This window comes from Oxyura jamaicensis, chromosome 2 (genome assembly GCF_011077185.1).
Source record: "Oxyura jamaicensis isolate SHBP4307 breed ruddy duck chromosome 2, BPBGC_Ojam_1.0, whole genome shotgun sequence".
In the NCBI taxonomy this organism is placed as follows: Eukaryota; Metazoa; Chordata; class Aves; order Anseriformes; family Anatidae; genus Oxyura; species Oxyura jamaicensis.
In genome coordinates, this window is record NC_048894.1 from 34002064 (window position 1) to 34073375 (window position 71312).

Sequence of the window (71312 nt, forward strand, 5' to 3'; positions counted from 1 at the left end):
AATGTTGAAAATAACTATTTTAATAGAGGGTACCGTTAATGAGCTTTTTTCCACTTCAGGCTGTTCTACTGCCACGATGCAAGTTTCTCATGAAAGGCGTTCAGAAGAAGATGACATGGCTTATTTTGAAAAACGTTACCAGGAACAGGCAAGTTACCACATTTGTTGCTTAATTTAAATATATTTTCACAAAAAGATAGGCAACAAAGATGAACATACGATTTACGTGGCATATAAATGCATTATATCATCTGTTCTCTTCCTGAGAAAAACAAGCTCATTAAATTGAGATTTGAAATACAGTTAGGTGCTATTGTAGGATTTTAGACGTCAGTTACTTTCTGGGATGGTATTTACCTTAACTGGGCATATTTTTATTCCCTTAACTCTCTGTTACATAAAAATGAAGTATTTTACTGTGTGAGAAAAAGAAACAACAAAACAGACTCACAGAAAGTCCCATGTAACATTTAGGAATGTGTGTTTACTGTGTTGCTTACAAAACTTTCTCATGCTTTTTTCCTTACTGTAGGAATGTCTGTGTAGTTGTGCTAAATCAGGTGCATGTTTCTTAGATGACCTGAATCACCCTCTCAGAGGTGCCTCTTCCACTGCACTGACTGCATCTTAACTTCAAACGCCCTGCACTTTTACCTAGACGCTTAAATACCTATTTGTTCCCCACATTAGCCTCTTAGCTCCACCATTGTAGCTGGAAGCACGTCTTTACTGTTTATGAATTCTTTTGTAAAGTGATGTTGCATAACTAATTAACTAACTCCTGAAAGCTTAATTACTGTTATGCTTGCTCCTTGCAAAAAGGTTGTTAATGAGAAAGCTGTGCCAGCTTTGTGAAATTTTAAATAATTTTATTTATTTTGGAAATAATCTCAAAATGTGGAAAATTGTTGCAAATATAGAAAAAAGGTATCAGTTTATCGGAGGAAAACGTTACTGTTAAATCTAAGTTACTAGAATTTTTCTCCCTCTAGGATTTTGGACATTGAGACATTGAAATAAAGGTTTAACATCTAGCTCAGCTACAAACTTCCTTTGTGATTTTGTGCATGCTGGCTGGTCTTACTGTGACTATTACACATCTGGAATAAAACATCTTTAAATTTCATTGAGATAAAGATTAAACTGTGAACATTTGTTAGGCACTTTGGCCTTGAGGGATACATAAATACCTCCACTGCCATTACCAGAGATAAAGGCAGCCTTGGTTTGAAGAGGGGAGTAGCTGCAGGGCTATAAAAGTGCTCCTTTGTCACATGATGCAAAAGTGAGCAGTTCTGGGTTGGACTAATAATAATCTCTAGCTCTCTCTATCTCATAAATTACTCTGGTAAATTTTTGACTGACGGTAGAGGTTTAATATTGCATTGTTAATCTACTTGCAAATTAACTTGAACCACTGTTGTGTCTTTCTGTTACAGCTGAAAAAGGAGAAGGCTGCTAAACAAACGGAGAAAAGTCCAGTGCGATCAAAGAAGCCATGAGATTAATGAAGAAATACTTATTGTTTGGAACAGTGTTAATGGTTGTACTGAAGAGTATTTTTCACTGCACCTGCTTTTACTTCATTTCTTTATTTGGTTTTGCTCTATTGCTGAAATTGATTTTTAATTAACTTGTAAGAAAATTGGCACTCTGATTAAAGAGTTTCTAATCTCTGGAATTGTTATGTAGATACTCCTTTGAAAATGGAAAATCATATTTCAAGGTTTACTGAAATGTTATTTAAGTACTGAGAGAATAAGAACATTTTAAAGTATTACATTGTAATAGGATAAAGAAAATATGTCCATTAGACTTTTATGATGCAGTTTATTTATAGAATCCTTATAACTCATCTTTTTCAGTGATTTTTAATGGTTGTGTTTGTTAGTATTGACATTTTAATCTTAAATCTTACTTTTTTTTCATTTATGTTGGTTTAATTTCCTTTGCATAAAATTCAAACATACCTTTTGTCTGTCACACTTTTCTAGGCTCTGTTCTTGCCACTGTATAAGTAGTTGTTACACGTGAAGTTCTGTATGTCCATAAAACTATTGCCACACATACTTACTAGGTACTTGAAGGGATTTTGCTGCCTGCTTTATCCCAGATTTCTGGTGTGATTCTGTACCATTCTCATGATTCTGTTTGTCTGATACTATCCTAACAGTGACTCCATTACAATGAGCTTTTGAAAACATTGCATGGAAATTTACATGCCATTTACTGAGCATAAACAAAGAGTTATACAATATTTGATAGAAACTTCCTTAGCCAACAGATTCTCTTTCATCATGTCTGATCCAGTACAGAGTTCCTCAAGATGGGAGATGTCCTTTTATTTTCTTTGTACACATTCACAGCTCTGGCAGCAAATATTGTATTAAAGGTTGTGGACGTTTGTGTGACAATGTAAAATCTGGTAACTTTGACGTTTTAAATTTGTGAAGCAGCATAGTACAGAGTGAGTGCCTGGCTGAGGCTGCAATATGGTTGGAATTAGGAGGTGAAAACAGTGCCTGAGTCCACTTTGCTAGGCTCCCTTGAAAACAGGAATGTCTAAGTCAGTTTGTCCTTGAAAGTACTTGAAGATATCTCTTGGACTGAAGACTCTTCAGGTGGTATGTGTGTACTGAGACTTTATAGCATGAGTCAGGAGAAACTTCAAAAGCTTTGATTCCCATCAGAGAACTGATAGCACTGTGATGCCTTAGTGGCAGAGGAAATGAGGTGAAGTTGAATGCATTTAGGTAACTTGCTTTTTTTTGTTCAAATAGCGGCTGTGGGAAGGAAGGCAGGCTCTTGGGAGTGCACACACGTCATACAGCGGCTGATGGGAGTGCGAAAGGAATGAGGACTTGATTGCCCAAATTCAATCAGGAGTAGCAGCCACTTACCTTCATTAACTCTGAGCTACGCTGCCCTTCGCTACGCGTGATGCCAATCAGAGAGGTTAATCTGCTACCTTAATTTAGATGCACAATATATCAAAGTGTATACTGATTGTTTAAAAAGTACCTTTACCATTACATTCTACACACTGCTTTACCTTAATAAATGAAAATACTAATTTGAGCTCCCTCTTCTGGTCTTAATAAGCAATTGTTTCTGTAGATCTATTGAGTCTCATAAGCAAATGGGAATTTCACAGTAGAATTACAAGAAACCAAAAAATGGATATAGCATTTGTAAAAAATGGTAAATATAGAAAAAATATTTTGATTTCAGTCCTCCAAGAGGTTATTGCAAGGTAAACAGAGGAAGTTTATTTCAATAGTTCCACATTTATCCCTTATTTATTCGCACTTTTAGGAAATAACGTACTTTTTTAACTTTTAAAATTGGTATTTTTAATTTTAAATGCTTGCTTTGCCCAAATTCAGTCTTACTAAACTATACTTCAATCACTATGAACTTTTTTAAATCAAAGTTAATCTTTTAAAATCTTATTCAGTGCTTAAACATATTTAATGTTTCTACCTAAATGACACTACAAAGTTACTACATTTATTTCGTAAAAATTCTTTATAGCTGGAAAACAGATGGCATTGTAAAAATATCATCTGTGTCATATATTCCTTAGGCATTCTGACCACTTTTCACCCATGTTGATGACTTCTAAACAAAAAAATATGGTTTGTTACTAGAAGGCTTACATTTGACTTCTTGGTACTACTTGTGTAAAACTTTTTGCAGATTTTGTATTAAATATATGTGAAAAAAAAAAGGTAGAATGTATTTCCTAACATTGCTGGCTGTGAAAGCTGGAGACTGATGTCACGATGTCCTGAGTGAAATTTGCAGACTTAACCAGATTTTTTTTTTTTTTTTAAAGTAACCCATCAGAAGTTATCCTGAAAAATATCATTTCGAAGGATTGAATTTGCGACCTCCAATTCCCCTGAAAAATCTCTCTATACTTCTATTAAAAAATAATTAAATATATATATATATTTTTTTTTTTTTGTGAAAGTAAAAACAGAGACCAGATGCCAAAGTGTTTGCCATTGCCATTGCTCGTTAATTACAGAGCAATTGGTGATCTTGGTGATCACCAAGATCACCACTTGCTCTTGGTGATCTGTTTTCTTCAGAGAAGTCATGAGCTCCGAACGTAACGTCCTGGGACGGGTCGGTTACCAGTTCACCTGTATGGTTTGTTTGCGGGCACATATCCGTCATTCAGCCAGACACATCAACCAGTCCTGACTGTAATCCAAGGAATCTGGCACGGGAGAAATGCTTTTTTGGGGTTTTGTCACAGAGTGCTCTAAAATGTTAAAGGCTAATTGCATGGGTCTCAGGCAACACTTCAGCAGCTTCAGTTTTTTAAATAGTTGGCTTTCACAGGAATTATTTGCCATTGTTATAACATTCAGAGCATAAACCATTTTTTTCACTAGTTTTCACCCTCTGAGAAGATTTAGGTGTAGGGTGGCTATTCGTGGAGGTAAGGACTGATCAGTCACCCCAGGGAAGGAGTTCCTCCTCATGCCGCGCTCCCGATACTAGTTGTAAAATGAACATTTTTCTCAGGTTTGGGAGGAAGGGCAGCGCGTGAATTCACAGCCAGTAACAGCATCAGCACGGAACCCCTTTGTCAGGCTGCCGCACCTCCGATCAGCCCGGCAACCACAGCCCTACAGGGCCCCCGCGCCCCCCGGGGCTGGATGAGGCACCCAGGCACCCCGCCGGGTCCCCCTCAGCGGGCCGGGGCCGCCATTTCACGGCCCGGGGCTGGCGGCGGGCGCATGCGCGGTGGCGGCCGGAGCACGTGCGGCCTCGGCAGTGCCCGGCCGCCTCGGGTAGTGCCGGGCCAGGGAGGACGGGGGGGGTTCTGCCCTGCGGCGCTTCCCCGTGGATTAAAAACCGCGTTTTTAGCAAAGAAAAGGGGCTCTGACGCGTTGGTGGGGCTGGTGAAGAGTTGGGGGCAAGCGGTGGGAGAGCAGGAAGGGGGGGGGGGTGGAGTGGTGGGGAGCGCTGCAGCAGGGTTTAGGGCTGCTGGGCATCGCGGGGTCTCGCTTTTGACTTGTGAAGGGCTCCGGGGCAGGGTCTGTGAGGAGCATCCCAAAGGTGTGGTGGTGCCTCAGGACCTGCTGTCATGGACGGAGATGCGGAGTACAGCAAAGGTAATGCAAGGCTGTTTTTTATTAAAAAAAAAAAAAAAAAAAACGCACCGTCAACAGCATGATCTTACAGTGAAATGTGATTTCAATCTTCTTTACCCCTTGTTTTTTTTTTTTTCCTCCCTCAAGTTGAAGATGTTGTGGGCTGCCATGTTGAAGATGCCGTAACATTTTGGGCACAGGTGAATTTCAAGAGCTGCTTGGTTTTAACTCAAATGCTGCATCTTACTTGCCCCCGATGGCGAGATTCTGTGGAAGCAAGAACAACTGGTAGCATTAAAGTCTTAAAAAATGTTAATTTAGATCTCAGAATTCTAAGTATTGCCCTACTTTAAACTGAATTTGGCTACTTCATCTTTCCTAAAGTATGAAAGGTAATTGTTTATCCGGCCATTTGAATTGTAGCTGTTCTACAGATAAATAATTCACAAAATACATAAAATATTCACAAATATTTTGTAGTCCCTATGCACAAAATAAAAACACGTGTGTAAGTATTTGTTATTAAATGCAGGGGGCAGCTGGAGCCCTGCTGGAGGTGATTCCCCTTCCCAAAGTGACAGCTGAGCCTTTGGGGCAGTTTCAGCCAAAATTAATAGGGAATTGGTTTGAAGATACCAGCTCTCTTCTAGTTTTGTGTAAATGGGTGGGAGGGCATTGGAGGAGGGGGTAGTGAGGGGGGGAAAAAAAGAGTAGTTTTCATTAATTGGTGTGGCAGAGAGGGGGAAGATCTAGAAGGAGCCCCTAGGGTTACCTTTTCTATTTGGTCTGCTGGCTGTATAACTATAAGTAGTGTATGTTAGGTGGCACCGCCTAGCTTGGAGCCAGTCAGAGGAGGTGCAGCCATTTGCCTTGTTAATAGGGATTAGGGGAGAGAGACCAAGCTTTGCTTCCTCTGTATATGTAACACCTCCTTTTTTTTTTTTTTAATATGTTTTTTTTTAAAAATAAAATATAATAATGATGGTTCATTCTCCTTTGGGTTCATACCCTGGGATTCTGAGACTCAGTTAAGGAGCCTTATTTAGCATTGTAAGGTATAAATGTTAGGAGTGGGCTTTTGAGGAGTATTTACTTGCGTTAATGCTTTGTTTCCTGCTCTGAACTCTGGATTTGTTGCTTTGAATTACAAGTAGGATGACATCTAATAAATGCCATGTTACTGGAACTGACAGTCTTAAGAGTGAGTGATTCAGTTACCCAGTTGTAATTGGAAAGACTGCTGCTTTCAGCTGAACCAAAGCCCAAGTCTTGCAAGTAAAGAAAATGAGGGGTGTGCCAAAGCTGATGTCTTCTAGTATTATGAAGAAAAAGAACACCAAATGCATACTGAAATTTGTGAGGCAGGATTGATAAATGAGATCTGCATGCTTCCTGCGAATCAGGTCATTAAACTTTTAAAAATGCTCTTGTGAACTATTTCTCTGGGGTATGTTACCTGCCTCTCATTCATTTATTTTTGAAAGAAAATGAGAGCAGGCTTGCAAATTCAACGAAAACATGAAGATCGAAAGCTTAAGGTGGGGCGTTACTTGTCTCAACAGCCGTGCAACTGTTTTGATTTAGTTTTTGGCTGTTGTAAGCCATCAAGCAACTATTAAAAGTGACAGTTAATAACTCAAGCCCTCTCTCCACACTTCTTAGGGTATCAGTAGATGTAATGACCTCTTGAAATTAAGTTGTGCGCTGGCAGAAGCTTGTCCTCGGGCTAATGCAATTTTTGGCAAGCCTGATTTTAGCAAGGTACGTAGGCTGAGTGTGTGTAGAGTTTCTCTGCCTGGATGTAAAAGCTTTAATTTTGTGCAGCTATTTTCTCAGGTATTTTCTTGTTCTTTAATTATGTTGTGGGCCATATTCTCTCAAAGATTTAAGAACTGCTGGCTTTCCTAAAGAAAGTGCTTGGTTTGTGTGAACAAGTCTTACTTCTTTCTACACTTCAGACTTCAATTAAATTATGCAGCCATATAATATATATAAATATATATATAAAACCACTCGGGAAATACTACAAGAAATATATATATATATAATGTTGAATTCTCTTGTTATCTAGCATACGTTATGGGTTATCTTTAACTAGAGGGTGGTGCTTTTTCAGGGACATGATTCGTTGCTCCATCTCAAAATTGTGGAAGATCCTATGAAAACCTGTAGTATTTAGCAGGCTAGGCAAAGTGCTCTTACGAGGATAACATATTTAGTAGCAGTTATATGATAAGTTAAGCTTGCCAAGAGTGGTAGTAACTTCTGTATTTTGTGAACTTCTGATGGCCTACTCCAAAATAAGGTTTAAATAAAATGCTTTCTTTGAACTGTTTGTGTGTGCAGGTAAATGACCTTCTGCATTCCTCTTGAAAAGGAAGAAAACACATCAATAGTAAACTCAGCACATTCGTGGGGTTCCTGGCATGTTCCGTAGTCTGGTTTACTAAGCTGTCAATGGCAGTAAAACGTTGTAGCTATACATTTGTAGAAAAAGGCATATTTGAACATGCTGTATCAAATACTGATATTTTTCTAGTTGTAAGGTACTGTTCACATTATTGTTTGTGGAGTAGAGGAGTGTATTTTTGAAGCAGCTAGCATATGCTGTTTGTGAGAGATAGGTTAGCATGCATTACTTTGTTTTCATGCTGCTGTTGGGAGAATTTTAGAAGTGTGAAGAGAAGATTTGTAATGTATTATGAATATCATCTGGAGGTATGCTTATGTTTTCAGAATGCAATTCCTGATCTTTTTTTCCTAATTTTCAGATTTATGGTGGGTGTTTTTCTGAAGACAGATGTTGGTACAGATGTATGGTACAGCAAGTGATCAACAATGAAAAGGCAGGAAATATATTTTTACTGTCTTTACTTTTTTATCAGCTTTCCATGCAGGAGTACAGAAATAGATGCAAGTCATCCTTCTTTGTTTTAACTTTGCTGTCTTAATACATTAAAAAAACAGTGAATATGCACATATGACACAAATTGAAGTGACCTGTTTATGTTGTTAAGCAATGCAATTCAATTTCAAACTTCTGAGAAGTGAAAATGGCAGTCTTTGTGTGACAGGTTAGCACTGATGCAAATGCACTGAAAGGGTTGCTCCTCAGTTTCAGGTAACTGACACAGATGGCTAATAGTTCCTATTTAAAACAATAATTCCTGAACAAGCTGGTTGGTTTGCAAACATCAGATTGCCTGAAATATTTTGATTTTAGGCAGGTGCCAAGCTGTTTTTTCTGACTTTGTTCCCTTCCTCTGAAAGGCATATACTAGGCTTAGTACAGAGGGTTCCGGTCTCTGCCTCAAATGTAGTACTTGCGTTGTGCACGTTTGTTAAAACGCTTACAGTTTCAGTTTTCAGCACACGTTTCTGTAGGAGGTTCATGTTGTAGCCTCTGCTTATTTACATTCTGTGTTGTTGCAGTGTCAGGTATTATACATTGACTATGGAAATTCAGAGGTTCTAAATAGATCCGAAATAGTTGAAATTCCAGCAAACTTACAATGTCCGAGCGTTGCCAAGAAGTACAGGCTCTGGGGACTGCGGATACCAGCTGATCAGAACTTAAACATGTTTGACCAGGTGAGTGACAGGTTTTGAATCATTGAGAGGATGTGCTTTGTAATAGATGATGCCACATACCAGCATGCTGTCACCAGGAGGAGTTCTTGAAGAGATGGGGGTTTAACCATGATATCAGGGCATGCTGTGAAGCACTGCCCGATGTCTTGCCCTGACCATGTTCCAAAAAAGAAAAGTGTTTTGTTAAAAATGAGTTCGGAATGTGCTGGGAGGTGACTTTAAAATATGCTTTTATAGTTTTGCAGGCTCAGGAACTGATGCCAACAGGACTGATAAAAGCTCAGCACCCTTGGTCTAGTTTTATTAGTTGTGGTCTCCTTTTCCTGGGCACCACTCATTTTCCTGTCTTAAAATCAGGCTTCTTCAGGCTTGTTGCTGGTACTGCCCATGTTTAACCAGCTGGTGACTTGAGAGCAGCAGTTGCCAGAAGAGCTGGACTGGCTGTCCTGCTTGCCTTGTCATATCCCTGTGCCATTCAGAGGACATCCTGAGACCCCATGTGTATGGTCTCCTCCCCTGTGGTCCCATTGGCTTTGCTAAATATGCTTATGACAGGTGAAAATCTGGTATTGATTCCCTGTTTTTATTTATTTATTTTTTCTTTTTTTTTTTCTCCCAGTTCTTGTTACTTGAGGTAAAGCTTTCTTTGCTGGCTCTGTGTTGTTTGAAACTATGACGCTTTCCTGCCTCCAACCTCTTCCACTCTTAATTTTAAGCAAAACCAGCATGTGTTTGGAAGTAGTTGAGCAGAAGGGAAAAACCCTCTTAGCAAGCTAACTTTTTGCCAGATGCCTTTTGAAGGTCTCGAGTGTATTTCCCAATCTTTCAAAGCTGTTGTGCTTTGTTATTACTGATGAAAATGACAGCTTCAATTCTGGCACTTTCTGATCTCTGAATGAGTGGTTTCAGTAAGGCAGATTTCAAGAAGGTAGGTGCACATAATAATTTACTCGTTGCTTTCTTCTCTTCCAGCCTCTGGACCATCTATTCAAAGGCTGTTAAACAATGTAATTCAGATATCTTTCCATGTTATTTTTTATAATGCTGTTAGATAGTTGGTCTGGTATCCTTTCAAAGACTTGGATAACCCTATGTTGCCAGCTTTGTTTGAGACTTGGTATGTCTTTGGACTCGTCACCTATAAATGATACTCAATTCTTTGGAGTTGAATATTGAGGGAGTCTTGCTGTTAATGTCCAGTCTGACTTTGACAGAGATTAGATCAGAGACGGTTGTCGTACGGATGCACCATTGTTTCAGAATAAATGTCTTAAAAATAGGAAGCTTTATTTTGTTCTGCTCTTTGGGCTTTGGTCTTAAACACATCTTTCATCTTTTTTTTTTTTTCTTCCATAGAAGAAATATGTCTGATTTCAACAATGAGCATTTAGAATGACCAGTGCACAACTTGAACATACTCTATTTTACAGGGGAAGAAGTTCTTGGCCAGCCTAGTTTTTGAAAAAGAAATAAAAGTACGAGAGAAGGTCAAGCAGAAGGATGGTATCATTATTGTACAGGCAGAATGTGAGAAAATAGACATTGGAGAAGAAGTGGCCAAGGCAGGGTTTGCTGAAAAATGCCGATCTCCAGGAAATGCTGAAGATGAGGAACGGAGAGAAGTAGATGTTACGCAAAACCACCATCAGAAGATAAAAGTCCCGGTTCCCCTGTGGGTGAACAGGCCTGGTCGTGCCCTGTGCAGCCGTCCAAGTGGGCTCTTCGACCCAGTGTCTGCCAGCACAAGGAGTGAGAACATTGCTGGGAACCGTATGTTTGGCACAAAGTAAGGCCGTGGGGTGTCAGGGAGAGGTTTGTGTGAGTGACCTGGTCAGCTTGGTTGCTGGGGTGTGTGTAGATGTGAAGATGGAGGGGAAAATGAGTATCTAACATACAAGGTGCATTTTCGGTCCTTCCAATGTCTACTAACACCGGTACTGAGTGGAAGGGAAGTATATGTGAGTCTGTGTGGTGGTTGTAATAGGGACATCAGTCTCTAGAAAAGCTGTTAGTGTTGTTGCGTGGTGGATAGCTTGTTCTCCCTCATTTGATTTCCGGGGAGACTTTTGTATATCTTAACGGGATTTTGAAAAAGAAGGAAGGGGTAGCAGCTATTACACAGAGAAGGAGATGCAGTGGGCCTTAGTTGGAAGCGAAAGTTGCAAGATATCAGGCCTCAGTTACAGGCAGTGATGTTTATGCATCTGTGTAATTTCCACACGCTTGTCCTTGAGACTCCTCCTAGCTATTCCCTGTTTATTTACTCGTATTAAAAACTCATTGGACACAAATGTGGAATGTAAAAGTACATTCACCTAGCAGGACAAACGTATTTTGGTTATTTATTTGTGTAGGAGTGTAGCAGTGTGTGCTTATAAGAAATAAAGCCAGCAATTGCAGTCTGAAGTAAGCTTTAGGGGATAGTGATGTCTCTGCAACTTGTAATTACATTGACAAGAGGTAGTGGTAAGTTGGCAGTTACAGTTGTCGGAAATCTTTTAAAATAAACTTGTCCTACAGTTGCTAGGATTGTCATAGCAACTGGCTGCTGAGGAAGACGTTTGTGGGTGGAAAAGATGGTGCTTGGCATTCAGAGAGGTGCAATGATGTAAGAAGTAATGTTCTTCCAAAAAATCCACCCCACAACATTCCCCCTCCAGCTGCCCCCCCTAAAAAAAATGGGTTATGTTCCATAATTTGAGCTTCTCAGACATTTTAATGAAGCTCCTGAGGGCGCGTCTTTCCACACACTAGCATAGTATTCCAATTCGTGTTACAATTAGATGATTTAGGCTATTCTGTGCCATTAAATACCAAATGAAGTGCTCTTCCAAAAAGTCCATGTTCATAGTGAAGTGCCTCATTGCGAATACTTGGAAACTCTTATCTCGGCTGTTTTCTGCATTAGATATGCTCCAAATCTGTTTCTTAAAGAGGCAAAAGTAGGGAGAACACTTGAATTATGATGGACATCGGCTTTTCTGGGTCTGCAGTGTGGTGCTGTAAGATGTTTTTTGGATAGGAAAGACATGTGATTTAGTGATGTGAAAACATAAGAAGGATTGTCTTCAAACGATGTGCGTATGCTGTTTTGTTTGTTTGTGTAATGGTCTCTGAAGAGTGGAGATGGGTAAAAAATGGTAAAGAATAAAGAGTAATTACGTAGATGCTTTTATAGTCTTCCTGTGTTGTTCTTTAGTTAGCAAAACTACTGTAGCATGAAAGAATGCACATCACAGTGGGCTATTTTTAATTTCTCTTAATTTTTTTTTAAAGGGAAAAAACGCTAGGTTCAGCCCCAGTGCTTCACAGAAGTTTGGCACAAGTAAGACCAGATCAGAAGCTGGCTGAAGAGATTGAAAAGCTTCAAGCAGAGAAAGAAGCTCTCAGAAAGGAGAATGTAAATCTCTTGAGGAGGCAGAAGGAACTAGAGCTGCAAGTTCAGCAGCTGAAAGGTGAACTTCAGGTATGTGGAATTGCAAAGAAGGTGCTTCTTTCCTGGTTGCAGATGTGGTTTCAGCATACTGCTGTCAGGGCTGCGCACTACTGTTTGGAATCCAACAGGATTGACTGGTTGACCAAAGACTCAGCTCCCACTCATGCAGGGAGATGCTGGCGATGTGTTACCACCTGTGCAGCAGTCCAGGCTGCCCTGACTTGGTGTGTGTACCAGGTTGCTGCTGCAGTTGCTGGTTTGGATCTAGGTGTTCCCTTTGAGCTTGGAGTTTTGCACTTTGTGTTGAAAAACATGCTTTGTTTATAAGGATGTTGTCCGCACCTTTTTTCATGACTTAAAGGCTAAAACAACTTTCTGGATGTTGGGCTGAAAATTCCAAAGCATCACAAAATCATAGCAGCTGTTGAATTTTAGGACTGGTAAAAATGTTTGTTTCCTTAATTGCTGCTTAATAGAAAAGATGCAGATACCACATGATTATGTTTCTTCCAGGGAAAGTTCCTACCAAATACTATGTGAGAAGCTCAGTACGTAGTTACCAGTAGGCTTAAAATTCTGCGTGTGATAAAAGGCAGTACAGAGAAGAGATTGTGTGAAAGGTTGTTGCTCTTGCGTGAGTTGAGAAAAATCTGCAAACTCTTACCTGTACAGATAAAAGAGGAAAATCTGCCATTTTACCAATCTATTTGACAATCCCAAACCTAAGATTGCTCAGAGCTCTTTCCAATTTTTTCTTGGGGTAATAAAACTACTCACAACCAACCAGCTTTGCTACGTGGTTACCTCTGCCTAGAATACCTCTGTTTCTACATACACTGCCTAACCTATTACAGTACAGATTCATCAGCTAAAGTTACTGTGTTTGTGTACTCCTCTGCAAACTAAATTTACAAACAACAGAATATGGGTCTGCAGCTAAGAAAAGTTACTTGAATTGAAGGAATTCTCAAAAGCATTTATTTTCTATATCCTGATGATTTTTTTAAGCTTCTTCCTACAAGGTTTAGTTACTTTCTTTTTGTGTTGACTGCAAGCAAGTGAGCTGCTTTAAAATGAAAGGTTGTGTATGTTTCTAAGCATGAGAATCTTTGCTCCCAGCTAAAAAAACTGAAGTAGGCAGTGATGTGTTTTAGAAGAGATGGTTGCCACTTTGAGGGGTACTTCAAAAACGCCCTACTGTCATGAGACTTTAAATGTTCATCAGTAAATACAAAACTATTTAAATCCTTCTGTGTAGTGTTTTTTTTTTTTTTTTTTTTTTTTTTTTAAAGATTATTTCATTACCTAAAATGGGGTTTATAAGAGCTCTTCAGTATCATGAGAGCAAGCACTTCTAACTTCAGGCAGTCCTTTGAGGAATACAGCCTAATGGGGGTTTTCTTGTTTTTACCTTTTGTTCTGAGGAAATTCTTTGTGGGAAGGTCGGGATGGTTGTACATACAGCAAGAGTTATTTCTGCACTGTTTTGAGGTGTGGGGTTATGAGAGTAAGGAGTTGAATGTGGTCCTGAACTTCCCTAAACTTTCCTTGCTGAAAAATTCCTATCTATTAAAAAAAAAATCCTTACTGTCTGAAACATTGCTAGCAAATGAGGAGTAATTGAAGAAATACACTTAAACACATCGCTACTGAAATGAAGAAAATGAACTGTCAATCTGTAAGAAGTTATTTAAAGAAAAAAAATCACATTGGTTTATGTCTTTCTAGGGATTTTGTTAGTGTTTCAAAGAGGTCTAGCTGTGTGTTTTTTTTTTTTTTTTAGACTTTTTAAAAAAAGTCTAAATTATAGTCCGCATGTTAGTAACCCAGCTGACTCTCTTTACCTCTCTTTCTGAAACACTGCTCCAAAATCAATGAATGATTCAGGGAGAGAAGGAAGCATCCAGGCAAACTGCTGAACGTTTTGAGGAAACCTTCTGTAATTACATTGGAACAAAAATGAGAAATTTGGCTGCTAATGTGAAAGTATTGAAAGAAATTAGGTACGTATTTGTTTCTAAAAGAGTACATTTGGCACTGACCTGTTTATCTCTTGAAAGCATGCTTTTTGTTTCCCAGGTTCTTTCTTAAAACACAGCCTTTTTTTTTTTTTTTATACGGAGCTTGGGAAAAACCCTTTCGCAAGACCAAGGCTGAAACCAAAGATTTTTGTCACAACAGAATTTGTGTTACCTGCTTCTGAATGCTCATCAAATGACTTCAGTTAACTACTGGTTCTTTGCCATGGCTGTTGTGAAGATCTTTCTATTCCGTCTTAAAGGAAAATGCTCATTAGTAAATGCAGCTAATTGTTAAAAAGTAGCTGGGCAGTCACAAGTTGCCTCAGGTTTCTGTATTGCTGATAGAGATGTCTCACTGGGTAGCCAAACTTGCCCCTCAAGTTTTAAAAGAAGGGACAAAACCTTTAAGAAGGCTTAAGAAGTCCTTTAAGAAGGACTACATATAGTATACATTGGTTTATATGTTTGTGACAGATGAATGAAGAAATTACTAGGGGAAGAAATGAGACAGAAGAGAAATTAAGAGCAAGAGAGAACTTCCATGTACAGTCATGTTAATACTGAGGTATAATGAATGTATCCTTGGTACTTCCTCCTTCCTCAAAAAAGGGATTTAACAGCTGAGTGAGTCAACTTGCTGCTACTGCCTTGTGGAAAAAACTAGGTTAACATGGCAGGTGCTATCTCAGGATCCTTATGTTGAAGAGGTCTAAATAGCATTGAGTTCAAAATGCTTGAGTTCCGGGGGAAAAAGTGTTCTCTGGGTACAATGCTGTTTCTTCCTTACAATTCAGGCACGCCAAAAAGAATGCTGGCTTTGGGGAGCAGCTTTCACAAGCCATAAAAGTGGTTACAGAAGGATGTCTCACTGTTCCGTGTTCCTTGGAAAAACTTCAGAAGCTTTGGACAGAGTATGACTTGGCTCAAGAGATGATTCAATTATGCAAAAACGTGGTAGGTTGGAGTTTTTATCACAAGCGCTGTAGTTTAATAGCAGTTGACAGAGTATTTTAGTCTTGTATGTGTAGCTTGATACCATGAGCACAGAATGGAAACCTCTGCTCTCTGCCAGGTAACATCAGAGCTTTGCTACCTTTATCACAGCTGTTATATTTATGGAGTGTTATCTTTCTGTTAAATGCAGACTTTTTGACACCCACAATTTTTATAAAGAGATCAGAGCATGGTGGCTAAAGGGTTTATTTTCTGTAATAGTTAAAAAAAAAAAAAAAAACACAACACTTTAGCTGTACAGCTGCTGTATCCTTAAAACCTTTCATAAAGGAGCATGCCAGTACACTACATGCTTCCCTCCCATGGAGCTGTGCCGGGAGAGCAGTATGCAAACGGCAGTTCTATTGGAAGATAGGCTTGTACAGGGGAAAGATGCCATCTAGTGTAGCTTTCCAGCAGCAACAATCGGCACAAGCCTGCCTGGGTACGTAGAAATGGCTGCGATGATAAAAATGCTTATGTACCGTAAGGTAACATAAGGAGGTGCTGCTTTTGAGAACAGGAGGGCTGCCTGCTCTGTGGCAGGTGTTGTGGCAAGGCAGGGAGGGGAAGGTAACTGTGCAGCTGGGACTATGACAGCAAATACCTACAAGTATTTTCACCTATAACCTAAACCCTTTTAAACATCTTTGCTTAAGAGGAATTGCTGCATTGCACTAAGTTTAATAGCTCAGGAAATGGACTAAAAATAATAAGTCGTGGAGAATTGAAATAAGTTCTGTTTTTGTTGTTTCTGCAGGGAAAGGTATTAAAACATCTGTAGCATGACATGTTCAGATGCTGTACGTGAAAGTTATTTTTTTTTTCTTATTTACTAAAAAATAAGTTAAATGTTAAAACACGACAGCATTAAGCTGTTAATACACGCAGTATTTTGGCCTTGCCCTGTATAGGCCAGTAATGTACAGAAGAATAGCTAGTACTTTTTTTTTTCCTTCTCTGAGTTGACAGCCCTGACAAGTAGAATTCTTCTGTGAGAAACATTGTGAAAAGAGATCTCATTCTTGAAGAGTGCTTGAGGTTTTTCTGATGGACAAATTTGTTGGAATATGTTAGACTGTCTTGATATTTCCATCCCTTTTAGTTGTGAATGGCAGCTAACAATGAAGTTCTGTCTGTAGGATGCGTGATAGTGTGTTACACTATAAAAATAGTTGAAATACTGAAAAAGGCAGCACTATGCTTTTCCATGTGTTTCTTTAGCCATGTCTTTGTGTTGGGGAGGTGTGACCTCCTATGGCCTGGCTTTGTTTAGAAGTGAATCCCTTCCTCCACTTCTGACATTGTTCTTGCTTGCCTAAACTTAAAGTGTAAATGAAGGGCAGCACAAAATCTTAAGACTTTTCAAGAACATGCCGTGGTTTTTAAAAATTCCTGCTGTCTGAAGAGGGAAAGTTGTCATGGTAGTGTCACAACTACTTTAAATTGGGAAATGTAGAGAAGACAGGAATTCTGTCAGGTATCCCCCAGAGCGCCCAAGAACTGCAAAGCATTTGCAAATGGGAAAGTGTGCTTAAGTGTCGAACTCCCTGAAGATATATATATATTTTTAAGGTGGATTGGTAGTAGCTGGAAGCAGGACATTTCAAGGGTCTTGTAGAACTCGTCTCAAGTATTCTGAAGATTTTGGGAGGTGAAGTGTGCATAACATGAGCTTTGGTGGCATCCTGCTAAAGCTAGGGTAATTAACCTGAAATAAACGAGTATCTTGTGCTACGAATGTTGTCCTGTTTTTAGCATACAGCGTGCTTGTTTTTTTTCCCCATGAGAATCATTTTTAGTTTAAAATCTATTCTATGTGCTGTAACGTGCCATAGAGTCTTCGTTGAGGTATTTTCAAATATAAGAAGTGTCCAAGATGCACACGGTAAAATGGTGTGCTTAGTATTCTACTTGTCATCCCTTCTTAAATTATGTTGGCTACAGGTAGGATAACAAATACTTTTGATTGTGACACCAACATATTTGGTTGCACAAAATTTGTTTCCTGTTTAGTTGAAATGAGGCACCCTGTGTACAGGAAGCCCAGTGAACCCAAACAGATGGGTGAAATAGCTGGCTATTAAACTATAACAGACTGTTATAACTCTGCTTAGCTGTCAATTTAGCTGTCAAAATTGGCTTAAAAAAGTTAAATCTTGCTCTTTGGTTGCATAAGCATTGTATTATTCCTTTAACCTCCCTCTCTCCTTATCCCAAGTCTCATTTGTTTGTAAGCTCTGAGTACAGGAAGGATATGTACTCAAATTGGCGGAATACTGGTGCTGATCACTTAACCAGCTCTCTTACAAAGCTTTACTGGCAGGATGGGAGCTTTACAGATGAAGAAACACAAATGATTAAAGTTGCCCTAATAGCAATGTAGGCGAATAACTCAGTGTGTATATGTAACATAAATACTGTATGTTCAGACATTGCAGTATTTTATGGAGTGTTGCTGAATTTATGGTTCAGAACTAGAAACTGATTCGAGATTCACTTTATTGAAGACTGTAGTATACGTATAATAATATACTTATTATTTAGTTGTTAATTTCATTTAAAAAGAAAAAGTTGGGAGCAATTAATGAGGGTGCTGATGCCAGAGCTAGTTTTAACTTTTTAATATACTGCAAAGTAGTGATCTGCACTAAAGAAAGCCAAAAACTGAGGTCAAAAGTAGAAATAGGCTCAAAAAGCAGATTAGAAAGTATCCATGGAAGGGGGTGTATCTTTATCTTGAGGTCATTAACACAAGAAAGCACTGATGAGGTGACTCCATGATGCATATCCTACTTTTACAGTCTTTTGTAATAACCCCATTGCTGGAGCTCTCTGAAACGAGATGGTAAGGTGGATGGGCGCTTGGCATGACTGGGTCTGGTGGTTGGGTGGAGGTGTTTTTTGTTTTTTGTTTTTTAATTTGTTGAAGGGTATGAGATCGATTGAGACACAGAATAAATCTCCTAGGTGTAGTTTGAGAAGTCTTCATCCTGTTCTAAAGGAGTTTTAATTCTACTGCCCACCATTGTCATGAGCTTGAGTCTTTGCAGAATATTGCTATAAACATAAAATGCTTTCTTGTAAAATGCTTCTAAAATACTTAATGCTTTCTGAAGTTATGTAGCAGGTGTTGTAAGAGGCATGAACTGTTGTGTGTACCCACTTAAATGGCAGACTGAGGCAGGAGACTTGTCCTGTGACTCTTGAGCTATGTGTTGACTTCTGGGAGTGTCATTGTGTTTTGGAGACTGTTGAATTTAGTTAGTTTTTGGACTAGTATTACCTGGAATTTGGTTGCTTGATTGAGTATTTTACTGCACTTAAGTCTCCATTGCTTTAGTTTTTGGAGCAATGGTTTGCAGAAATTTGTCTTGGAAAGTGTTCTTTACGTCAAGGCATCCATATATATATATATTTATGCAGTGTGTTAAATATTCTTTCTCAAGCTGGCTCATGTCTTACATGCAAAAAACAGCAAGAAGTCTGTAAAAACTGTGTGCGCTTTTGGTTACCAGAGATGTCCAGAAAGTGCAGAAGTATCTATTAAATAATTTTGTTGTTGTTCTGCCTATTTATTCTTTGCCTTTTTTTTTTTTTTTTTTTTTTTTTTTTAAACTGCAGACACTATACTTTGTGTTTAACTTCTATGGTAGAATTTAATTCACTGATTTTTATTATTTAGTCCATTACTGTCTGGCTGAATAATACCTGCTCAATTGCTAGTCTGGGTTTTAAGGTTTAAAATGGGATATGCTGCAACCGAGGCTTTTATTCATAGCTAGTTTGTCCATCTTTCACTTATCATCCATTGGATCTAATTCCTTTATCTGTTACCGACAGAAGGTTTCTAGTCTCTTATTTGGATACTTACAAACTCTTGATTTACTCATCTTCCAAGCTTTCATGGGATAAAGTAAATTCAAAAACTCTGAACCTGTTTGTGTATACATATTCATATTAGAGATGCATTATATTTATATCATATATTTTGTTAGAGTAGATGTCAAAAGCAAATTAGTTTTTTCATTCATTTTCATCAGTTGTGTACTATATATTTTGCAGGGTTACCACTTTTTTCTGTCACTCTGAGTAGGGGGAATTTGGGTGTGCTCATCTGCTTTTCCTTCTGCATAGGATGAAAGAGATGAATTGATAATCAAGAGAAATGAGGTGCAACAGAAGCTGTACTCTGCAGTTAATGAATTTATTTCAGAAGTGGATCAGCTGTTCCTCTCTGAGCGCTCAAGAATGTTGCAGGTAGGGCAGGAACTTTTTACTGATTCTGAAACACTGAGAACCTTTGGAGATGTTTCTTAAGTGTTAAATGCTTTATAGTTAGGGACCTTAACAGCAGGAGATGAAGCTTTAGGTTACGCTTCTGAGGTAAGTTGTACATCTGATGCCTGTCGCTCTCAAAATTACTTGTGGTCGTGGTCTTCGGGATGTTTTGTTTCTGAAGCAAATTGTCTTGGGTTTGGGCAAGTGTTTTCTCTTACTGTGCCGTGTTTGGTGACTAACAAATTCACAAAGCACAGAAAACTTAGATGGCGAGCACTAGAGAGAACCTACAGTTAACAAGTCAGTGCGTTTCCTGGTTGGGTTATAAGCTTTCCTAGCTCTTTCTGTTAAGTTGGCTGTGTAGTTTGGACTAGTATGGCAAAGTGCAGAGTGGTTAAAGCATTTTTTGTCTAAGGGACACATTAAACAGTACAGAATGTCACGTCAATACTGGGAGTCATCTTCTCTCTTCCCTCTGACTCTCCCCCTCCCTTCTCTCCTCCTCCCCTTCTCTAGCTCAGTGAACCCAACAACAGAAAGTGGGGGAGTAAATGAGGAGATGGGCTCTGTAGATGCAGTAGGAACTCTTGAAAATTAGTCTCACCGATGGTAGGACTATCAAACTGGTGTTCTGGGCTTTGTTATTAGAAATAATTTTTCTTCTTCGTTTTAACTTCAGAAATACTGCTTGCTTTTATTTTGATCGTGCAAGCGTTTTTGGAGAGGTTAGCAATAGTTTTAACAGCTTGTCTGCACAAACTCTAGAGGCTTATTCGCCCACGCCTGTACAAGCTTGGGTTCCTATGGAAAAACACCCCCAGTTACAGGCAGCGTGCAGAGTTGTGTAAGGTTGGAGCAGTATTAATAGAAGTAAAGTGTGGAATTATTTTTAAACACCATTCAAATACATTTTGATGCACCTATTTTTGGCGCTAGTCTGATATGCAGATGAGCATCTAACTAGAAAAGAGTTTGGATGAGTAGCATTTCATGGCTTTCTGTCACTGGAGACCCGGCATAGATCCTGCTTCTTCAAACAGGAAAACTGGTGTGTTTTTAGTGTGTGTTTAAAGGTTATGCTGTGCTCATCCACTAGGTGGTAGACATTAAACATCCTCTGGATAATTGTACTGCAGTGAAATTGTATTTTTTTTTTTTTTTTTTTGAAATACTTGAAGGAGTACTGAAACATGTCTGTGTGTTAAATTAATTCTGTGCTTTAGCTTAATGTGTTGAAGGTGTTCCCCTGTATTAGAAGCTAGATGATCAGAATAGCTTTCCCAAATGGAACGGAAATAACCTCTTTGACAAAAATCAGTGAGGACCTTACTTACTGTGTTTCAGAGCTGAGGAAGTCACACTTGTGCTGTCCTAGAGAAAAGAACATTTTTCAATGTGTCTGAGAACAACGGGAGCTTGGGAACTAATGCCTGTCTCACTGAGGTCGTGCATTGCAAACCCACCCCATGGCACATTTCTTCTGACTTATGTTTTATGCTTTCCAGTAAGAGCCATTGCTGGGCTGAACTACTGACAAACTCCAAAAGTTTCAGTCTCAGCTGAGTCCAACTGACTGGGACTGAAACAAGCCGTTGGGTTTAGCTGCCTGTTTTCCAACTGGTAATATTACATTGGTTAAGAGGAAAGGTGAGAGTATGGATGCGTATGTAAGTTACTCCAAAGCAGGGTGGGGTGTGAGCTGAACAGTTAGTTGTCAGCTGTTCCATGTTAGCTGCCTGTAAGCATGTGTTTCCTCTGCTGCACAGTAAGCCTATGGTAGCTTGTTGCTTCTATTTTGAGTTGTCACGCTTAGCAGACGGGTTTGTGTACATGCGGGCCATTGAGCAGTCTGTATGGTAACTTGTTATCCTACTGATAAAGGTATTAATGCGTTGGGGAGGTATGTTTACGTGGAAGATAAATGGGAGGAAATAGGGCTTAACTTACAAGACTCTTTTCCTTGAGGATGGTATGATGGAATACATACAGGTGCTCTTCTGGTGTGACTAGTTTTTGTAAACCTGAAAGACATGGAATATTATTAAAAACAAAAACAAAAGCAAAGGTTTGTCTGGTGAAGTCTCCTTTTCTAGGGAGAATTTTACCTCTTGAGCTGTAGCAAGTTGTATGCAAACATCATTGCAGCTCAAATATTTTTGAGCATGAGCCGTTCTACCCAGTTGCATGGAAGGCTGCTTTCTGGTGCATTATAAACTGAATCCCTTCTTGCTCTTTGTCCTAATGAGCATAACTTCACAGTTCAGCCCATAAGGTAGAAGAGACTAGAATACGAATGACATGATATGATCTGCTAAGCTTTTTGTGGTGGTTTTTCTTTGTGTTTTGGAGGGAGAATCGGGCTCTGTAATGCGAGATCCTTTTCTGCATTATGTTTTCTGATAGATGTGCTGCCACTAGATATGAAAGTGGAATCTAAAAAATCCTTCACTTAATGCAGAAAGAGGATTTTGTAATAGAAGTAATGTTAAGTCAGGAAGTAGTACCAAGTCTTTCTGCATTAGATGTCTTGATTTTTATCTATAGTATACTGTCACAAAGTTCTTTGGGCTTGCAAACCTGCTGTTTTTGTTTGCTGTATTTGATGCACAGGAATTGTCTGTTTCTCTGGAGATGGTTTATGGTCAAGTTTGTGAAGTGAATGACTCTGAGGAGGTGTTTCAACAGTTCTTTAAATGGAAGTGTGCTGAAATGGAGGAGTTCGTTCACATCAGAAATGATACAGATGCTGCTTTGCAAATTCTCATTGACTTGTTCCGTGGTATCGTAAAGGTAAGTCAAGTAAGTCCTCTTCTCCTGGCACAGAAAAAGATGAAGCATGACATTGTATCTCACCAAGCTTGTGTGCAGCAGTTGTTAGTAGGGACACCTGTCTGTGGCAGGGAGCTTGTGCATATGAGCAGTGGAACTGAATGTCAGCGCCTTGTTGCAGGGGGAGAAGGTGTGTGTTGAAGAGCAGAGTGCTAATTTATCTCTGCGCTTAGCATACCTTTGCGGTGAGCTGGTACCAAGTGAGGGTTTATGCTTTCCTGTGAGAGGATGTCTTTTGTCTAAAGATCAGTGTTTTTATGCAACTATAACTCTGTCTGATATATCTAATACTCTATCTAATTAATCCTTATGTGACTGACATACTTTCATTAGGCCCTTCAAGTAGCCTTTAGATAGAAATATTTAAGATTTTAAAAGGTGCTAGTTCATAAATACTGCTAAAAGAGATGAAAGAGCACTGTAAATGAAGACTTAACGTTATTGGAGAAGCCAATCTGACTCAAAATTGTCTAGATACAAGTTGCAGGCAAATACATAATATTTTTCTCATTTGAAATACTGAATGTGGAGAACTTATGCAAATAAATTGTCCACTTTTATTTGCATTTCCTACAATATTTGATGCTGAAATACCACACGGATGCTTGGGCTCCTTTAATCTGAGTTGTAGAAATGTGGGAGCATTGAAGCAAGTACGTCTGTACATGGTATTTATCTTAAAAGGAGGTAAACCATGGAAGGTTATCATTGAGTGCTATTTGTAAAGAAGGTGCAAAGTTGGGAAGTAACTTTCTCGCTGTTCTGCTTCACAGAATCACAGAATAGTCTAGGTTGGAAGAGACCTCCAAGATCACCGAGTCCAACCTCCTACCTAACGCTAACAAATCTTCCACTAAACCATATCCCTAAGCTCTACATCTAAACGTCTTTTCAAGACCTCCAGGGATGGTGACTCCACCACTTCCCTGGGCAGTCTATTCCAGTGTCTAACAACCCGTTCGGTAAAGAAGTTCTTCCTAATATCCAGCCTAAACCTCCCCTGGTGCAACTTGAGCCCATTCCCCCTCGTCCTGTCACCAGGCACGTGGGAGAACAGACCAACCGCCACCTCGCTACAGCCTCCCTTCAGGTACCCGTAGAGTGCAATAAGGTCACCCCTGAGCCTCCTCTTCTCCAGGCTGAACAGTCCCAGCTCCCTCAGCCGCTCCTCGTAAGACTTGTTCTCCAGGCCCTTCACCAGCTTCGTAGCCCTTCTCTGGACTCGCTCGAGCACTTCCATGTCCTTCTTGTACCAAGCTTCTGTGCTTGGTACCTGTGTTCTTGCTGAGTTTTGAATTCTTAATCTTACTGAGAGGATTGTAAGCTGCTCTTTCTTTATTCCTGCAGACCCAGCTTCCTTGATTGCCTTTTCTGTTGCACTTATGTGTAAATATTCTCAGATAGTATCAGTGTAACCTTCCTGCCCAGGTGAATTGTGCATAATCCAGCAGTGTTGTATCATTTTGTAGTGAACAGATTTTTGCATTTTGTGGTACCCAGACCATTTAGAGTGGCCAGATCTTGTTAAGAGTAATGGTGTGCCTTAACCTCATGGTAAATACTGTTCAGTAGCAGCGTAGTCTTGGTGCATGTTGTGTGCAGCATAATGTTTATGAATTACTTGCAGATATTTATAACCATGTCAGTTATTAGACTGGGAAAACGTGCAGGTGGGTTTGCGTGATTGCTGTGTGCAGTTCAAAGTGCTACTTTGCAAGTATGCAAGTGACTGAAGTACAAAAGTGACTAAAGTTTGCTAATGTAATGATGAACTCATTTACCTGTTTTAAACCTGAACTTTTCCATGAACAATTCAACTTCTTGCTTGGTGAATCGTGGCTACATCAGTTCTAGAAATTGCTATCTCACTCAAGTGTCAGGCAGTTAAAGGTGATATTTCACAGAAATTCTGAATAGGTTTCCATTAGTGCTCATTCTTTGTATTTTTTTTTTTTTGCCTGTTCTTGCTGTCTTCTTGCTAAGTTTTAACTTTCAGTTACATGGCTGTTTTTTCTTCTTTGAAGTGTTTTGACCTGTCATCAGAAGCATCTTCAGATTTAGAGGAAGTGGCTGTCAATGTGGATGAAGTTCTCAAAAACGTTGAGATGAGTATTTGCAAAGAACTGAAGACTGACTTAACAGTAAGTTCTAAGCATTTCTGTATGTTTTATACATCTTTGATTTCAGTTTAAGGCTTCTCTTGATGTACCAGACAAGTTTGTTCACTACAGAACAGCATTTTTTTTCTTTGTGGAAGTATGATTAAAAAGTCACTAAGGTTGCTCCCTAGAAAAGAATGTTTTCCAGGCAACAGGCAGAGGACAGATTGGGGTTATGGGAACTGAACTCTGTGACTTAGTTAACTAAGAGATACTCAGAAAATGGTGCTTCTCTCTGTATGCAAAGAGAAGGTCATACATTTCTTTGAGCTGCTTTGAGTTTTGGTGCTTGTGCTGAAAATATAGATAAGTTTCTGTTGCATCATGTGGATGATTATGATTAAATTTTCTATTTCCAGTCTCAGTGACAAAATGCTATACATCTCCTTTTTGCATAGAGCAAGTGTTTTTGCCTCACTGGGAATCTTTTTCTGATGCTTGTGTTAACTTTTTCTCTAGTTCTTTACCTTTCCTGTTCAGTGTTTCCTTGGTTCTCTTTTGCTGACTATTCAAGGTACTTGCGTTGTCTCCGCAGTGAGCCCCTTTTGTGCCAGAGAATGATCAGCAAATGTTGAATTTGTCCTCTAATCACAGAACAGCACACCAACAGTTTAGCCTGCTTCTGAATGCTATCTGCAACAGAACCAGCAACTCCTTTGCCAGACAGTTTGCTTACTTTGATGTTCCATATCTATTAAACCATTCTATCCTCAAAAACATTAAATGAAAAAAATTCCTTTATAGCATGTGGAATATGAAATGGATCCTCTGCATGGAAGTGCTGATGAATTTTATTTTCCTGAAACTATTGGATGAACTCTTAGACTTGCTAATTTCTCCTTTCGTCATCTTTAAGAAGAGAAAAAACTGATGGATGAATTTTTCCAGTAACAGTGGAATTTCTCAGTAAAGGTTTTACATATGGAACCTTGATTGTATGAATGGAGACTGACTCAATCTTTAATACCATTCTGTGTCTATAATTCAATCCAGGAACACGCTGAGGTGGAGAAGGGAATAATTATGAGTGCATACAGTAAAGTTGTGCATAAAGTTCGTCAAGAGCAGGATCTGATCACTGTCATACAGAACAGATACTTGGCCAGCATTGAGGTTAGTTTATGCCTTATTTCTGTCACACTGACATGTATTAGTAGCACTTTCTGACACTTCCTTAAAAGATTCACTTTTCTTTTTTCTCTTTAATTTTTATAATGGAAATTCTAGGTCTAAGTTGGTGGTGAGAGGTTGGTTGGGTTAAAGTTTGAGAATAGCAGTTGTGCGTTACCTCAGCCAAGGCTTTGTTTCAGCTAAATACAAAGCGTGGTGTGTTTGTGTGCTTTTCTTTTCCTTTTTTTTTTTTTTTTTTTTTTTAATGGTGGAAGCTGGAATCTCTGGATTCATTGCAAATCTGCAGTATGTAATTGAAGGGAACTAAGATTAAGTAGAGTGTCTTCCAGGAGATTGTTAATGCCATTAAAACCAAACACAGTAAAACACTATTTTGTGGGGAAAAACTCTGAAAACTGAATTCAGATAGGCTTAGGGCACTTTCTCTAATGTATTGGATTAAAGCATATTAAAATAGAATGCTTGAATGTTTTTCTGTTTTTTCCTAGTTCAAAAAACAAGCTGAGGAGTGGCTGAATAAAAGTCCTAATATTGACAAGTTATTATCAATTAAAAAAACTGTGAAAAGCTTGAAGGCCCATTTAAGATGGAAACTGGCAGAAAAGAACAACCTCGAGGAAGTATGAAAACGTTACAGTTTTTGTTATTACAGATTCGTTTAGGAACGTGAACTTTGTCCAGATCAGTGGTAACTACATGGAACAGTTTGTACCTTCTGTGCTTCAAAGATACGTTCTTCAAGTGTCCCTTCAGTCAAGACGTAGTTGCTTGACCTGAATTTGCTTTAACTTTATGTAGACATTTTTTCAGTCCCTAGCCACACTACTGATGCATTTAACTAGCTGCGTGAGGAGCTAAATACCTGCATTTCCTTCATGTCAAGCTAGGAACTGCAGTTAGGTAACACTATCTTAAAAACCATGGGAAATCCTTCACAAAAGGCAGCAAGGCAGCTGCTGTGAAGTCTGGGACAGCTCTGGAAGGAGCCCTTCTGGGACGGAAAGGGGTCCCTCTGGTGGCCGTCACTGCACGTACTGCGTGTCTGCTCCTGCTGTTCTTACCCTGCCGCTTGTGTGATTTGCTTTTTCTGTAATGCGTCTTACACTGATCACTCTGAAGGGTGATACCTGTGTGCGTAGTGCTCACTTTACTGGAGCTGGTCTGTCTTACCTCTTCTGTTCGAGTGTGTAACAGCAAGTAAATTAGACTTACACCTTAACCTACAAAGCTTTCCCTATGAGCCACGTCCACTTTGTTCATAATGCGTGTACCTCCCTTTTGGAGGCAGAAATCAATGTCTGTTCCAATCTATAGGGTTCCCCCTTCCCCCTCAAAGAAGTGGAAATAATGTAAATACTGCCTTTAAATCAAATAAACAGCACTGGTGCTGTCACAGATGCATAGATCACACATTAATTACTCTTGAGATGCTTAAGGAAGGAAAACATGCATGTGTGTCTTTGTAAGCGTTGTGAAGGGGCAGTGAGCTTCCAGGAGGCATTTAAAATGAGGGACATCGATGAAAGCCACTGGTAAAAGGGTTCCTAACAAATGGGGTGGCATGAGGTGAATGCGCACTTATGGAAGAAAAAAGTAAATGAATTAAGGAACCTAGCTTTGCTGGTAGATGTACGATGTTTCTGTTATGATTATATGGGGTCAGCTATTTTTTTAAAAAACAAAAAAAAGCTCTTTGACTTAAGAAACAAGTAGGCAAAGGGCTAGAACATGTTGTCTGTTATGTAAATAAATGGTGCACCTTTCTGTGTGATCAGGTTCTAAGAGAATCTCTTGGGTTTCCAGGATGGAGGCTGAAACTTGGGAATGCATTTAACTCCGGAACTGTGATGCTGAAACTGCTTTTTAATCCTGATTTAGTAGATAACTGTTGTTTGGTGTAATAGCAGAATGGGAATTGTATGCTAACTTTGTTATTCCTAACGCAGTCTGATGATTGCAGTGAGCTTGAAATGAGAAGAATAAAAGAGGAAATTGCCGCTCTGCGAAATGGGGTTCTTCAGGAAATATACAAGGAACGTGAAGAATATGTAAGTATTGAATTATTTAGACAGCTAAAATGAAGCTCTGTGAGGCATCTGCATTTCAGTTGCTTTTAATGTATGACGTGGATACAAAACTGACATTTTTTTAGTGTTGAATGTTAAGGTGGCCTTATTTTGGCAAAATCTCTGGGAGAGGGAAGGGAGGCTGATCAATTCTTTTTTTGCTGTTTCTCTTTGGACATGGTCTCTTCAGACACTTCTTTGCATCCCCATCCCCTCCCCCAAATGGAGTGAAGTGAGAGAAAATGTGAGCTGCAGTTCTTGACCCAGAAGAGCTGCAGGTTAAAGTGTAAGCTCAGTTACTGAAGACAGACTGTTTTGTGCAAGTTAAGGCAAATGTTTACTTAGGAGTGGACTAAAACAGGGTTTTATCCTGAAGTGAAGGAGATCACCCTTTCTCTAAGTCCTCTGTATGGAAGGAAGAATTGAAACCATCACCTTTAAGGAAGCAGAAGAGTACCAGGGAGGGATTGTGATGACAATGCATCTTACCTCGGCAGACATAGCATTTGTGCAAAATAGTTAACTTGCTTTATGGTTGTGTGAGAACTGTAGATGCTAGAGTTGTTTGATCTATGTTACTACTTGATTTCTGTTTTCTTCAGTTTCATTCTAGTGGAGCTGTGTCCTTTGTTTAGACCTACTAAAGCCTGTTATAGGAAAAAAAGGGGGTATCTTTCCTTCATAGCACGTGAGCTCTTCAAGGCCTTAACTTTATTCACCCTTTGAGCTTTCCAAAATCTATCCATGCATATTGAAATGCTGTATTAGTGTGAGGTGGGGTGTTGTCCCTTCCCTGTCTTACTTTGCGTGGTGCTACAGAAAGTGGAACAGATGTGGATATCCATTTGAACATCCTGATCCTAACATTGCAAGTGTTAGTGTATATGGTGTCAGAAGCTAATGACCTGAAGCTTGTTTCCTTTGTTCAGGAGAAACTTTCCTTCTTGGTACAGAAATGGTTCCCTGAGTTGCCACTTCTTTATCCAGAAGCAGGAATTCTAAGCTATATGGTAAGCTGAGGTTGTGATTGAATCTACTGTCAGTTACTGTTTAAGGCACTCTCATGGCTTTGTGTCCCACTGCCTGCCCTTCTGGGTGGTGATCAGTATTTTGTTGGCTGCCTTACAACGGGCATTTTGTGTGCAGCCAGCCTCTTGCCAACAGATGTGCTAACTTCATTTTTAACAAGTCCCCACTGGGTTCGTGCTTTGTTAGGTTGATTGAGGAAGTGAAGAGAGAGTCAGAGCCTGTGATTGTTGCTGGCTGTTAATACTGTACTCTTATTCTGGCTGTCTGTGTGTATGTGTGCTTCAGAATTCAGGTGGACTTCTGTCGCACAGCCTGGAGCGAGAGCTTTTAGATGCTGAGCCCATGAAGGAGCTGAGCACAAAGCGGCCGTTAGTGTGCTCGGACATTCAGGATCAGAAGGTTCTTCTAAAGGTAATGTTGGTCCTGGCTTTCAGTTAGCGCTGCAGGTGAGATCCCGACCTGGGAATGTGCTGATTCTGAATGAACTCCGCTGTTCCTTTTGTATTCCTGCGTTTAACAACCCTTTTCTGTTATGTGTGTTTTTTTTTGTCAGCGTTTGTAGAACACAAGACCTTGTTCTCTGTCTGGATTGTTTTCCTGTTACTTCTGTTACTTACTGATTTCCTCACTTCTTTTGAGGGCAGCTGTAGTGAGCAGTCCTTCCCCTCTGCTGTCTGTTCTTTCTTGTATTTGGTGAACCCTTTAACTTATTCATTACTCTTGTTGGCAAAAATGCAAATGATGCAAATGCTGTTTCATCTTCCAGATGATATATCATTGTGAAACTTCAGGAACTGCTGTGTTAACCTTGCTCTTTTTCTTCTCCAGTGTACTAGCAATTGAGAAACCAAGGGTTATATTATTACGGGAGGCACCGTTGATTTTTTTTTTTTTCTTACTTAATACTTCTTAAATGGGAGACTTGCTTCTTTTGTTGTTACAGACTAAGTGTTATAAATATGGAAGCAGTCTATGACAGTTGTTACTGAATTTTGTGATAAATAGAAGAGTTTTTTGATGGAACCTAATGGTATGCCTTTCTTTAATTAAAAAAATGTCATGCGGTGATGTTACAGACATTAGGAGTAAGAGCTTGGGTATTTCTGTTTTGTTTTTCAGGGATACTCTGTAGATGTGAGCTCAGAAGGCAAAGTGATTGAAAGAGTTGCCAAGTATCACAGGGCCTGGAATCAACAAAAGGAGAAATCTGGCTTATTGCAACTGTTGTTTCTTCTTTTCTGCAAGGCAAGATTCAAATTGATAATGTTGCTTGCTTTTTGTTGTTGTTATTCGGTTGTGGTTTTTGTTCTGTTTTTTGTTTTAAGTTTAGGCAGAAGAACTTTTAAGTTGAAATTTCAGGCTTTGATATTTTTTTGTGTTGGAGTATTGAATCAGAAAAATACTACCTTTCTAACTTCAGTTTAGATGAACTATTTTCTTAGTAAGCATCAATTGATATATCACATATCGAATGCATGTTAAATTTTCCAGTGTTCCTAATATTGGAAACAATGTATTCTTAAACTTCTGTTTGTTTTTGTTGTTAAAGTCTGATCCTCTGGTGTATTTAATGGTCCCATACTACCCAGGGGCAAGTCTGCAAGCTTTACAGGCTGATACACCTCTGACTTTACAAGTAAGTATAACTGAGATAACCAGCATTTTCCTTTTTGTGTGTTTGGACTGAACTCTTAACATTGTGCTGTATATTACGCTGCTGGAGGTGTGTGAGCGGTGTTCTTCCTTCGGTGGCTGCCAGTGACTGTACAGAGTTGCACGACATAGCTTGACTAGCATTTGGTCAAGCAATAGGCTGTAAGTTTATAAAAGAGATTTTGCTGGGATACGCTTTCTTCTTTTATTAAAATCAGTGCCTCAGCTGTGCTGCTAGTACACTTCAAAAATTCTAGAGTGAATGTATTAAATTTGTAAGTGCACGCACTATTCTACTGAAGTTTAGAGGACTTACGGCAGGGGAGGCCTGTGGGGTGTGTGTGCAGGAGGTGGTGTTCTCTTTCTTCCCTCCTTCCCACACCGTTCATTGGCATTTTGACCAGCCAGCATTTCTCAAAGAAGCAGTAGCCAGAAGCCAGCACAGTCTTTTCCCTAGTTATGTTTGACGACTCAAAAGCTGCTGCTTGTTAACGTGGAGGCACTTGTAAATATACGTATCCCAAAATATATTACATGGTTTCAATTTTTTATTTATGTTTGTTTAATGTTAGCGAATTGTTACCCAGTGATTACATTTTGTTTGTGAAACAGAACAATCAGATGAATGGCTCTGCAAGTCATCACAGTCTTACTGGGAATTAATCCATACTTCATAAAACAATTGTCAGGAACTTTGAATATGTGCGATCTTTAAATAATTAAAATGTCTCAGTTTTGGAATAGAGACATTTGATGCTGTTTTCTGGTTCTTCCATATCTATCTTTGTAATAAACACCAAAATTAAATCATTAGGAGGCACTAAAAGTGATGAAAGGAGTTGCCCAAGGTCTGCAAACGTTGCATGGAGCTAATATAGTACATGGATCTCTGCATGGAAATAACATTTTTGCTGTGAATCGAAAACAAGGAATCGTTGGAGACTTTGATTTCACTAAACCAGAGGTAAAACAAAACCAAAAAACACCTAAAAAAAACAACCTAGTGACTTTTAGTCAGTTATGTATCAAAATAGATAAAGTACGTAAGATCTATTGATAAACACTGTGCTGTGCAGTAGGATTCCTGTTTCATGTTCTGAATAGGGTTGGGTGGTTTGGGTCGTGCTGGGATTTTTGTAAACACAATCTAATCTTGGATGGGGAAGAAAGCTATGAGCATGAGCCCTCATTAAGGAAAACAACGAAACAGAAAAATATGGAAGTTGCAGTACTTGGTAGTTGTCTCTCTTCTATATTTACCGGTCATCAGCATCAGCAGAGGTGAACTTGTTTGAGGAAAGAAAAATCTTGTATGAAGTCTGCCTTTCTTTGTGATAGGTAATGAGGTCCTACTATGTGTTTTAATCTGTCTCAGTAAACTAACAAGTTTATATGTTACCTGTATTTATATGTATTTTTACTTAGTCCTCATTTTCTGTAGTAAAGAACTTCATAATCGTTCCTGGGGAAAGTCTAATGTTCTTTAAGAATACAATCTACTTCCTTACTACTTTACTTAGTTTACATGGTGAAGTCTCTCCACTACTGGTGTATCTTTGTTGTCACATTTTGACTTTTGAAACTGGAGTTGATTTGAGCACGAGTGCTAGAGGTCTTCATGTTTATTTAATTTTTATAGCAATTTTTATATAATATTATTGTGTTACATTGTTTTTATATTAATATAATATATATAATTTTTATCAAGAATATTGATCTCTGTTTTGTCAGTGCATTCTCTGTTAACCTTATGAAGTGTGTCAAGTGCTTGGACAACAAGCAAGTAAATTTCTGTTTTCAGCATGCAAAGGAGAGAGGTTCTAAAAGTGTTGCTAGCTGAATTTTCTGAAAGGTCATACTCAGTGTAGGTGGTGCCATCTGAAGGTTGCAAGAGCTGAAGAGGGCCTCTTATTTCTTTATTCCTTCCTGTGGTTAGGTTATAACGGAGCAGGAAAGTTCCACCTGTGGTTTGCAGCCTGGATCAGTTTGTGCCTGCTCTATGGGGAGTGTCACAGCACTGCGCAATGGTTGTGCTTTCCGCATGGTCACGAATTGATGTGCAGAGCTGTGTTGCTGTATACTCTTGGCAATTTGGAGACTTGTCTCCTCCAGTCTGGCTGTAGCTGGTGGTGGCTACAGTCATGGAGAGAAGTTGAAACTCAGGGTCTAGCTTTTATTGTGGCAGTAGGCAGTCCTAAAACAGGCTGGGAACAGGGAGGAAGGAAGTTGCTAGTTTCAGGTGAAGGCCAGAAGGACAGGGGAGAAAAAATGGGAAAACTGGCAGAACTGATAGTAGAACTAAAGTTTTCCGAAGTAGTCAATGTCTTTAACCATTTTTAGTATTTTTTCTTCTAATTTGAGAGGTTTTGTAACTTGGGTTCTTTATTGCCTTATGACCTTTAATAGTTCCAGTGTGGAGTAAAATCTGCCAGCACTATTTTTCTATTACAGTTACAGATGACAGATATGTGACTATTTCCTTTCTCCTTCACACCCCATATTTTCCCGTAGTAAAGGAGGATTTTACGTTAGGGTCAGCACAGAATGCTACGATAAAGTTGTCTGATCCATTAAATTAGAGAGAGAGAGAGAGATACCTCTCCTTCAGTCTGCTATTGGTCTTACTTAAAGAGCACATTTTTTTTCCCCATAGGAACAACGTGCTGTTGCAAGCACGATGGTTGTCAGTTCCCTGAGCTTAGTTTCTCCTGAACTGAAGATGGGACAGCCAGCTTCTCCAGCCTCTGACATGTATGCTTACGGCTGCCTTCTGTTCTGGGTAAGTCATGGCTTATGAGAGAATTTCTTATAAAACTGAGGAACTCTAGCAGCCTTTATAAACAGCAGAATGAATACGTTATTTTAAAATTCTACTCCAAATATTTTGGAAAAGTGTGCATGTTTTAAACTGAGTGGTAGGAGTGAAATAAATGGGAGTTGAGATTATGGGCAGAAGGCAGTGCATTTTTCTGTAAGGTATACAGTGTAATTTGTATAGTAACACGACCAAAATAGCTTTTGTTCCTCATGCTGTGGATAACTGACGTTGACAGTTCCATCAGCTGCACAATGATCCTGTGGCACAGAAGGGGTGACTGAAGCTACTTCAAACACTGTGATAGGGACATAAGCCACAAGTTGATCAGTAGCCATTATCAGCTACCTGTGCTGAGAAGATGAAGCTGGTTCTTTATTATTGATATATTGATATAGATTATTATATTACTGATATAGATCATTGATATAGATTATTATATCTATTATTATCTTCATTCTTCATTATGTTTTTGTCCCAGTTTAGAGATGAACTACAGTGTAGCTTAATATTGTAGATGCTTATAACTTATTAATGTGGTATGGCTTTGTTGGAACATTTTCAGTGCAACTATTCAGATCTGTTCAAAAAACCCTGTTTTTTACAAGTGGGAATGAATAAAGTGAGTGTAAAGCAAAAAAAAAAAAAACAAAACAAAAACACAAAAAAAACAACCCACCACCAACAAAACAAACAAAACCTTAAACCACCATAAAAAATGGAGGGCTAGCAATGGCTGGCTCTGCTCGAAGAGAATATCTAGGATGCAACAAGATCTGTAGTCTTCTGAAAACCCATCTCCAAGCTTTCCAGCTGAATTTCAGGTTAATCCACGTGTAACAAATCTCCAGCTCAGTCTTGGTGTTGTATTGATCATTTGATGGAAAATTTTAGTTCATATTCTGGTGTTATGTTCAGCAATGGCTAGTTTGATGGCAGACACTTGAATTGTGTTCTCCCTCATTGAGCAGCCTTACTGCTTCTAAGATGGAAACGGGTTTTGTGAGTTCTCATCTGCTCTGTGTCACAGGAGCCCAGCCCTGACAAAACGCATGATTCTTCCCATTGTTATTGTTGTTGTACAGAATAGAGGTATTTTCAGCTCAACTTGATAGCAGGGTTTTGAAAAATGCTGTATACAGGCATGGCTCTAGGCATTAGTAAGGGCTGGGGAAATTCTACTTTGCTTATGGATATTGGGTTCATGTTTGTCTATTACAGCACACTTCATCTTCTTTAAGAAGTGCTGTGGGTTATTAAATGTACAGCTTAGGCATGGACTTCGAGACATTCTAAAAAGTCTATTTCTTTTGCCTTCTAAATGTTTATTCTCTGCTATTTTTAGTGCTTTTTTTTTTTTCCTGTGTAAGGCAAGCGTGCATGCCTTGTGTATTTTACCCTACTGTGAAACTACAAAAAAGCTTTTCCCTGCTCATCTTCCACAACAGCCCACTTTCAGTTGAAACATGGAATCTCCTTGGCTAATGTCTGTTAAACTTAAGGGTAAAACAGTGTTACATTTTATGTATCTTTTAATTTACAGCTTTGCATTCAAAATCAGGAATTTGGCCTGAAAGAAGATGGAACACCAGAGGTGGATGCAGTTGGCATGGTATGCTAATCCTCAGATGAGGTAGATTAGACTGGTCTTGTTTAGAGGTGATTAACTGTTACGTTTTTTAAAGGAAAAACAAAAATTGATTGTAAGTGTTGGGTTGAGAAAACATTCTGAATTGGATATTCTAAATACCAAGTAAAAATACAGTAATATTTGAGAAGGTATAAAACCCCAGGATTTTCTTAAATATCAAGTCCACCCTCAGAAGGAAGAACTTCATGGATAACTGTTCAATGAGTGACACCAAGTTACAGACTTGGGGAATAAGTCATTGAGAGCTGTGCCTTGAAGGAGGTACGGGAGTTAGAAGCCTGTCTTTTCTGAGGTGGGAAGTCAGGTTTGTTCATCTGTCTTCTACATAATAATTGCACAATTCCTAAGCATTAATAAAACAGCCAATTTCCATTTTAGTCACTTAATTTGGTTGTAAAGTCACAGTGTACCCTTTATCTTCTGCTTGTGTGTGTGTGTGAAACGTAAGCTTTCTTAAATGCCTCAAGCAAGTGCAGAGATGTGAGAGGACCTCAAGTGGTAAGATCTAATGTTGCTGTTTTCAGTGTTTTCTGTCAGCCACTGTTCTATGCCTGCCCTATGCTAGCAACTGTTGCCACCTTGAACTGTATTTTCAGTCTGTTTTTTGAAACTTACCCTTGCCCAATGTCTTGATGACTCTTGAAAATAAGAGTAGACCTGCGTACCTTCGTATTTCCCAACTTAGGTCTCCAACTTTGAAGTAGATAATTTTATGGCCTTCTCTATGCCTTGGAGGAAAATAAACCAAAGGGAAGATGTTCAGGTTGATGAAGGCATAGGCTATACAGGAGACGGCTATAAAGTTATCTACTCATGATTAACATCCAAGAGATGGGATGCTACCTATCAGAAAGCAAAGGATTGTCTTCAGAGTTGAACACGAAAGTTTGGAAATCTGAAGGCACACAGGTTTACTGTTTCACATAAGCTTTCAGTCATCAGGCCAGGACTTAAGACATTTTCTCTTGCCTGCTTTCAGCTTCTTTGTTTGATACAGGTGATTCCTTTTTCTTATCTCTTACGTGTTTCCAACTTTTATGCCACCATATATAGCTTAAAGAAATTCCCTGGGAGGTTTTCAGGCCTTTTTCAAATCACTAGCTTGCTTAGACTAATTTCCAACTCAGCCTCCTGCTGGACTCTTTTAGTTACTAGTTCTTGTCTTCTTGCCTTTCCCACCTCCTCTGAGTGGGCTACCCTTGTGATTTTTAATTACTGGGATATATTTCTCATATTGTGCTTTTTCTTTTGATCTCACTTTAAGTGATAACTTTGCCTTTGAGTGTTTTCTTTTTTTGATAGCTTTGTTTTTGGATTTGAGAAGGCTGTGAGACTCTTTAAATCATGTCTTACACTATTACAAAAACCCTGCAAGCTGTTTAGTTTTTAAGTGAAGTGTTAATAAATAGAATTCTTTAAGGAATATAGGAAGGAGTTAGAGGTAAGTCTCCATATTACCCAGAAAAGTAGAGAGGTACTTCAGGTGGAAAGTGTAGAATGAAACAGCAGAGTTGCTGTTGGTCAGATAAGTGTTGGTTGTTTTAGCAAGGGAAAACAAAACCCTACTAAGTCCCTCTTTTTATTGGTTGTACTTCTGTATTAGTGATGTGAGTGCTTTGCAAAGCTATCTGGGATAACATGGTGCAAAAATTGGTCTGCATTTACTAGAGCTGTGTTCATTCTGAGCTTAGTGCATCCTCTTTATTTAAGCTCAGAAACTGTCATGATACAGTGTTAGACTACCACAGCTGTAGCGCTTCCAATGTCCAGGCCAGGTAGCTTGTGTATCACTGCACAGCACAGTGCTGTAAATAATTTTGTTCCATTAGATCACTGATCTCCTCTACAGTATAATTTTAATAACTTTCAGCTGTGTTCCCCAGTGTCAAAATCGCTACTATTAAAGCACAGGACTGTCTACCAAATCCATCTGGAAAATTAATTCCAGTGTGACACTATTGTAAAAAATAAAGGAATAAAAAATGTAGCATTTGAGCAGTGAGGTCTTCATGTAAATAGCATTTCTTACTCCTCATTACAGTTGCTCAGATTTTATTAAAAATTAAATGAGTCTCATGAAACGTGTAGTGCTGTAGGAAAGAAGATGTCGTACTTAAAGATTCATCATGATTCTATGATCATTAGTGCAGGCTGTAGGATTTTAAAAATATTCACGTAACTTGCACAGAGCCATCTGTCCAGTGCATCATTTAGGGTTGTGCATAATAATCCTTAGATTCTGAAACAAAGTTTATTTCACACATAAGGAAATCTTGTTTAAGGAAATAGAAAAGAGTTACTTGAGAAATAATAATAATAAAAAGTAATTGGTTCACTTTGCTTTCTGTAAGCCTTCTGCATAAGTGGCCATTTTCAGCTTCCCGTACTTCTTTAGTTCTTTTCTTACAGGTATCTTCTGAAGTGCAACATCTGCTTTTATCTGAAGGATAAATGTTCTTCATTATTGTTCTTAGCGGGGTTCATTCATTTTACAGTTCTCAGTAAGAAAAAAGCTTCGTGATAATTTTTCAGTGATCAAAAAGAAGCAGTTTTTTTTTTTTTTTTTTTAAAAAAAAAAACAACTTTGCCAGGTGATACAATTCTCATCAATGCATCTTTGTTGGTGGTTTTTTAAGGATTCATCCTGGATATGTGTGTGTGCATGTGCACAAACTGTCAAAGCTTGCTGCAAAGCAGTTTGTTCTTCCTGCAGTTCACAGGAAAATCCATGAGGGTTCTACTAAGAAACGTAATACTAATAAATATATTTCAGCAGTTTCTTGGGGAATCTCAAAGACCTCTGGCTGTTAATCCTTGTCCCAGTTCTTGGGGAAAATCTATTTTGCTTTTAAGGACTTTATCTTTAATCAGCTTATTCAGAATTAATCTCAATGCCCATCTGCAGGCCCTTGACAGGCTGGTAGTTTCCCTTCCATCTCAGTCTCATGCCGAGAGGAATTGTACACTTGCAACCATTACATTTTTGTTTGTTTTCAGGAAATGTAAAATTAATGCAGGAAGGTAACACTGAGTTTCAACAAGGGGATATTAATTTTATATAGCTGTTGAGGAGAAGTGATTAGAGACTTGATCTTGTACCTTCCGTTTTGCCATGCTGAGCTTCAGTATTCAGTGTCCTTCAGCATTCAGTTTTGTATACTTCTTAAAAGGAGTAAATAAGATGAAATTGGCTGGAGTAAACACAATGAAATGTTGTTCTACAGCAGTGTTACTTAAGGGATCAGTTTTAGGTTTCCTTAGTGGAGGAAAATGGTGAAAAGGGGAAACTTGCTGATGATATTTTGATTTTATTTTATTTTTTTTTTTTTTTTGAAGTGGGAATATGGAAGTGCAAAACTTTTCAAGCTCTTTAAATGCATGGGCTTTCTTCATTTTTAGTTCTACCAAGGAAGTGTGTAGGCATGATTTACTTCAGCATTTCAGTGCATCAAATGTTTGAATGTTTTTAACTAGAGATTCTCTTTTATGCGTTCTGTAACCATTTAACAATTCTTTATGCCTGCAAGTTCAGCAGTTTTCAGATCTTGTCTTTCCACCCAGATTTCAGATTATCTGGAGAGAGGGGCTGATTCTCTTGAGTCACTGTGCTGGTCAGTGGGAAAGCTGGAAATTGTCTGCTTGTTTCTGTCTCCAGATTTTTGACAACTTGTGTACATTCCTTTGCATCATAGATTTTTGTCTGGATGAAACAGAGATAGGTGAGGGGTGGTGTGCAGGTATCTTGTGCTTTGCTGTTCTGTTGACCCAGGTCAGAGGCGATGCTGTTTGCAGAGGCTACAAACATGAACGCCCCCTTGTGGGAAGATTATTTTTACGTTGTTTTTTATTAATCTATGTCTTTAGATCATCATTTGAGATGCTTTCTTGCAGTCCCCTTGTTCAAATCCAGTGTGCGTCCTTCCTTCCTCAACAGCTGACATGTATGCATGTGTAGCAGCTGTGTTCTTGTGCTTTATGCATGGAGTCCAACACTGTCAATATGCGAAGCGTTTAGGCACGTAATCCCTTCTGAAAAGTCCAAACAGCTTAAGTGTAAGTGATGGCCTAATAGCAAAACAGCTGCTGTTGATTTAGATCCCATTAATCCCATTACTTTTTTCTTGATTTCTTGTAGAATGATAAAGTAATAGGACAGAGTTAAAAGTCGATGTTGTAGAAAGTGAATGGCACCCATTTTGTTCCTACTCAGTAGAAAAGCAGACTCCAGAAGCCCATGGCAGGCTGTGGGGGGGTGGAATTAGATGATAATGAAGGTCTCTTCCAACCCAAACCATTCTATGATTCTGTATTTCTCTAAAATGCTGGGAAGTTAGTGTTTTGAAACATAACATTCTGTCAAGTCTGGCACCGAGTTGACAGACGTGGTGCCAAAACCTTGCTTTTATTCTGTTGTTAACAAGCACCATGTCCGTTAAGGGTGCAGACCATGGAGAGTGCTGTACAAACTTTTGTGAGGGCCCTCGGCTGCAAGCATTTATGAGACCTGTTCATCAAATACTTGGTTGTTATTTGGAATCATGTTTGTTTCATTTGCTGATGAAATTTTTCTCCCTCTGTAGGATGATAAAGTTAAATCTCTTCTTCGGAATTTGTTCTGCTGTAACAGACTGACAGCTGAGCAGGTGCTGGGAGATGATTGCTTCCTCTTAGTTGGTGCGATTCCAGATTCGTCACAACCAGGTGAAGAGCATGTGCCACACAAGGAGCATGATTCTGAGATGATGGATAAAAAGGAAGATGCAATTAAAATTAACTCTGAGGAGAATGGGATAAACCCTACTCCAGGAGATAAGGAACTTGTCCATGATGTGTTTGATTGAAACTTCTGTTTATTTTTAAAATCAGTTGTCCTGATTTGAAGTCTCAGAATGTAGGAAGTTGGGTGTTTTGTTTTGGGAAGTCATGTTTTGGGATTACATAACCTTAACTGCATTTTCTTCAGAGTACATTTGATTCTAAAGAAGAGTTCAGAGATACAAGTGTGGTGTTCCTGATTGTGTTCTTACTTTGTCAGTCTTTTTAATTTGTCTGTTATGCAGGCTTTAAATTCACATGATATAGTCATATTAGATGCCAGAAGTATTTAAGATGAAGCTGTAGTGACTCACTTCTGTATCCAGTCTTCTATCCCCCTTCTTGCTGCAACTGTAGGTTAGATGCTCCTGTTAGAGATGCTCTAGGGTATTACCTTCCTAGTTGCAGGTTACTCAGTACTCAGGGTGTTCTACGGCAACTGCCTCCAAGATTCAAGAAGAAAAAACTCTGACAACTGGTCAAGGAAATGGGGAGCAGGCTGCCGCTCTTCTGTTTCTCTGCATTTGCAAAAGGCAATTGACTTTCAGGAGAGCATCATTTCAGTTGCTCTTTTGCAGTGCTGCTGTGCTAACCAGAATGCTATACACATGCATGTTGCAAAAATTACTTTTTATCTGTCTATTCTACATAAATGTGTGTCTGTAAATCTGTTCTCATTGTTCACAGTAGCTATAAAAATGCCACTTTGAGTGGGTTTGCCTACTTACTTTCCTGTTAACGTTGCCATTGAAAGAGTTTTGTCAGGTCTTTATTTCTACAGGAAATTGTTGTTTATGAAGCTTTTCTTTTATCAGAAAAAAAAATGGTTAAAATGTTCGGAGTTGCTGTAGCAATATATTTAGCCTCTGGGTGTTGCTCTTGGACAGTGCTGTTGGCAGACTAGTATTTTGTAGAGCAATTACTAAAGCTGCACACTGTTAGATGAAGAATGTAGAAATCCAGTATGTAATGGACGAGACCCAGCAGTAGGGAAACCTCAGGTACAACAGCAATTGGCAGTGGGTAGATGATGTTTTTCCATCCTTAAATCACTTTTTTTTTTTTTTTGAAATTTGCGTGCATGAAAGATGCTTGGCCCTTTTTCATTAAATGATAATGGTTTTACAATTTTTGTATTACGTATATAATCAGTGGTACCAAAACCTTTGTTAAAAATGTTTTGGACTTAGAGTTTTTGGTTAGTGTCTTAAATATATTTTCATTACTGAAATCACAGAAGAATAATGCCTTGTTTTTTGTCAATGAAAATAGCTGGTAGCAGTTTTGTGAGATACTTTCCAAATCTGATTGTAGTCTTTCACTGTTAATAAAAGGCTAACTTTAATGTTAAACACTGAACTGAGTTCTGTTTGGTTTGTGTCTTGCTGTATACTGGAATAAATTTTTGCCCAATTTTTCTGCACGTGTCCATGCAACCTAAAGCGTATTTCTTAAATCCCGTAACTACTAAACTTTGCTTTCTGAAACTAGAAGTCTCTCTTTATGCTTGATTCAAAAACTGCAGTCTTTTCCAAATCTCTTCACCAACTGTAAGTAATCTGATTTTTTACATGTGGAACCTAACATGAGGGGTGAAATTATTTTTAAAACCTGCAATGAAGCCTTTGAAAGCTTCTGGTACATACAAGTGTCAGGGTATGGGACAGCCTTTCTATTTGAATTAAGTGTTGATTACAGTTTTTCAGTGTCACAGAAAAGTTTTTTTCAAAAAAAAAAAGTTTTTTCAGTGTCACTGATTACAGTTTTTCAGTGTTTTGTTTATTTCTACTTCGACCTTTCCTATGGTAATTTTGTAGCTCTGGCTTTCTTCTCTTTCCTTATTTGCCAGAGGCATTGAGAAACAGGTTGGTTCAGGGTCACGCTGCACGGTTACCCTGCTGAAGTTGCATACCAATCCATTTCAATGGACTGCCTTCTGTTTAGTTTGTGGCATACCTTTTTAAACTGCATCTCCTGCATCTCTTCTCTCTGGAAGACGTGAACTTGGAGGACAGAGAGCTTGAAGTGATGCTGTAGGATTAGTGTCTCTACTCACTAGCTTTTCCTATGAAGAAGCTCAAACAAAACTTACCTCACTCTTCCTTGGTACTAGTGTTGTGCAGTTTTGAGCAGTGTCCTTGTGCAGACCAAATAGATGGGGGATTTTCAGAGGCTAAGTGTTGCTTCACTTGGACACATGACAGCAGCTCTACTTCAAAGATGTTTATATCTTCTTATGACCTCTAATGGTAGACTTCAGTTCCAAGGTTCCAAGTCTCGGGGCTGATACATACATGTTCTTCCTTTTACGAGGACAGCAGCCTTTTTTCCTTGTTCAGTTTTGTGTTCTCTCTGCACTCCTGGCCTTGGTGCCCACACCAGTCAGATGTCTGTATCAGTCTCAGCGTCTGCACAGGACACCATACCCCAGTCAGCTACTACAGTCACCTTCTGATCTCTGGCTCCGGTAACAAAGTCACACAGGAAGAAATGCTTTCTTCAGGCACCTGCAGACAATCACTTGCTATGACTCTACCTAACCTAACTTGCAGGCCTGGGATAGGGTTGTTTTACTGTGGGAAGGGGACTTCTTTCAGCAGATTTGGAGAAAGTGAGTACTTTTTATCTCCATAGTTTGGGTGAAGAATTACTCCTTTCTGAACGCTCACACTTTACTTATTGAGACACCAGCTGTTCTGTACACTGCCTCTTAATCTGCATGTTCCTTCCAACATCCATAATAACTTTACCAAATCTTTCCATGTAGTTTGTTGGTCACTCCATTAGTATATAACACTTCTGCCTGTGCAGTTTTGAGAAGTTTTTTTTGTACTCCAGAATAGTCTTTATCTCGGCATTTACTGGTGTTATTTTTTTTTCCCCCTGATAAATGCAGGTTTGTATAGTCTGTGGATTAAATTCCTTCATAGCAGCTACCTTGTGGGCTTCCCTAAATGAGATTTTTCATCTGCAGTCTGTTCATCTTCCCAGCTTGCAAGGGAATACATCAAGATTGCAATATGTAGGTGCATCTTCAGAAGTAAAACTGAGATAGTTTCTTCCCATTTTGTCTGGTGTGTGTGTTACTGGTGACATGCTTTACAGCAATAAGTGCAGAGAAAAACTATTTGCTGTGTGAAGAAATGAAGTTCATTTTTATTTGTTTTACTTCAGTAGCTAGCTGCAAAGGGCCTGCAGGTTGAAACATGCTGAGATGAGCTGGGAAAGCTTGCCGGAACTCCTTGACATATTTCTTCCTTCCTTGACCTGTTTCTTTGTTTGTGGACTTAGAGCTGTTCAGATTTTTTTGCAATCCTTATGACTGGTAAAATGGTCAAGCAGAAAGGATCTGGACAGTCTCATCTCGACAGTCTCAGGATAGACCAGAAGGTTTTGGTATTCCGAGTATGCTATTAGGAGACTAATCTGGCAATCTGAGAGCCCTCTGGCTTTTTTATGATCTCCTTTTCCAGCTCAGCAGTTTGCTGTTTCAGCAAGGCCAACAGGTGTACCACCTGGTGTCGTTATGTGGGATAGGGGCAGACTGGGCAGCTCTGAAGAGAGTCCTTGTTTGAAGTGGAAGAGCATTGTGCATGTAAACCTTGGGGCTTTGAGATGCCAAGTGTCAGTCCTATAGATACTCAACAGCATGAGCTGTCTTGGGCACAGTGACCACGACATGGTAGAATTCTCTTTTCTTGGTGAAGTCAAGAGGGGGACCAGTAAAACCGCTGTCTTGGACTTCCGGAGGGCAGACGTTGAGCTGTTGAGGACACTGGTTGGTAGAGTCCCTTGGGAGGCAGTTCTGAAGGACAGAGGAGTCCAGGAAGGCTGGGCGCTCCTCAAGAAGGAAATCTTAAAGGCTCAGGAGCGCTCTGTCCCCACGTGCCCAAAGATGAGCCGGTGTGGAAGAAGACCGGCCTGGCTGAGCAGGAGCAGAGAGCTGTGACTAGAGCTTAGGAAAAAAAGAGGGTTTATGATCTATGGAAAAGAGGGCAGGCCACTCAGAAGGATTATAAGGATGTTGTAAGGATGTGCAGGACCAAAATTAGGAAGGCCAAAACTCATCTGGAGCTCGGTCTGGCTACTGCAGTTAAAGATAACAGAAAATGTTTTTATAAATAAAATAACATGAAAAGGAGGACTAAGGAGAATCTCCGTCCTTTACTGGATGCGGGGGGAAACTTAGTGACGAGAGAGGTGCTTAATGCCTTCTTTGCCTCAGTGTTTAGCGGCAAGGCTAGTTGTGATCTGGATGCCCAGTACCCTGAGCTGGTGGAAGGGGATGGGGAGCAGGATGTGGCCCTCACAATCCACGAGGAAATGGCTGGTGACCTGCTACAGCATTTGGATGTATGCAAGTCGATGGGGCCGGATGGGATCCACCCGAGGGTACTGCGAGAACTGGCGGAAGAGCTGGCCAAGCCGCTTTCCATCATTTATCAGCAGTCCTGGCTATTGGGGGAGGTCCCACTTGACTGGGAGCTAGCAAATGTGATGCCCATCTACAAGAAGGGCCGGAAGATTGACTCGGGAAACTATAGGCCTGTTAGTTTGACCTCAGTGCCAGGGAAGCTCATGGAGCAGCTTATCTTGAAGGTCATCACAAGGCACTTAGAGGGCCACCAGGTGATCAGGCCCAGTCAGCATGGGTTTATGAAAGGCAGGTCCTGCTTGACGAACCTGATCTCCTTCTATGACAAAGTGACGTGCTGGGTGGATGGGGGAAAGGCTGTGGATGTGGTCTACCTTGACTTCAGTAAGGCTTTTGACGCTGTTTCCCACAGCATTCTCCTCAAGAAACTGGCTGCTCTTGGCTTGGACTGGTGTATGCTTCTTTGGGTCAGAAGCTGGCTGGATGGCCGGGCCCAGAGAGTTGTGGTGAATGGAATCAAATCCAGATGGAGGCCGGTCACTAGTGGAGTCCCCCAGGGCTCAGTACTGGGGCCAGTCCTCTTTAACATCTTCATCGATGATCTGGTTGAGGGGATCGAGTGCACCCTCGGTCAGTTTGCAGATGACACCAAGTTAGGTACGTGTGTCGATCTGCTCGAAGGTAGGAAGGCTCTGCAGGAGGATCTGGATAGGCTGGACAGATGGGTTGAGGCCAATGGTATGAAGTTCAACAAGGCCAAGTGCCGGGTCCTGCACCTGGGGCACAACAACCCCAAGCAGAGCTACAGGCTGGGAGATGTGTGGTTAGAAAGCTGCCTGGCAGAGAAGGACCTGGGAGTAGTGGTTGACAGTCGGCTGAATATGAGCCAGCAGTGTGCTCAGGCGGCCAAGAAGGCCAGCAGCATCCTGGCTTGCATTAGAAACAGTGTGGCCAGCAGGTCCAGGGAAGTGATTGTCCCCCTGTACTCAGCTCTGGTGAGGCTGCACCTTGAGTGCTGTGTTCAGCTTTGGGACCCTTCACCATCTTCGTCGCCCTCCTCTGGACACTCTCCAACAGTTGAATGTCCTTTTTGTACTGTGGTGCCCAGAACTGCACACAGTACTCAAGGCCCGTGCCGCCAATTGGTTTGGGGATGTCTGCTCCTGATGGGGAGTGGCTGCGGGTGGCGGGTCCCTGAGTGAGACTTGGGGGTGAGAAGTCATTTGGGGATGAGAAGTTGTCATGGGAATGGGAAAGTGGTGGGGGAGGGAGCAGCCACAGAGGTGTCCTGGCCCAACTGGGAAAAAGGCTGACAGCAAAAGTCTCCTAAAAGCCTGCCAGAAGAGAATGCCTGCCAGCTGGGGAACCGGGCCTGGCAACCTGGAGCATCCCTGGAAGGCGCTGCTGGCCTCCTGCAGGTGCAGCCTAAGGGTACCTAATGGTACTTGTGCTGGGTTAAATTATTCCTCATAAAGACAGGAGCAGAGTAGACATGTGGGCAACACTTGAAGGAGCATATAAGTGTTACTTATCCACTGGAAGGTTTTTTGGGTGTCTCAAGTTTTGGTAGAGGGAATTTTTAGTGTGCTGTTTCTCACGCTCTGTGTGAACCTTGCAGAGTGCCCACATGCTGTGTGAGCCGTATTGGCTGCAAGACTGTACAAACATTTAAGGAGTCTTGATCAGTCGCATACAGTGTAAGTTTGTGTATAATCAGGAGAATTCCTTTGGAGAAAGTAAATTGAAGTTGCTTTGGTCCAACTTCTGAGATGAAACCTGGATGAGCACTCAAAAGTAAATGCCTGCTGAGAAGATGCATGTGGAGGCTGCTAGAACTGAAATTGATTTTTATTTGAAAACATTTTTTTTTTTTTCTGGTAGGATTTTGTTTAAAGTTGAAGGGCACTTTTGAGAGCTGCAGATCTATTCCAAAGTAACTTTTCCTTCTCCTAATTTAAGATAACTGTCAGAACAATGATCGCACAAAAGCAATGCTAGCCACTTGTCGAAGGCTGGTTATTGGTAGTGTTAATGTTACAGGTGTGTAGTTGTCATATGATCATCAGTCATGGATTTCTGCTTGAAATTTTTATCCTCTGTCCTTGCCAGCAAGAGGTGGAGCTGTTGTTCATGTGTTCTTCTGGCTGTCACTTTTCCTAGATATTTTTTTTTCCCTGCCCCTGTTTTAGTGAGTGTTTTTGTTTTGTTTTGTTTTGTTTTGTTTGTTTTTTCTTTGTTTAAACCTAGTTGGAACCTTTTTGTTTGCATGTTTTTCACTCATCTGTTGGCCTAAGGATGCTTCAGGGTATGCTCAGAGGAACACTGCTACTTCAAGCATCCAGGTCTAACAGATTAGACTTCCATTTTGGCAGTTGTTCATGTATGTATGTATTTTGAACCTTCTGTCCTTTTTAGTCTGTGCTGTACCTCACTGCTCAAGGACTGCTCAAACTAATCTGTTCATTGGCAGTCTCTGTTCTCTACTTCTCCCCTTTCCTGTTTTTGCTTCCTCTGGTTCAGGTTTTCCATTTCCTGTTTTCTATTAGGGAGTGAGATTCTCTAGTATGTGAACATACACTTGATTACAACACCAACCATTATTCATGCAAGATACTTCTCGATAGCAATAACTTCTACCAAGGGAGTAGTGGGGGAGAGGCAAGCCTCTGACACAGTTCTTGTACACAATCCTGTTTTCCAGGTAGCTTCACATTGAGCATTACACCATTTTTTATCTTTATTTTTATTTTTAAACTAGAATTGTCTATGAAACTCTCTTATGGCAAGGATGCGCATAGCCATTACCTTCCCAGAGGATTCTCCTCCTCCTTTTAATACTGAAGGACACTGGAGAGTTGAGGCTTACCTGGGCAGGGTCTGCCATTTGCACCTGTTAATGCAGGATGCTCAGGGAGCAGGTGAAAACGTTCCTGAATTGCAGGTACAGCTAGGGCCACAGTTTCTGACACATCATGTGAAAAAATATTGCCAAGTTGTTACTGGTGGATGACATCATGTTCCCATTAAGGGCCTTTTTCTTGTGCTCTTCTGAAATATTTAGTTAAAGAGAGTTTGATGGTGTTGTATTGCCATCTGATACCTGCAAAGCTGTTACATTCTTTGGACATCTTTTGCTGTCAGGGCTTCGTAGTGTGGTAACTGACTCAACAGCCTTCGTATTTCAGTATTTAATTCTTTACGTTGTCTCTACAAATATGACTATTGTAAAGGATGGGAATGGTTTGGTACTTGTGTTTGCATAGACACACTTGTTTATTTCATGATGGTGTTTGCAAGTAATGTGTCTGCTTATGTGCATAAACAGAGACTGATCATTTGGGTATGCCGTAGTGATTGTCACAGAGCAGCCTTTTTCCACTCCAGCTTTATAGTAAGCCTCCAGCCTCATATGAATTTGTGCTGCATGTTATCCCCGTTTTACTAGGGAGCAGCTAATCTTTAAAGATCAGGTTCAAAAACCTCACCCTTGTAGTCATCTGCTCCCACTGCTGGAGAACTGAAGGAGATGCTGGATACCTGTGACCTGGTCTTTGAACACCACTTTTTTCCTTCCTGGGTATTTCTCTTCAGTGAAAGCAGCTTTAAAAGAAGATGGGTTTTGATAGGAAGCTTAAGAAATGTGCACTGAAACTAAGCAGTATGGCTGAAGAGTACTTGGCAGTGTCTATACTTACTACCCATATGCTATTTCAAAGCACAGGTGATGGTATTATTTCCTGTTAGTCCTAACTCTACAAGAAGTTACCTCTTTTCTCTGTTGCACAAACACAGTGGCAGGAAATCACCTGTTATTGCTGTTAGAAGGGCCAAAATGCTGAACCTGGTTTATTGAAAATGTAAAACATTTCCTAGTTGAAGAGCACTGACAGACCAACATGTTGTGTTAATATCTTTATAAATGCCCTGAGGCATAGTACTAAGTTAATCTTTTGACATTTTTATTTGCTTTTTAACATCACGATTCATTTTTTTATCTTTCAAAACTCCATTTATTACTGTCATTTAATTGATGGTAACTACAAATTATACTAGCTGCAAAGGAATACTTAAAAGAAATGCAAGTAGTATAATTTGGAACACAGTAATCTTAGTAGCCTGAGTCATGAATTTCATCATCCGCTGCAGTTAGTATCATTTTATGATTCATAAGTCTATTCGTTTCTTTTTTTAGTGTGTCATCAGATAAATAGCTCAACAGTAAGGTAGCAGAATTGTCTTGTCTCACCCCAGTCGTAGGAGAGCATGCAGGTTTGATTGTTCCTACGTACGTGTAGTAAATCTCCCTCCAACCTCTTAAATCTGTGAAATGACTTCCTGTGGTGCAGTGGAACACTTGCTGATTAAGACATTCAGATTATCAAATGACCACTATCTTAACCTAAAATTTAGAGTTCATTGAAATTGTTTTAAAATGCATTTGTTCATTTGCTGAAGGTGACCTGCACCATAGATCAGTGCACAGACACTTAGAGTGATCCTCGGTTGACTTAAGAGGGAAGCAGTCAGCATTTGCTTAATGTTAAATCAGCACTGCTACAGAAGTACTTTCAGGTTTTTACATAGTTCATGTCTCTAATTTAATTAGAGAAAATCTGATCTTTTCATTACCCTCTCTGGGTTTATTTTCAGTTTAAAATCCTGAAGTAGCATGATTTGTTTTGGCGTGCCCCCTCTGTTTAAGTGTTGTACCAGCTGTGCCACTTGTTAACTTCTTTTTAAAGTTTGAAAAGATACAGAAATCTCATGTAGATAGGTAGAGATAGATTTCTAAACCAGTACTTGCAACGTTCACAGGAATTAATTTGCTCTAATAATGCTTACAGCTTTCTTAGGAGCTGGTGGGCTGACAAGAAACAAGTTACAGGCATATGAACATATGACTGACATCTTTGCACCTGCAGTAGTAAAATAAGATCACTATCCTCAGTTTTTGTTACATTTCCAAGCTTACACGAGAGTACATGTCACATAAGCATCAAATCACAGACTCATTAGGGTTGGAAAAGACCTCCCAGATAATCTGGTCCAACCATCACCCTACTACCACTGTCACCCACTAAACCATGTCCCTAAGCACCACATCCAACCTTTCCTTGAACAGCCCTAGGGACAGTGACTGCACTACCTCCAATGCCTGACTGCTCTTTCTGAGAAGAAATGTTGCCTCATTTCCAACCTAAACCTCCTCTGGCACAACCTGAGGCCATTCCCTCAAGTCCTATCACTAGGTACCTGTGAGAAGAGGCCGACCCCCAGCTCCCCACCCTTTCCTTTCAGGTAGCTGTAGAGAGCAATAAGGTCTCCCCTGAGCCTCCTCTTCTCCAGACTAAACAACCCCAGTTCCCTCAGCCACTCCTCATAGGACTTGTGCTCCAGGCCCTTCACCAGCCTCATAGCCCTTCTCTGGACACACTCCAGTGCCTCAATGTCCTTCTTGTAGTGAGGGGCCCAAAGCTGAACACAGCACCCCAGGTGCGGCCTCACCAGAGCAGGATACAAGGGGATGATCACCTCCCTGGTCCTGCTGGTAATCTGCTGTGCAAAATTGGGTCAGTTTTAAAGAATATACAAAATCATGTCTTTTGACCATTCACTAATCAGACTAGTAGCTCAAAGTCAGGCTGAGCTAGCTTTAGCAAATTAAATGCCAAACAACTTTGGGGTAAATCGGGGGGGGATGACAAGATTTTTGGTCATTTAAAAAAAAAAACATCTCCAATGACTTCAGTGCTACTATACGTCTTCTCGATAAAATAAGGGGGATTCCTTGATAGACTTTTTCTTGGCCAAGATACTCTTTCCAGACTTGGACATCATGCATCAAGGAAGAGTAAAAATTCAGAGGTGGTTCAGAAGAGCGTATGAGGAAGACTGAGGTCTACAAACCAGGATCTGTGACCTGGAAAAAAGACTTAAGTAAAGAAAGGGTGGGTTTTAAGTCCTCAGAAGAGGTAAAAGCCTCCTAGAACAGAGATGAACAGAATGGAGTTACTGCTACTTCTGCCCTTTGGGGATTAATGGATTGAATTGTAGAGCAAAGGAAATTAAGGGTGGACATTAGGGAAAGAAACATTCAGATTCTGCATAGTTAGGCATTGCTAAAGGAGGCTTGAAGCCTCTAGTACTGTACTGAGACAGCCATCTGGCAGGAAGATTGACTGGATAACTCTTCTGTTCTATTTGGCTATGTCTTTTGTAGTACATTATTTTTAAATATATCACTTTGCCTTGATCACTATTAGGTAGGTTGGTTTCCTCAATAAAAATAGTATGTGGACATGGAGTAATGTCTTGAATTTGTGTCAGTTAAGATGTGGAAACCCAGGTCAGTATGCCTTTTGCAGATCATAGGGAGAGGAGACATAGGTTAACTGCATACAATGCAGATCCATCTGCAGTTCTAGCCCTAGAAAGCTTAAGTGGTAGCTAACCTATTCTCTTCATTGGAAGCTGCACACATGACTTGCTCTGTGCCAAAGGTGTAGCTTGACATTGGCAGGGACATTTGCAGAGACCTGCAGCACTCATAATAATAGACTTGGCCTGTAAGGATGACTTAAGCAGAAGCTTTATCAAATGTAAAGTCTTGTTGAGTAGAGCTGCAAATCAATTTTAAATTATTAAGGCCTGTTGTCCTTAGCTGGTTTTCAAAAGCACTGCTGCAAGCACCAACCAGCTTTTGTGGCCAGAATGTTATGGGTATATGATTAGTAATACATTGAGCTTTGTTTGGATACAAGGCTGAAAACACCCACGGATGTCTCATCCTGTGGGGAAACATTCTATTTGGAGTATTGTGCCTATACATCTAGTCTGCCACCACAGGGAAAGAATTGCCAGATAACGCACCACCTGCTGGTAAGTTGTCATCGGACTGCGTAGGAAGCTGCATTTACATCCACATTTACATTGAACCCCCCAAAAATCTGCTTTTAACTGGAACTTTACCCCTTGAGAGAGGTTACCAAATTCCTGTCCTCTGCTCTTACAACTCATTTTTTTTTTTTCCTTCTTTTTTCCCAAAAGGTATCCACTGATGAAAACAGATTCCCTTTCTATACCAGTTGTCATCTGCTGTCAATTCCCCAGCTGCTGTGCTTCCTTGGCATATCTGCTGCGAAGATGGTTACGAAGATCTAGTTGCAGTTGCCTTCAGGCAGGGGAATATGCAGCAGCAGCAGGTGGACTTCTGAGAAACACACCTGCTTTTGTTCAACTGTCCCTGGTAGGAGTAATATAAAAAAATAAATACATGATGTGGTGTAAGCTGACATGTTTCGAAGTGGAGCGATGCACCAAGGGTCTCAGTATGTAGAATGTTTTGGTCCATCAGCTCTGTACTGAATTGTTGCTATTGGCCTCTTTCTCAGGAAGGCTGAAAATCAGGGGGGGATCCTGAACCAGCAGAGGGTAAATAAGCTCACCTGGCTCTTTGCATGAATTGAATTGAACAAACAGAAACCGGAGTGTTCCTTCTCTCACAGGTCAGTTGTTGAGATGGTTACAGCAGGGTGTGTTCTCCTGTTTGTTGTGTCTATGCAGTCAGGGTGGTGGTTCGTTTGGAAGACCTTTCAGTCACCTGATGGGACCCTAGAAATCGTATTGAATTTTGTTAGAGTATGTGCCACAGCTCTAAGTCCCCCACAGGCAGTGACTTCAAGGTACAGACTAACAAAGTGCTTCAGTTTGTGCCTAAATGCCTCAGTGGAGGTGGATTAAAGCAGCTGCCTCGAGTGACTTCGTGAAATTGGACCAGAGTCACTGTTTCCTCATCTGTGTACTCAAAGTTTTGCAACTCTGTGTGGCAAAGACCTCTTAGTGAGGCCTAATGCCTAGCCTGCCTTGCTTGAAATTCCAAGGGTCTCTGTGAGACAAAGCATTCTGGCCTCTGCCCCGGGCCAAGCTGTATTATTTGACTAAACATTTATATATATATTTACTACCGTCACTTCCAGTGCTTTTGCATTTAGACTCACAGCAGTCCTATACTGCTCGTGCTCCACATAGCTTAACAACTTCCAGAAATTCTCCTGGTAACACGTCAGGCTTTCCTGCACATCCCTCACGCTGCTCCTTTCTTATATCCATAAACCTATTTCCTCCTCTTTCCTCTGACTAGTGAGATGTCTGATGCATACATGTAGTGTAAATTGACCGTGGCTCTGGAAAATTAGAGGTTCTAAAACTGAGGACTTCTGCCAAGAATGCATAGCACTAGCAAATGCAACTCCTTTGAACTAAACAGGAGTGCTCTGTATTGTCTTGGATATGTTGTATGTAGTAGTAGTTTCTCAGGTAAATCACTCTTAATAAAGTCAAAGTGAGCATCTTGAGCTCCTCTGCCAGCTGGAGCTCAGAAGACGAGACACCTCAGCTGTGCACCAGCACTGGGGCTGAGGGGTGGGCGGGAGGGGTTCGCTGCACACTGACTCAGCCCTGGAAGGGTTGATGCACACACTTCTGCTCCTCTGCTTCTTTAAATCAATGTGTTGGGACTAGGACATGTAAGTTTGGCTGTTTACAGGTGTTGGAGTGTTTTGGTTGCTGCACAGGAATGATGGGCATGTTGTAGTGCTGATCCAGAGCAGAATACTACGGATAAAAGTATGCGTGCTTTCTTTGAGGATTAACATACAGGTCCTGTAATCATTCCCAAATTATATATGTACATAAAGTCTTTGTCATTTCCTGGTCAGATATTAAATTTGATTTCTAAGGAGTATATGGGAAATATGATTTTTTTTTTTATTATTAATTCAGTGTGGGGACTTGTAGAGTTTCTTGCAGTTACAAAGTTTTGATTGAAATGGTGATGGAAATTTATATACTGTTAAGTGGGAAATGATAAAAGGGTGTATTTGGAGTGAGAGACAGGGGGCATCATGTTGAGGGCTGGAAGTCTGCTTCTCTAAATCTATTACTGGTTTAACCATTACTGCATGGCATGTGTTGAAATAGGATAGCCTTCATCAGGGACAGAGAGGAAGTCTGTGTTTTTACACTGTCTGGAAAAGATCTTCTGAGATAAGCCAAGAACATAAAGAAATGCATCTAAAATCGAAGGAGAAAAGTTACTGTTAAATTTGCAACAGATATTTAAGAGTTTGTTCTTCATGAAAGAGGAGCTTAACGGACCAGAGACAAAGGAAAGAGGAGTGCAATCTTTGCAAGTGTGTGCTCCTAGGATTTTTATTGTGAGACACAAACAACCGTTGTCACTCCACTTACAAGGGGAGCTGCAGTAAGTCTCTATGGCAGACCCAATTTTGGTTTCTTCAGTGTTTCAAGTTCATTTGCACCTGCAGTAGTAAAATAAAATAAAATTGCTTAATCGCTCTTAATTATCCTGCCATGTCTATGTATTTTTTCCTCTTGCCTTCCACTGAAGGAGGTTGAGTGAAGGATGCCTTCTGCTAAGCTAGCATTGACCTAGGACTATCTGTGACAAATCTGAGCTGTGCTAGAAACAGGACGTTGGTCTGAGAAATGGTTTCAAAAGATTTGCTTTCAGTGATGTTAAGGGAACCCTGTTGTCACAGCTGTGCTTTGACGTATTTTGCTGTACAGAACTACGTATGTGGGCTTTTTCTGGTTTGTTTTTGTTCTGAGAATGTGTATATTTAATGTGCATGTATGTGAGTGTTGAAAGGAATTCTATACATCTAATTAAGAATTGTTAAAGCTTTAGAATGTAGGAGTGACCTACTTAAATACTTTTTTTTTTTAGATAACAAGGTAATACTTGAGGGTTTTGGAGGGTTTTTTCTGAAGTTCACTGTTCATCCGACTACTCAAAACTACTTCCAAGAATTTAATATTCATCACTTTGGGATTAAGGAAAGATCAGAATGAAATATCTAAGAATGCAGACTTCTGAATTTATTATTATAAAATATGATGAAAAGCTGTCAGCTTTTCAAAAGTGGTTTTATTTTTTTAGTTGCAAAAGAAATTAAATATTTTCTGTTATTTTTTTCTGTATATAGTCCTTATGGTGATGTCCGGAATGGGAGTGAGTTATTACCTTACATTTCACACATTATAAACCAGATAATCATGAGAAGAAAAGAAAATTATTAAAAAATCTCACTTTTAATCACTTAAAATATGTAAGAAGTGGCTGATTTGTTGCTTTAATTATTTATTTATTTTTAACACTTACATTGCGCTTTTCCTGGGATAGTTTAAAAAGTGGAAGTGAGGAAAAAAATACCTGACTTCCAGAGTGAGATTTCAAGTTGCATACTGCAATGCCATACCAAAATGCCCAAATGCATTGGGAATGAGTTTGCTTGGAATGAGTTTCCATTGTCTGACTGTAGCTCTCAGTTTGAGGTTTTTTTTTTTTTTTTTTTTTTTTTTTTCCCTTTGAAAATGTCCTGTAGACCACAGCCATAACAACCATCTAGAAATCAATGCCATTTTTTTTTTTTTTTCAGATTAGATTTAAGTTGTTAACACCACTTATATTTGATGTGTGTCTCTTGACCCACAGTGGGTGTGAAGGAGGGTGGTGTTGGCATGGATGTATTTTGGATAAGTTTGTGTCCTCTTCAGATGAAGCTAACAGCTGTGCCATTTCGTCCACACCGAGGAATGTGCTGCCCCATGCAGAAGTGTGGTGGAAAACTGATTTTTCCAGTTCATTAATGAAGTGATTTATCTTCCATTGATTTCTCAGCCTGCAAGTTGTGATCTTGTCTTCCTCTGCATTGAATCCCCAACTCTGCCACAATTGTTTTTCTACTTTGAGGGTAACTTTAAAGGGCTGCATCACTTCATAGCTAGGTAATGGTACAGAAGGGTTCTCTGTTCACATGTGGGTGCCTACCCAAACCTTACTTTGACAGGACGCTAAAAGGATGCAGAATGTCCTCATTACAGCATCGGACCTTTAGCTTTGGTCCATGGTTCACTTGCACCATTTTTCAGCCACAGCAGCTACTCAATTTCTCCAGATGCTGACACCTTTTACATTTTTTCTATAACAAGTGTATAAAATGCCTGCTGGAAATTGTATTTCCTTGTAGTTATTTTTTTTTCATGAAGGAAGATGGGTTTGAATCCTTACATTTTTTTCAAAGCGTTGCTGTGTGAAATAAGTGCAACCTCCTGGGGGTGATGATTAAAAAACACGTGTGTTTGTGTGTATGTGCTTGCATTCATTTATTTTTTTGAGCTATGACTCAACTCAGTTACTTGTCTCCGGGAGTCAGTAAATGTTAGGGCAAAGCCTGTTTGCATCTTGAGATCTTCAGAGATCTTAGTCTCCGAACTCTGCTGATGACAAAGATACAAAAAAACAAACAAACATTCAAATGTATTGAATCTGAAAGATGGCATTTTAATTTAATATTTCCCAGAACGAAGTAGACAACTCAAGGCATGCCAAAGGAGACCTCACAGCTGTTAGCAACTGTGTGGTAGACAGATGTGTAACGTACACATGCAGTGTTGAAAAAAAAAATCTTTGTGATGAGGTTATACAGGCCAAATAAATTTGTGTGCTTTCTGTCTCTCTGTCTTAGGTGCTGCTTGCTTGTTTGAATCAAGCTAACAACAGGCACTTAGAGCCAACATTTTCACAGAGTCACAGATTGCTTGGGGTTGGGGGTTGCCTCTGCAGGTTGTGTAGTGCAACCTCCTGCTCAAAGCAGGATCAACAGCAGCAGCCTGCTCAGCACCATGCCCAGCTGGGTGTTGAATATCTCTAAGGATGGAGAGTGTAAACCTCTCTGGGTATTATACTATTTTTTGACCACCATCAAATTAAAAAAATGGTCTTTCTTATGTTTAAACAGAATTTCCTGTATTTCAGGTTGTGCTCATTGTTTCTTGTTCTTTCACAGGGCAACACCCAGAAGAGTGTGTTTCAGTCATCTTTACACTCTCTCATCAGATACTTATACACTTTGATAAACTCCCCCCTTAGCCTTCTGGTTTTCAGGCTGAGTTCTCAGCTTCTCCTCGCGGGCCAGATGCTCCGGTCCCTGTAGCCATCTTTATGCCTTGCTCCTGTATGTCCATGTCCCTTCAGTACTGGGAATTCCCGAACTGGGCCCAGTGCTCCAGCTGACTCACTGGTACAGGGCAGAGGGGAAGGGTCGCTTCCCTTGGCATGCTGGAGACGGTCCTTTCAGCTGACACGGGCAGGTTTCTCTCCCCCTGCCCCAGAAAAGAGAAGACCCCTAGCTGGATGAAATTTTTTTTTCTCACTTGTGTGAGAAAGGATGGTCCATTGGTACTTATGTGGATGTTTCAGTAGGAGGTTTGGATGCTTTAAATGAATCGGGATGCAGAGTAACACTTCTGTGGTATTGGTGAGAAATTAGGCTAGTGGCCAGACGGAGCAGCAGCTACAGATATTGGGTTTCATGTGTGTGTGTTTTATTCCAGTCTGGAGCTGCTATTGGCTTATACACTGTAAGACCTTGTAGTCGCATGTCTATTTGTTTCCAGTCTTTTTTTCACTTCTTATTTGTTACCCATTTGTTTGACTGGATTTAGAAAAAAAAATCAGAGCACAAGGTCTTCAGGTATGAACTTCTTCTATGGCTTAACAAACACAGAGTCTTGAGAGGAACCTCTGGGTGCTGCTTCATTGTGGGCAGTCACTTGCCTGCTGCAGGGATACTGAAAACCTCTGTGCAGCCGAATCAATAACCGTACAGCAGCTTTGCCTGCTGGCCTGAAGAGGCTATTCATTATCGGTGTAATTCAGCATGTCACCTGTTGACTTCACCAACAGCATTTGCTTTTGTGCTAGTTTCTACCACCTGTGCAAGAAGTGGAGATGTGTTTTTCAGGATGTATCACTAACCTGGAACAAAAATTTCTAGTAAGGCAGTCTCTGCAAAGATATATATCACTTAATTGTATTTTTTTTAATGTAACCAGCATGACATGGTCCTGCTTTTGTTGAATTTTACTTTGATCTTTGAATGTTTTGCTGCAACAGTTTGCAAAATGTATTTTATATTCTTACATTACACCCTCAATGCAGTATTTGATCACTTCTTTGAACATATCAGCACCTTAACCCTTTAAATGGCAGTGCCTTTTATAAGAAGAGCAGGAACATTTCAACTGATGTTTTCCTAAAAGAGATGGTTTATGACTCACATAGCTGTATCTTCAAGCTAACATGCTGAAGGCTGCTGCAAACTCACCAGTTGTCCTTATGACACTGCCTGATATCCACAGTTAATCTGAGTGGAAAGGCACCAGCACTGCTGGCCCCGGAGATGCCTTGGCTTGTCAGTTCGTTGCCACAGAACCTACTGACCTAGGATCCGGATGCATCTAATAGAGCAAATGATTGTTTCTGAAATATTTTGAGAAGCAGGATTGCCAAAGGTACTGCTCTGGAGGCATATCTTATTTTTGTACAAAACCAATGGAAACACAATGGCTTCCAGCTGAGACATTCAAGTCTTGGGTGACAAATCCTGGATCTAGTGTCCTGGTCTTAAAGAAAAGAGTGAAAAACAAACAACAACACCAAGAAAGTCCTTACTGCCTGGGCTGCATTAGGCAGACTATTGCCAGCAGGCTGAGGGAGGTGGTTCCTCCCCTTTCCATAGCACTGGGGAGGCCACATCTGGAGTACTGTGTCCTGTGCTGGGCTCCCCAGTACAAGAGAGACGTGGACATACTGGAGACCAGCGAAGGTCCACAGAGATGATGGACTGGAATGTCTCTCTGGTGGGGAAAGGCTGAGAGAGCTGGCACTGTTTGGCCTGGAGAAGAGAAGGCTCAAGGGAGGGGGGGATCTCATCAATGTGTATAAATAGCTGAGGTAAGGGTGCAAAGAAGGCCATTGCTGCCCACTGACAGGACAAGTGGGCACAAACTGACACACATGAAGGCTCTGTCTGAACACTGGGGACCATTTTTCTGCTGTGGGGGTGACCAAGCATTGGCACAGGTTGCCTGGAAATGTCATCAATGGAGAACTTCAAGAGCCAGCTGGGCATGGTCCTGGGCAACCTGCTGTACGTGGTCCTGCTTGAGCGGGGGTCCCTTCCAACCTCAACCATCTTGTGATTCTGTGCTTATGAAATGGGAATCCCATGGCATCCTAATGAAACTTGTTCAAGAGTTGTGGTAACAGCAGGCATTTTATTCCTGGTTTTCATCTCACTGAGAGCTGTTTAATTCTGTATCTGGTTTCAGTTATCTTTCAGTGAGGTGGAGGTCCAAAACTATGCTGGCCAGGTAGCCCCTGAGGAACGTGAGCGTGTTAGTGTATAGGTCGGGGTAATCACATCTGGATGGTAGCATTCTGTTCTGACCAGTGTATTTTTAGACTGTTAGCATCAAATAGAGGTTTTTGGAGAAGAATGTAGGAGCTGGAAAATATATCTGGGAGCTGTTTAGAAAGGCACATTGCTATGTGCTAAAAGCAAGCAAATAGGGAAGAAAAATGACAGATTAAAGCTGGTTAGAGGGCCTGAGCAAATAGCTGTGCCATTGAAACTGAGGGCAGATCTGTTATTTTAAAGGTAAATCTCTTCACAGATTTAATGGGAATGAGACACCGTTTTCAGTTTCATCTGGGGGACTGGCGTGGAGTCTGCACAGAAGAAGGGAAGACACCTGATATAGCTGTTGCAAGGGAAATGTGAGGCATCCACTTGGAAGAGGCTTTTGGTCATGCTTCAGTAAATCTCTAAGGGAGCGTAACGTGTGTCAGGTTTAAGCCTACAGTGAACTACGCAAATGCTTTTCCACCTCTAAATAGTACAATACGTTGTAAGAATTCACTAGATGTGCTGTCTTAAGTGATTCGTATTGAGTCAGCCATGATGAAACATAGATCCAAACTGAAATGAAAGTGGGAATTCTTCTGAGAAATCTCTTCTTTTAGCCCATGTAAACTATTGGTCGCATTGCTCACTGTGGTCTGTACTGAGCATCAGTCTATTCCCGTGCTATACTGCTGTCTTCCATCCTGTAATTGATGCTTTCTCATAAAGTGCAGAACAAAGTGTCTTGCACGCTGTATGACTAATCCTTGTTATTTCTAAGTATTGCTTTTGCAGTTTAAATACAGGCAGACACCCCTTCACCTATTGTGTGTACCTCTATTTTGAATAGTGTTGCGAGACCGGTACATTTGAGTGGTGAATTATTTCCCTCTGGTGAGGGGAGAGGTGTCCTTGCAGAAAAGGGTACTATGAATGGGACTCTAAACACCAGGAAGGTACTAAGTGTTTTGCTATTATTATTATTATTATTATTATTTAAAGGGTTGCTTTCTCTGACACCCTTCTTTCAAAAAAAAAAAAAAAAGAAAAAAAGTATTAATGAAAGAAGGCATTTAATGACATGAGTTGTTTTAAACAAAATTAAGGTGTTTATGTTCTCCTTTTATTATTATTATTATTATTTATATTATTTATATATTATTATATTATTTATATAGCCTACCTATCACAGGTGCCTTGGCAAACACAGCACCTGCTCTGCAGATGAAGACTTCGTGGTCTTTAGAAGACATTTGCCTTCCCTAGTAATTTCCCTGGGTCAGACATTAAAGCAGTCCCAAACTCATTCAAGATGGAGTTAACAACCTGGCCTTCTTGCACTGAGAAATCCACAAATGCAACATAGTCTTTCTTGGTTTTCCTTACTTCCCAGGGAACCTCCTTGTTGTCGTTGTCTTGCTCCACTTTTTTTTTATTTATTTTTTTTTTTTCATTAGTTTGTTTGTTTTGGGGTCTGAAGCCTCACTGTGTTGTGCATGTAGTCTTTCTGCCAGCCTCAGTCGATCCCACGGATCACCAGTTACCTTCCTTTCTATTGCAGGTTGGGTCCTGGCTGTTTAATTTCACCATCTGATGTCTTAACAGGGCCATGCATGCTAATATATTCACTGGGGTCTGACGTGAAAGCAAACAACCCCCTACCATAACAGTGGAAGAATAGTGCTCATGCTCTCCGCTCTTGTGCTGGGTGGTGAATAGGAGGAACAGGGGCTGGTTCGTGCATTCGTGGGGTAGCATGAGGCAACCCAGAACTACTCCTGCACAAGGGCTCTTTCTGCCTGTTTTTCTTGCCAGTTTGGTCCCGCTGAGTCTGCATTCAGGTATGATTTTGCCGAGGTCCAAGTGCTCCATTGCAGGAATGGGGCAGGCTTTGAGCGCTCCCATCCCGCACAAATTCAACATCGGAGCTACTGCAAAGGGGAAACTGTGTGCTCCTGCTGTGATGGCTGAAAGGTAAAACTGAGTGCTCCTCACTTTTTGCAGAGTCTCAGGCTTTGTGGCTAGTGTGTAAGATGGTGAACCAAAGCTGTGCAGTCTCTTCCACGTGCCATCAGGGTGCAGGTATTTTTCATGGTGATCTCTGCTACTCATCAGTCTTGGCTGGAAGGACAACTTTAGAGGTGATTTAGTGTTGGTACTTGGGCTGTGCTGAAATTATTTCAAAAGCAAGAAGGAAAGAAGACTGTTACTGACACTGGCCTTGAAATAACTCATCTGAGATTTTGTATAGGTCTGATGGCCAAGAGCGTGCTCAAAGTACCTGATGTTTGTTAGCCTTCCTACTGTGGCAAAGATAGGTATTTTGAATCCAAAATCTTACTATTATCTTTTAGAAACTAGAAAATAATATTAAAAAAATCAGGAATACGCAGGTCAATCAAACTCGCTGACAGACCAATCATCTTATGACACTTTAATTGTTGCTATTTTATTATGAAAATAACTTTGTGCAAAGCCTCCTTCTATAAGGAAGGGCACATACACGTAATTATAGGATGCTTTTGGTGTTTCAAAAAAATAAAAAGAAAAATGAAATGACTAATACATTTTGCTGGTGGAACTGACAGCTGTAACAAACCTGCTTCTCTCATCAGCCATAAGCTTTTATCTATGCCTTGTACTAATGAATAAATCATCTTATTACATAAAATTGCATTCTAATTGCTCCCGTGTCAGTCTATTTCAGGTTAGGCCGAAGCAGTAAGGTTCCCTTGATGCCTGGGTTTTCCTGTTCTGTTTGACTGCTGAGCAGTCACATTTGCAAGTGCCTGCAAAGGGACTTGAAGGAGAGGAAAAAATGGGGAGGGGACTGGAGGAAGGCAGGAGATAAAGGGAGAGAAGGGCAAGAGAGGATGTGATGGGGATAGGGAATGAATGGGGGAGACATGAGAGTTGTTGAATGGAAAAAAAAAAGAAAAGAAAAGCATCGGAAAAGCTAGTGGGAAGAGAGGAAAGATGAGTCAAAACTACGGCAAACCATTTTGTGTTAGGCCTTGTGCAGAGCAGCTCGTGGGAGCTTGTGCTGTTCCCAGCAATGGAAGGTCTTGCTTTGGTGCTCACACCTTCCTGATTTGAGCAGGGCCATGCTGCTTCCTTTGTTGGATTTTGGCCGACACAAAGCCATTGCTATTCATGCTGGCAGCTCATGGACAGATGCAGGCAGTTACAAAGAATTAAACTACAATTTAGGATTTGTTGTCCTGGGCAAATTGGGAATGAAATTCAGACCTCAGCAGCATTGGTCTCCATGCCTGAGGAAGACCAGAGCTTTGTCTACAATGGCAGAATTGAATTCTGTAGTTTCTGATGCTTACATGTGTGTATGGCTAAGACTGGCTCAGTGGGGCTGACTCTCAGGGGAGTGAGAAGTTCTTCCTTGGCCCTCGTGATATGGGCTGTGCTTCTGGACTCCTTCTTCAGCTCTGTTTCTGCTGCTGCTAAACATCTCTGGCCATTCTGTGTGACAGGAGGCTTTCCTCAAGCTCTGACAAGTTGTTACGGTCTAAGCTCTCCTATTTGTCACTTAAAATGTTACCTGGAAAACGTTAATTAATCATTTAATGCTGTAGAGTGAAGAGATGTATCCCCCCACCCCTTCTTGTCATCAAGTCAGATGATTGATTCTCAGATAAGAGAAAATGGCAATTTGGGCAGGCTTTGTGTAGTAGAGAATGCTTTTCCAAATTAACTATAACTAAATGACTTGGAATTTATCCTTCAACTATCAGCAAGCTTTATTAACTCTCATATATTGATTTTACTTACGTTGATGAGAAAGAGGGTTGAACACAAGTAAGACTCACACAAACCAAGTACATCTGTATAGAAATTGTGCAGCTTTAATTAATTGGGTTTAATAACTAATTTAATTGGAGCTTCCTGTTTTAGAGAAGGGATTTGGTGGAGCTCCTAAGTGATTGATTTAATCATTTGCAAAAGGGAAAAGGAGTTGACTACTCATTACTCTTCTAAGATGTACTAGAACTACATCCAGAATGTTTGCTACTTGCATTTGTGTTACAAGGTCCTTATCTTGCCTAACTTTTTTTTTTTTTTTTTTTTTTTCCTGAAAGAACAGTATTAGTAGGATCATGCATTATAAGCTAATGAAACTGGTTAAGTGAGGACACATGATTCATTGTTTAAGACTGTTTACAGTTCTTTTTTATATATTATATGTAAAGTATATTTACCTTAAAGGGCTGGCAAATGGAAGAAAAGCTGTTGATGCTGGACATTTAGAAACCTTTTTCATACCTGGTATCTCTGGGTTGTTTTGGAGAAAAAGATGGAATGTTTCTGATATCCCAAAATTTTGTTGTCAGAAGCATTAAACAGAAAGAAGTCTTACAGTGAACAAAAACCCTTCGGGCCACTTTTTCAGGACGTAAAATAGAAAAGGAGATCACAGTCATTTATTTTTTGTTTGCTGAGTCTTTGCCTAAGAAAGTCCATATTACTGTAACCTGTTCCAAGAAAAAGAGCCACTCTGTAGAGGCTGCACAAGGAGTGCGTGGGATCCCATTTTTTTATTTCAGCTTTGAGTGTGGAAATAAAGTGGTAATCACTTGGTTTTGCTGGAGAAAATGAATAGGAAGTTGAGTGTCTGTTCCAGCACCGTGAGGCAAGAATAACCCAAACAAATGAACTCCTTGACTGCTTTTTGCTGTATGAATGCAGGCAACCTTGGTTTAGCATAGGGCTAGATGAAAAGGTTTGCTACAGATCCAAACTCAAGCTTTGTGTCAAGAATTTCCCTTCAGTCTAATTGTCACCCCTGGACACCCATTGAAGGAATGTTGTGATTTGTGGGGGTTGCTCTTAAAGTTTGCTCTTAAAGTTTCCTTTCAATTAGGAGTTTTTCAGAATAAAGTTTTTTTTGGTGCCTTTTTTTTTTTTTTTTTTTTTTTTTTTCCTGTCGTTTTTCTCTTCCCTGTCTCTCTGCTGGTACTTGGGCCTGTCCCTGTGATGTGTTTAATGCCTGGTATCTGTTCTCCTGAGGCTGTGGGGCTTCCAGTGAGAGGTTGAAATTCAGCCTGGGAGAGTGGGGTTGGACTGAAGGATTAATTCTCACCGACTTTACACACGTCCTCCTCATGTTTAAGTAGCAGAAGTACTTGACAAGTGGCCATTCATTAATTGCCATGAGGAATGGGGTTGGGTGCTGAAAGCCTGGTGGTGAGAAGGGCTGTTAACAAGCTAGGAAAGAGGGGAAGAGCTATACAGCTACTACATCACACTGATTTGCACCTGTTTTTTGAGTCTTCGGCCAAAACCAGCTGGGAACAACATGTAATTAATCAAGAAAAAGATATTTAAAACCTTTAAAAGAAGGAGAAAAAAAGCAATTTGGATTGATAACAGCCAGAGCCAGAAGGTAAAACCACTGAAATGGGATAAATGAGCTGTGAAAGACCAATATGTGCAGAAGAGTGAGAATGGGTTGAATTAGTGAGGGTAGATTTTGTGCTCAGAGACTAGATCTGGTCAGGTGCCCTTGTAGGCAATGCTAAGGAACTGGACAAAACGGGAGAAACGTGTTTACGGCAGGCTATAAGGAAAAAAATGTAGAGGATGTTTGGTGAAAATTCAGATGGTTAAATGTGAGATGATAAGGTTAGACAGTGGTGTTGAAGAAATGTCTCTGAGAAGGCTGACAGCTCTGAAGGAGGAGAAAATCTGGGTGAGCAGGAGGGAGGCAGCCCTGGTGTGCTTGGGCTCGGGGGCAGCTGCACTGGTGCTACTTCCAGCAGGTCCCCATGAAGGGGTTTGCTCTGAAATTTATTCTTTGGAATAGGTAATTTGATGATAAAACAGAGCTGTGGCTGGACACTAGGTGTGCAAGCGTGTAACTGCTGGTTGGTCTGAACTGCTCTGGTTGCTTTTGCCATGCCAAGTGAAGCTGAGCTGATCACAGAACAGAGCTGGGGTGAAAAATCTCATAACAGAGAGTGTCTGTGTAAAGGCAGCCCTGTGAACAGCATCTCTGTGTGGCTCGCCAGTAAAAGCCTTGCTGTGGACACAGGAGGATACAGTTTGCTCTTGGATGCTGAAGAAGCAAATAATTAGAGGCAGAATCAAACAACCTTTTTATTTTCCAAGGGAAACATGTGAACATTTTTTCCTTTCCTCTCAGGTTTCACGCTCCTGCCAGTTCTTTGAAGTGGTAAAAGCCTGAAAGGCTCAAGGAGCTGACTTACCACATGACATCCACAAACACCAAAGTCTGCTCTGCTGAGCTCGCAGCCTGGGCTTCTAAAGATGCCAGACACTTAGGTTAGGCCTGCACTCCACGTCTTCTGGGGGTTTTGGAACAGTGTCTCTTAGGCTTTTGGGATTTAGTAGCACTTGTTAGTAACCTAAGGGCTCTGCTTTTTGTTGCTGTTGTCCTGTGGTGCTGGATTAAAGGCCAGACCTGAGCGAGAGCTCTTACTGATTTCAGAAGTAGGTAAGCAAGTGGTGATGGTGGGCCCGGACTCTCTGCACTGAGGTTTTCCCAGTACAGGTCACTGGTGGCACCCGCCTGGGCCGGGCGTGCACAGGGCCCGGCCTGCGGGACTGAGCCAGCACGGAGACCGAGGTGGTTACTGAGCGGGAGGTGGCGGGAGGTGGAGGAAAACTGCCGCGGCCATAACGTGCGTGGGGGGAAAAGCATCTAAGCGGTAAATGAAATGGAAAAAATAGCGGTGGGAACAGAGATGAATCGGTAGGACTTTGTTTGAGCACTTGTAAGAAACAAGCTGCTAGGTCCAGTGTCAGCGAGGCATGCATTAAGCGGACCGAGTGGGAAGTTAATAACAGAGGTGGATGGTGTTGCTGAGAGGGAACCCGGTGTGCTCTTTGTGTTATGATTCATTGAAAGGACCAGGGGTCAATTTTTCTAGAGATATTTTTCTTAGAAAAGAAGCTGTAAAGCCCTGTGATTGTCAGATCAGGTATACCTACAGTTACTGCCATTAAGTATATGGTAATATGTAGTCAGATCACCATAGGGAGTTCTGATAACATAATCAACCAGAAAAGCAGCTTAACTAATGGTCTGTGCATTTTAGTTGCTTATATCGAGAGCTATAATAAATACAAAATTTGTAAATTTACTTCTGTTAAGAGATCCCAGCTCATTAAATGTGCGGCACCCCAGGAGATGCTTTTATTCAGCTCACCTGTGTGACAGGCTGGCACGCAGCGCAGCTGCTCTCACAGAGCGGTAGCTGCCGCTGGGTCACACTCCTGGGAGATAACAGTCTATGGCTGTAAATGGGAATTTGGGGTGAGGAACTAATAAATTAAAGGTTTTTGGGGGAGGGGAGGGTAAGGTGGGCTGCATGGGGTGGTCACAGAGCTGACGGATGCAGCTGTTTTTGCCGCTTGTTTTGCTCTTGCTGGGTGCTGTGATTGTTGTGTTTTGTTTTCCAAAGCTGGAGACATCCAGTCTGCGTGTCAAAGATGAGCGTATAATGATTTTGCAGTACTTTGCTCTTTTATGATCTCATGTTTTCCGATTGCTCCCTGCTCTCTGCTGATGTTTATGGATTTTCATATTCTCTCCAGTTGGCCTGTGAAGGCAAGTAAACACAAGGGCAGGAGCCTACATTAGCAATAGTGCCTGTGCGTGTTATTGCCTAACCCCAGGCAGCATCGTGCTCTTCCTGCTCCAGAGTCATCCTCGCATACCACTAGAGCCAACGTGAAGCAGCCTGCCATCCTGCAGAATCAGCACAGTGGTCTCAAGAAGAGTCTGCACGGTGCAGAGAGTCATATGCACCAGCCATATCTGGTGCAAATGTGCACATCCTTTTGTGTTGTAATGGTTAAAACCAGCGCTGATTTTTGTGTGCCGCACAGAGCAGCGGGGGTGAATACCTTTGGGGAGACCATAGACTAAGAGTCAGTCACCCTTTGTTGCTGGAAAGGTAGAGGAAGGTGGCCAGTCACAGTGTGAGTAACCATAGTGCTTATGGCTGTGAGCAGCCTCGTCCGTTTGCTGTAAATGGTGCTTGCCTGGGTGGGCCCAAGGCTGTGTGTTGATTCTCAGATGTAATATTCAGAGACCTGCCTCCAGTGTTTGTCCAGGCCATCCTAAAGCCTGAGTTTTAAAGGGCTGTCCCCACAAGGCTTTGACTTGTCTCCAGGGTTTTAATTCACACTGGTAGAGGCTGCAGGTAGTGATTTTTGTTCCATTACTTTTCTGCTGTTTGATGCATTTTGTGAGCCTGCTCTCTGGAGCCCTTTTACAGCCTCTGCTGCTTAAGGATGCTTGCTGGAAAGTGAAAGAGTAAAGGACAAATGGGATGCAGGCAGTGGGGCAAGGTAGGAGTAGGTGGGACAGTAGAGAGAGGAGAGAGTGGTGGACTGGATACCAGACAGCAGGTAAGTGTCCTTCACTGCATTCACATCAGGTTTTCCTGGTTCCCTCTTGCTGCATCTAGGAGGGGCAATGTGACTTTGGTTCAGGGCAGTAGCTGAACCAGCATTCCTAACAGCCTGGGTGTAGAAGAAAGAAAGGAGAAAAGAGGAAGGGAAAAAGAAAACAAAGCAAAACAAACAAAAACAACAAAAAAACTGAGGCAAAATAATTGATATCAAATCTATATTTGGGCCTGGAATCCCAATCCCTTGATGAAGATGGCTGTTGTGAGACCAGCAGTGTTACCCTGGAGAAGTCCCTGGCGTGGGATTTTACAAGCTGCTCTCATTTAGATAGTATGTAGAGGAGGATTTTATTTTTGAAAGCCAAATTGACATCAGGGCACTCCTTCCCCCTGCCCTGTGTGCACACATGGGCACGCCTGTCCTACCTGCTTCATAACCATTGTCCCTCTATGTGCCCTGACAGCCATTTCATAATGATAGCTCAGTTCAGTTTTGTTTCATCTCATACTGTCATTTTTGAGAGAATTGGCACTCTTATTTATATAGCTTGCTGTGTCCTCTCTCTCTTTTTTTTTTCTTTGCTTTTGTAATTTTTTTTTTTTTTACCTCTTAAAACCCCTTTCACATGTTGACACAGCATCCAAGAAAACATGCCCTACTGTTCCTTGGTAAGAGGCAGTGCAATTAATTCCGAAGACCTTCATCTGAAAGAAACCTTGGCCTTCCTCTGAACAGTGAGAGCTTTTCAATTACGCTGGAAAGCTGCATGTGGGCCAGCCCGAGAGCCCCCTCCCCTGCCCTCCCAGCCCTTTCTGAAGGGCTGCTATATTGTAATCTGTCAGAGTCACTCATTTCCAGGTAATTGGCTTTTTAAAGGGCATCTATAGGACCCAAATAACTCCTGGCATACTGTTTGTTACCATTGACCTGCCAGGTTAGCAAAGGTTAGACTTAATTGCCTCATTTATGGCTAATGCATTCCAGTTTTGCTGTTGCTTTTTCTCTGAGAATAATTGCTCAGACCTGGATTTTTGTTCTGAAACATTGATGGAAAGAAAAAACAAGGGTCATGCTAGAGATTTCTGCTTTCATCAAGACAGAGATCACATAAAACTACTATGTTAAGAAAACGACCACATACATGGAGTAGAGGTGGTCTGGATGAGCCTTGCTTAGCTCATTGACGGTTCAGGTGTCCCACTGTGCTCCTCTGGCAAATCTGTTAGCGTGGTGCAGGTTATCACAACAGAAGGCAATTTTCAGACAGACTGAGTCCGACACCAATCTTCTCAGTCCTGCCCACGGACAGCACCTGCCCTGTGGGTACAGAGGTGGCGTGATGGCCTCTGCAAAGGCAGCTCCTCTGGCCACGGGCTGGCTGCTGGGACAGGAGACACAGACACCTTCTGGGCTGGTCCATGAATAAACCCAGTGCTACTCTTCTGTGCTCTGCTGTATTGATCCTAATGTTTTTTACAAATGTCTTTAAGGCACGTCTTGTGTATTACAAGCTTGGGTGTATTACAAGACTGAGCAACCCTGCAGCAGCATATGCTCTGTGCTCATGGGAGTAGTCAATCATGCGTGCCCTACCATTTCTAGCACCTGGTGATTTTCCTGCTTTGTGAAGAATATGACAAAAGCTGCAGCCCTGTGAGCTAGATGTGATCAACTGGACTGTCCCATCTGATTTGATGCCTTCACCTGGGATTGCAGGAATAGCTGTAAAACAGCTGAAAGCTTCCCACCATGCTGGTGCTCAATTTAACTGTACCTGTGCAGAAGGAGAGCACTGCTTCTGAAGGTGAGCAATCATCCTGTAGCAGTGAGGAGGCTGGTCCAGGATGTAACATCGTGTCAAGGTGCCATCTCTCTCGACGGACGTTTTGGGAGTGTTTGTGATACACAAGATTAACAATGAAAGTAATCAAGAGGACAACTTATGGTTGGATCTGATGGATTTGCCATCATTTGAAGCAGGGCTAAATGTCTTTTAATAATGTGTGTTGTGCTTCTGATGGAAGTGATGGGTCTAGCACTGGAACCTCTTCAGATTTCCCTGGAGACTCCTTCTGGTCTTGGGAATAAATCTCTTAGGGACCTCTCAGAAATTCACTTGGAGTCACTTGGCAACATTTTGGAAGAGAAGGGAGTAGAGAGGAGCCAAGTAAAGTGGGAGGTGGGAGGGATCACAGATGCTAGTGAACATTGGTCTTATTTGCAAAAATGATTAACAGTATTGCTTACTCCAATGTCCCAAATATAAACTTTTTTTTTTTATATATATATATCACCTGCCATTCAGAAAGAAAATTAACTTTCAGCTGCCTGATTACACGAAGACTTCCAGCAAATACAGTGTATGGCATTGTTTTGCCACATGTTTCTTGGATAAACCTGTTTGCACAATCTGCTCGTTCTCATCCGCACTCAGCTTGGGGTGCGTGCATGCATGTGACCGTTTATATTTATTTAATTCTGCTTGCTTTGGATGTATAAAATAAACCCTGAAGTTCAAAGATGTGCTCTCTCAAGGGTACCAGTCCCATCAAGTCTGAACACATGGTGCAATGCCACAAAAGGAGGAATAAAAAAGTCTAATAAAAACCTGTAGCTAGGGAGACCTTGATAACTAAACACCTGTATGTGGTAACTATAGAACTAATTACTGTGATCAGAGCAGCCACCCAAATACAGATGTGTTCAATCCATGCTCTCAGTTGCAGCAGATGTGTAGCAGAAAACACCAGGCTATTCAGAACCCCCTTGGCTGGGTGCTGATGAAACCTTCAGTTTGTTTTGTCTTGCTCTTGGGCTCCTTCTCTCCAGGGCCTAAGAGCAGAAATGTTGTTTGACTTAGGATGCCAGAACCTGCATATCAAGCAATAAATGTGTGTCAGAGAGATCCTGAAATTGTATCCAGTGCTCACCGTGTTCTTGCTGAGCCCAAAGCTATGAAACTACTTGCTTATACTACTCATGATTTAAAAATGAAGAAAAATAGTATAAATGCTAACTTAACTTCCAGCCAGGTAGTAAAGGAAAAGTGTTTAGAAGGAAATGTTACAGTTCTGTGTGCTTATTCATGAAACTATACCTCAGGATTCAGTGCTGACACAAGTCAGTGATCCAAGTGTCAGGTGTCCCTGGTCCCTGTCAGGCCATGTGAGGCTGGAAGAAGACATGTCTGTGTCTCTTTGTGGAGCCTCCTCGCTTTTGAGTGGGAAGCAGGAATGTGATTTGAATTCTGTGTAGAAAGGCCTCCACTGTACAAAGCTGTGAGGAATAAAGAAGTAAGAACAAAGAAGGTTGGTTGTGTGGTGTTTAGCTGTCTGCCAGGTTAAACAATGAAAATAATATTGAGAAACATGGTGAACTTAAGCTTCTTGAGTCATCTATTAAAAAGACTAAGAACACTCTGTGATAAATGCTAAGTGTGGTCTAATTTTCTAGGACAGAGAAGTCCTTCCATCCAGTCCCTTCCATCTTGAACTTGTTCCCCAGATCTGGAGATTTTTCCTTTGCTGTGATGCAGAGTATATGATCCTCTCAAGATGAGGGAGTTTCCCATCAAATCCATGGTGTATATAAATTGTGGCCTAACCTGGCAGACACCGTTTTAAAACCACACAGTTTTTCCCTCACTCCCCACTCCCCACAGTGAGATGGGTGAGAAAATTTAAAAGAAAAATGCAAGAACTTGTGGGTTGAGATGAGGATGTTTTAATAAGAAAGGAAAACAACACAAGCAAGCAATAACCAAAACACTATAACAACAGAAAGAATAAACCAGGCAAGCGATGCACAATGCCATTGCTTACCACCAGCCGATTGATACCCAGCTCACTCCTGAGCAGCGACAGCCTGTCCATCAGCTGACTCCCCCAGTTTTGTTGTTCCATGTGGCATCATACCTTATGGGACATCCCTTTGGCCACTTTGGGCCAGCTGTGCTGGCTGTGTCCCCTCCCAGCTCCTGGTGCATCCCCAGCCTGCTGGCTGGCAGGGCAGCATGAGAAGTAGATAAGTCCTTGGCTCTGTGTAAGCACTGCTCTGCAACAACTAAAACATCCCTGTTTATCAGCATTATTTTTCTCTGAGGTCCGAAATACAGCACCATACCAACAACAAGGAAGAAAATTAACTCTATCCCAGCTGAAACCAGGGTAGTATAGCTGTAACATTTATCAGATTTTATCTGGTGATGCAATCAAAAGCCTCAGTCGAGCTCAGTGATCCTTGTGACTGAAAGGGTATTTATTCCAGATATTGGTAATAAATGCAGAATTTTGTGTATGTTTTCAGGGTAGGGATGTGTATTCCTGGTGGCTCTGCCCTATACCTCTTCAAAACTAGAAAAATGAAATCCTTGAGTGTTCTCTGGAGTGCTAATAAGTTTGGAAATACTTTATTAAAATTCTCTTAAAATGTTTTGTGTTTTTTTAAATATGTCCTCTCCTTCCTGACACGACAGACGAACCCACTCTTTTTTGTTTCTGCCTTCTGTGCAGGCAGGGTTTCTCCAAGCTGCATGGCAGATTCTTGAAACTAGCAAGGTTATTCTCTCTAAACAAGAGCAAATCTGGTGTCTTTGTTCTCACTCGTATCTTTCTGAGAAGACTTTATGTAGTAAACCCTCATGTTCTCCCCAAGTTGCCAGTGTCTCACAAGTGGCAGGCTTCAGAAATGTGT

General features: G+C 40.7%; 2 protein-coding genes across 2 annotated transcripts in view; both read left to right on the forward strand.

The window, feature by feature from the left end:
• Positions 1-2700, forward strand: part of FAM221A (family with sequence similarity 221 member A) — an 8880-nt gene extending 6180 nt beyond the window's left edge. The window contains exons 6-7 of the mRNA XM_035319548.1: positions 60-148; positions 1440-2700. Of these exons, the coding sequence (XP_035175439.1) occupies positions 60-148; positions 1440-1502 (152 nt within the window). The 3' untranslated portion in view covers positions 1503-2700. The remainder of the gene's footprint in view (positions 1-59; positions 149-1439) is intronic.
• Positions 2701-4750: 2050 nt separating this feature from the next.
• Positions 4751-40607, forward strand: STK31 (serine/threonine kinase 31). Its single transcript, XM_035319318.1, has 24 exons — positions 4751-4808; positions 5042-5132; positions 5259-5311; positions 6774-6872; positions 7883-7957; positions 8544-8702; positions 10133-10488; positions 11979-12168; positions 14026-14141; positions 14954-15113; positions 19290-19412; positions 22044-22223; positions 24287-24403; positions 25415-25534; positions 26041-26172; positions 27499-27600; positions 28548-28628; positions 28933-29058; positions 29767-29892; positions 30197-30283; positions 31115-31264; positions 32954-33079; positions 34659-34727; positions 39347-40607. The coding sequence occupies exons 2-24, from the start codon at positions 5105-5107 to the stop codon at positions 39605-39607; spliced, it is 3036 nt and encodes a 1011-aa protein (XP_035175209.1). The 5' UTR covers positions 4751-4808; positions 5042-5104; the 3' UTR covers positions 39608-40607.
• Positions 40608-71312: the final 30705 nt, after the last annotated feature.

Coding starts and splice junctions, on each gene's coding strand:
- STK31 (XM_035319318.1), top strand. CDS start 5,105: ATGGACGGAGATGCGGAGTACAGCAAAG. Junction 15,114..19,289: donor TTCAATTATGCAAAAACGTG/GTAGGTTGGAGT, acceptor CCTTCTGCATAG/GATGAAAGAGATGAATTGAT. Junction 25,535..26,040: donor GATACTTGGCCAGCATTGAG/GTTAGTTTATGC, acceptor GTTTTTTCCTAG/TTCAAAAAACAAGCTGAGGA.